General features: G+C 43.0%; 6 protein-coding genes across 7 annotated transcripts in view; 1 reads left to right on the top strand and 5 right to left on the bottom strand.

The window, feature by feature from the left end:
- LOC128710747 (uncharacterized) overlaps window positions 1–4,759 on the bottom strand; it is a 7,414-nt gene extending 2,655 nt beyond the window's left edge. Inside the window, exon 1 of the mRNA XM_053805602.1 lies at window positions 341–4,759. Coding sequence (XP_053661577.1) covers window positions 341–4,759 — 4,419 coding nt within the window. The remainder of the gene's footprint in view (window positions 1–340) is intronic.
- A 928-nt stretch (window positions 4,760–5,687) lies between these two features.
- On the bottom strand, window positions 5,688–8,125 carry LOC128713476 (ubiquitin-conjugating enzyme E2Q-like protein 1). Its single transcript, XM_053808336.1, has 4 exons — window positions 7,758–8,125; window positions 6,683–6,824; window positions 6,224–6,573; window positions 5,688–5,772 (listed from the first exon to the last, which is right to left on the bottom strand). The coding sequence occupies exons 1-4, from the start codon at window positions 8,123–8,125 to the stop codon at window positions 5,688–5,690; spliced, it is 945 nt and encodes a 314-aa protein (XP_053664311.1).
- Window positions 8,126–41,198: 33,073 nt separating this feature from the next.
- LOC128711970 (solute carrier family 66 member 2) lies at window positions 41,199–59,519 on the bottom strand. 2 transcript variants are annotated; one of them, XM_053806862.1, is made up of 6 exons: window positions 59,317–59,519; window positions 49,216–49,352; window positions 47,526–47,771; window positions 41,591–41,755; window positions 41,365–41,519; window positions 41,199–41,282 (listed from the first exon to the last, which is right to left on the bottom strand). In XM_053806862.1, the coding sequence occupies exons 1-6, from the start codon at window positions 59,517–59,519 to the stop codon at window positions 41,199–41,201; spliced, it is 990 nt and encodes a 329-aa protein (XP_053662837.1). The 2 variants fall into 2 exon arrangements, with proteins under 2 accessions (XP_053662837.1, XP_053662838.1); XM_053806863.1 differs by lacking the exon at window positions 47,526–47,771.
- Window positions 59,520–62,288: 2,769 nt separating this feature from the next.
- On the top strand, window positions 62,289–62,972 carry LOC128714246 (mitochondrial import inner membrane translocase subunit Tim21). The gene has a single exon (XM_053809120.1). It carries the CDS (start codon window positions 62,289–62,291, stop codon window positions 62,970–62,972), a length of 684 nt encoding a protein of 227 aa, XP_053665095.1.
- A 54-nt stretch (window positions 62,973–63,026) lies between these two features.
- Window positions 63,027–64,079, bottom strand: LOC128715076 (uncharacterized). Its single transcript, XM_053809959.1, has 2 exons — window positions 63,624–64,079; window positions 63,027–63,557 (listed from the first exon to the last, which is right to left on the bottom strand). Exons 1-2 carry the CDS (start codon window positions 64,077–64,079, stop codon window positions 63,027–63,029), a joined length of 987 nt encoding a protein of 328 aa, XP_053665934.1.
- A 477-nt stretch (window positions 64,080–64,556) lies between these two features.
- Window positions 64,557–70,119, bottom strand: LOC128711230 (inactive hydroxysteroid dehydrogenase-like protein 1). The gene is made up of 5 exons (XM_053806097.1): window positions 69,942–70,119; window positions 69,532–69,765; window positions 68,248–68,468; window positions 68,068–68,163; window positions 64,557–64,811 (listed from the first exon to the last, which is right to left on the bottom strand). The coding sequence occupies exons 1-5, from the start codon at window positions 70,117–70,119 to the stop codon at window positions 64,557–64,559; spliced, it is 984 nt and encodes a 327-aa protein (XP_053662072.1).
- Between the last annotated feature and the right edge of the window lie 1,493 nt (window positions 70,120–71,612).

Here is a 71,612-nt window from a genome sequence, read left to right as displayed (position 1 = left end):
GCGCGAGAAGGGTAAGCATGTTTTCTTGCGTAATCCTACTAACTCCTATCGTTTTAGCTATGTGCCTTTTCGCTGATTTCACTGCTGCCTCCCAAAGTCCTCCAAAATGAGGCGCCCGTGGGGGAATGAACTTCCATCGCATTTCATTTTCCGCACACCAATCAAAGATTAATCTCCTATCACTATCATCAGCTTTCAACATTTTATAAATGCGGTTCAATTCGTGGGCTGCTCCCTTAAACGTGGTCGCATTATCTGAGTGTAACTCAGATACCTTGCCCCTGCGTGCGACAAAACGACGTAATGCTGCCAAAAACGCTGTCGTGGTGAGATCGCTCACCAACTCGATGTGAACTGCCCGCGTTGAGAAGCACACGAAGATCGCGATGTATGCCTTTGTTGGACTCCGGTTCCGGATCGTTGATTTCAGAAGAAATGGTCCGCAATAGTCCACACCGCTTACTGCAAATGGTCTCGTCGGTGTCACTCGTGATTCAGGCAAATCAGCTACTGCCTGCTTCACCAATACCGGCTTGTTCTTAAAACAAGTGTGACATCGATGGTAAACGCTCCTTGCAAGATTTCGACCACCAATCAACCAGAAACGTTGTCGAATCGTTGCCAACATCAACTGCGGACCAGCATGTAGTAACTGCAGATGATATGCTGATACTAACAGTGTAGATAGGTGATGTGATGCCGCAAGGATGATGGGGTGCTTAACATCCTTGGAAATGTTTGCATTTCCCAGCCGGCCACCGATGCGTAGCATACCTCCTTCATCAAGGTACGGTGACAACCACTTTAGCTTCGATGTTTCACCAACACGTTTCCCTCGTTGCAGGTCGTCCAGCTCTTTCGCGAATGAATCCCGTTGTGCTAGCTGGCACAACCTCAGTTCCGCACTGCGCAGTTCCGTCGCTGTAAGCGAAGGAACAGCATTTTCCAACTCCTTGATAGAAGTCGGCTTGTTGGACTTGCTCGTTGATACCTTGCTTGCTCGGCTGCATTCGATGAATCGCAAGCAGTAACCCATTACTCGTCTCAGTTTGCTGTATGACGAGAACCGTTCAAAGAGTTTGTCACGGAATTCACACTTCGCTATGACAATTAGTGACACCTTTGCTCGTTCTTCGATGTCACCGTCATCCTTCATGGGTAGTGGTACCGATTGTGACCATTCATCTTCGCCGAGAACCAACCAATGTGGTCCATGCCACCACCGATCACACTTCAGCAACTCGTCTGGCTTTAGTCCCCGTGAAATGTCATCTGCCGGGTTATGACACCCCGGAACATGACGCCAGCATGATATCCTCGTTTCCTCCTGTATTTGGGCCACCCTGTTGGCCACAAATGGTGTCCATCGACGAGGAGGAGACTTCAGCCAGTACATGACTGTCATCGAGTCGGTCCAACAGATAGTCATCGTAGATGTCGTTAGCACTCGACTCACTTTCTGGAACAATTGCGTCGCTAATCGTGCGGCGCACAGCTCCAACCTGCCAATCGAATGGGTGTTTGCCCGAGAAACGACCTTTGATTTGGCAGCTAATAGCCGCACCGTAGTTGACCCCAAGGATTCTGCTCTCACATAGCAGCAAGCTCCATATGCAATTTGCGATGCATCAGCAAATACATGCAATTGTAGGCTAACCATTTCAGCCTGGGACACAAAACGAGGCACACGTACTTTGCGTAGCAAATATAGCGTTGAGTGGAAACTTCTCCACTCTTCCTGAAGCTCGCCCGGTAATGCACGATCCCAATCCCAAGCATTTCCATCATGCCTCAGACTCCATAATCGCTGCAGGAACATCTTAGCCAGGATGATGGTCGGACCCAATAGCCCAAGAGGGTCGAATATACTTGCCGTATACGACAAGACCAGACTTCTCGTTAATACTTCAGCAGGTGGTGGAAGATTGACTTTGAAGCAGAACATATCATTGGCTGGTTCCCAAACCAACCCTAGCGTTGATACTGCTTGGCCATCCTGCCATTCGTGCATCGTTTTGATCGCAAGATCCTCTAGTGGGACATCTCGTAGTGCAGCAGGAACATTTGACGCCCACTTCTTCAATGCAAAGCCGGCTGAATCCAGCATTTGCGAAATTTGCTTGCGCACTTCGATGGCATCTGCCAGGTCCGCTGCACCGGTCAATAAATCATCCACATAGAAGTCGTGTAGAACTGGATCTATCGCTTTGGGGTACTGGCCCTTGTGGTCGTGTGCAATCTGTTGCAACGTGCGTGTGGCCAAAAATGGCGCTGAGGCAGTACCGTAGGTAACTGTTTGCAACTCGTACGTTGCTATCGGGTCGGTGAATCTTTCTCGGTACCGAATTCGTAGCAGTTTGTGATCACTTTCACAATGACGAACTTGTCGATACATCTTTTCGACATCTGCTACTAGGGCTATGGCGTGCTTTCTGAACCTTAAGATGATCGTAAACAAATCATCTTGTACCGTAGGTCCTATGAGCAGCGTATCGTTTAACGAGTACCCAGATGTTGTCTTGCAGGATGCATCGAAGACAACACGTACTTTCGTGGTCGTACTCGTTTCCTTCACCACCGCATGGTGAGGGATGTAATAGTGCGGAGCACTATCATCAACAGGTTCGGTGAGTTTTCTCATGTGTCCCAATGTTTCGTATTCGGACATAAACCTTTTATATTCTCTGTCCATTTCAGGATTGTTCAACAATCGTCGTTCAACGGCAACGAGCCGTCGATCGGCTATCGCTCTAGATTGTCCCAGTACAATATCAGAATCGGTCTTCTGCGGCAAGCTTACTACGTATCGACCTTGGCTATCACGCGTTGTAGTGGCCGCATAATGCTTCTCGCATTGGTCCTCTTCTATGGACAACGCGGGACCTTCTAGGATGCTTTCTGTTTCCCAGAAGCGTTGCAGCATAGTGTCAAGTGAAGCTTGACTGACGGTGGTGAGGCAGGACCGATGGCTCGAAGCCGATGTGTGGGAAGTATTCCCAGAGACTGTCCAACCGAAGGGCGTCTCTACCAACCATGGTCTGCCTCTACCTAGTGCACGCTTTTTTCCAGTATGCATTTCCCAATATGCATCACTACCGATGACGATATCGATCTTCCCTGGGATGTGGAATGATGGGTCTGCTAACGTGACAGTCGGAATCTTCCATGATGTTGTGTCGATCGGTGTTATTGGAATCTCAGCAGACGGTGATTTCAAAATCAGAAATTCCATAGTGGATGCAAACTGCCCTGACTTCGATTGCACTGCAGCAACGACGGATCGGTTAACCTGTTGTACCGCTTGACCGATACCTATGATCGAAACACTAACCTTTGATCGCGTGGTAAGCAACTTTTGCGCTAAGGATTCCGAAATGAAGTTGCACATGGATCCTGAATCCAAGAGCGCTCGTGCTTCATGCCGAATACCATGGTCATCGACTACCCAAAGCAATGCCGTCTCAAGAAATGACATCTCTTGATCGGCCTTTGCCGCCATCGACACTTTCGGACGTGTGTTGTCATGTAGTAAGCTATGATGTCTGGCGTTGCACGTAATGCAACGATTAAGTGACTTACATGATCTCACTTGGTGGTTTTGGTTCAGGCAGTTGAAGCATAGCTGCTCCTTCGCCACCACTTCTCGACGACGCTGGACATCCCCTTTCAGGAACTCAGGACAGCTGCGAAGATTGTGCGCCTCTTCGCAACCCAACGGGCAAGGTAGCTGCATGCGGTTGGACTGGCCATGCGTCGATTGCTGTGTTGTCGCTGCATTCACGGCAGATTTCGGTCTGGATCCAACCTTTCGCTCGCCGCCGGCCCCCATTGCCGCATTGACCTTTATGTCTTCCGAGAATTCCCGAGTTGACCTGAGAATTATTACACGACTTTGTAAGAACTCGATGAGATCCTTATACTTATCTCGAGGTGCTTGCGACGAATGCTTTTCCCAAGCCAGCATAGTCGAGGGATGCAGCTTGAAGAACATCAAGGTGGTGAGCGGAGCGTCCCAACTGTCGACAGGTTCCTTCAGCTTTTCTAAGCCGTCTACATGACGCTTAAACTCGACGACCAGGTGTGCCAATTCATCCGCAGATTCCGATTTTACCGCTGGGAGATGGTGAATTTTCCGCAGATATTGCCGGATCAACATACGCGGGTTGTCGTAGGTTTTCAACATTGCGGCCCAGGTGCCAGCGTAATTGTCTGCTATCAGCGTGGTGTGCTCGAAGAGCAAAGCGGCTTCCCCCTTCAGTGAAGACAACAGGTACTGAAGTTTCATGATCGGAGGAATCTCTGCTGACGAATCGATCATCGATACAAATCGATCACGGAAGGAGAGCCACTTCGTTGAATCACCATCGAAGGATGGTAATCCGATTTTCGGGAGTCGTAAGCTTGGTCCCGAATGACCCGACGAACCAACACTCGTGTTCGCAAACAACACTGAAGCATTTAGCGGATTTGCTTCACATGGCTGCTTCTGAAGCAAGAATCCCTTTATTTTGCGATACACATTGTCCATTTCGCACCTTTCTTGCAAATACGTTTCTAGAGATTCCGCGGACTCATCCAACTCTTCGAGTTTGGAGATTGCATCCATAAAATTGGCATTATGTTGCTCCAACTGTTCCAAACACACGGGAATTTCATTCACATCACTATCAGAATAGTTCAATTTGAACTGCTCAATGTTCTTGATCAGCGTTTGAGCTTGGCGCCTTTTTAACTGCGCGGCTTTAATTTTCTTTTCCATCTTAACGCACTTCACTAATACTTAGATACGGCTGTAGGGTCGACGATCGTTACAACTTGCTATCTTGCATGCAAGTCCTTCAAATGATGGCGGGAACGACTGTTCGAAAAGATGGTCACTTTTCGCGATGGCGATGGTAAAGTGACGCTACGCTCTTCAGAACGCTAAACCAATTACGCCTTTTCGTTGATGCGGCGCATCAACTCACAACCTTCACGACACGTGAACTAAACGTGCACAATTGCGGAACAGGAACAGAGTGTCTCTCACAAACGCCTACGTAATACACGTTTGAACTAAATTCGTGCCTGTGGTGCTAGGCGACGATCGTTGTGTTTCACCGTGCTCACACAACTATAGCAATGCCAAATCACTTATCCCTCAATTCACGTAGTGAAATTGAAATATCACAATCAGCTGGTTACTTTCACCCGATCCGGCTCGAAGGACCAAAAATGTATGATTTTTCACTAGTGGCGAAAGTAATTCTAATTTGTACTATTTGCGATGTGATAAGTTTGGCTTTCTCTTTGCTACTGTTTATTCAACTGTCTCTTTGAGTTCATTTTACAATTCATGCGTTCATGCAACTTAATTCTACCATAGTTCATATTCCTAACATGTTGCGTCCTGTTTACATATATAGCTCCTAGAGTTGTCAAGTGCGAAGATAGATAAACAAAACAAAACTATAACTTGACATATTTACAAACTAGCTAAACCCTAGAAATCCAACAGCATGAGAAGGATAGAGTTATTTAGGGGACTTTAGCTGTGCGCTTGACATGAGATCCTTCGCGTATCGTTTCTATTGCAGTGATGAAACATATGAGCCGTTAATTAGCTAGACGGTGTACAGTTTGTCACACGAAATGAGACGGTTAATCGAACCGGATCGGTCTCTTTCGGTGCTTAAAATAATGTGGTTCTAACCATCGTTGAGGGCAGGCGTCACCCAACCATACTTATCGTGCGTTTTCACCAGCGACCGGAAGGCTTCCTCCGCGGACCGTCTGTGGGGAAACCGAAAGAAGTTAAATGTTACAACAAATATTAGATTTTTGTAGATAATTAATTTGGGATAAAATCGAAATATGTAAGCAATATGAAAAATAATTGAAATAATTCAATAATAATAACATTGAACAATATGAAAAATAATAATTAAATAATATAAAAATTTAAATAATTTCTCAAGATTAAGGATTCATTTTGGTTAAAATACAGTTTTCTAATCATAGTGAAATATTTAAGATATTATGCACCAAATTTTTAAAATAGATTAAGATTAAACAGTGTTGATCTCATATCACGATTAGTGAAATATCCTAATCGCCGAACATGCAAGTGTCTTCAATCATTAAGAACACTTTTTATTGTAGAATTTTAATTAAATTATTAGGAAATCTAAGAACATTTTTAATTCATTATAGCTGTTTTGTACTTAAATTAATTTGCACTTACCGACTGAAATCCTTGGCTGATTTGGGTTTCCTCGACACACGGCCCTGCCCCTTCACTAAGCTTGCCGCGAACTGCATCAGTATCGCTTCGACCGTGTAGGCACTCGCCCAACCACGGGGCGTCAGCAGCTCCATGCAAATGGCACCACCCTCCATCACGAAACCCTTCTCGATCCGGGGCTCGACGACGCGCATGAAGGGCGGCGCAAAGGGAAAGTTCTCCGGGAACACCAGATGCAACAGGATGAAGGGAATGTTGAGTTCGACCAAATCTTCGGCCAGCGGTGAATCGGGATCGATCCGATACAACCGGGCGTGCCACTCGTACAGATTATCGTTAATCAACTCTACCTGCAGGTTGGAAGAGTGCAAAACCACAACCAAAAAAAAGGAAAATAAGCGTGGGGAACATTTTAGAGCGCATCCTGCCCAACAGGGGATGGATCGCGTTTGCGCTCACCGTAAAGCATGGATCCGTCCGTGAGTGCTGTAACCGTTCGATTTCCTTCAGCTCCTTCATAAGTCGTCTCGAGCGGATGGTGGTGTCGAGCGGTTTCGATACAGGAACGTTCACCATGGGAGTCGTCGTGGGGGCCACAACACTGGAAAGTGAACAATAATGGGCAAAACATAGTTGGATTGGGTTAATAACATAAGAGATGGTAAATAATTTAGGTATTTGTTATTCAAAAACATGAAATGTATTTTAGGACAACTTTCTGAACTTCAGGCCATCATGATCTATTCCGATAAAGAGTGTATGATATTTCTCTAAAAATTATAATTAAGGATAAGCTTTTAACTTTTTATTTTATGTCTCAATATTTAATAAATCGATTAAACCCCTTGTCGATGCTTACGTTTCACAGCAGCCATACGTTCAAACTTTAATCTTTCAAAGTTTATAAAGCTTTTAGCTTGATACTCGACTGCAAACTTTCTTCCACAAGCTGGATGGATGTACGAAAAAAGTAAAACATATAAATCGAACCTAATTTTTATATACAATGGGTACATATAAAAATGTCTGTTGTGGCTTGAATACGAATTCAGGGCGTTAGAGTCCTAAGAGTCCTGAATTGATTTTGTAATTCTCGCGAGAACGGCCAAGTCGTAGATCTACACGGAATTTCTAAGATTTATAGCATCAATAAGCTGGATATTATAAAATGTCATGAAAAAGACACCGGATGACCCAGCCCGTAAAGTCCTTGTTGGGTCGTCCATATGGATAGAGAAGGTGTGGATTGGCTTATTGCTCTTTTTTTTACTATCAAAGGTCAGGTGGTAACGACCATGGTTCATACATTTCTATTAATCAATGTGTTAAAATTCGACAAAAATAAACTACGTTAATGTAAAAGCAAAGCAAACATGCAAGCAAAGACCTCATGCAATAAGAACCCTGTACATGTAGCACTAACTTCCCCTAAATCCCATAAAATTGCTTTCGCAAACCTGAACCATAAAACAAGAGTAGAAAAAAACACACACACACACTAACATAAAACCGAATCCTTAAGCCAACAACTCACCATCGTAATCGCCTCATGGGGCTGTCGGTGGTGGCTTTACTGTTGCTGCTGCTACTATTACTGCCACCGTTGCCATTCGACACTGCGCTGCCACCGTTCGTCCCACTGCCCGCCACACTGCCCGCGCTCGGCCCACCGCTCCCGCTGCCGCCCGGACCGGTGTGAACGGCCGCCACAGACGACGAGTGGTGCGGGTGATGATGGTGACCGTGGGGTAAGTGCAGGTGGTTCGAATCTGTAGCATCTGTCGGGGCGGCCGTGTGGGTGCCGTTACCATCCTTGTCTTTGCTTTCTTTGCTCTTGCTTTCCGAGCTTTTGAAGAACTTCCTAATGGCGGCCGTTACTTTCTCCTTTGATCTGGACGACATTTCGGAGGGGCAATTGTGGGGCAGGGTTCTCCCGTCGGTTTTGTTGTTTTGCCGGTGTCAGTTTTCGGCAGGCGTCGTTGTAACGCTATAGCCCGTCCGTTCGACGTGCGACGGGCAGTTTCACTGACGTGATGTTTGGATTGGGTGAGTTTTGCGAAAAATGAACCAAACTTGCCGTGTGGACGTGACTCGCAAGATGAAATGGCTAGCAGGTATGGGCAAAAGTCACCTCAAGACAAGCTTTACACTTTTCCGTAAATGTTTTGCTTCGCTCTTTATCTCCACCCAGCGAAAGCAGAAGCATACAACAACAAAAAAAAACAACACAACCAGAAAGATCCCGCTTTGAACGTCACTCAAGCGTCGGTGTACGTGTTTGCGTGTTTGGTTCCGATCAAATATTGTTATAAACTTTTCGTTTTCTTTTAAGTGAAACGTTTCTGTTTCTGCACTGCACCATCCAACCACGTAGCCGTGGGTCGTGGACGTATCGGACGAATTGAGCGTCGAGAACTGAGGAAAACTCGCTTTCGCTTTCTCCCTTCAGCGCTGTACAATTCGGTTGGAACTGTTTGATTTGGTTATCTTTATTTCAGCATTTCCCGCAGCAACTCGTTTCGAGGCGAGCTTTCGTCACGGAGCAATACTGCCGACGATCGGTTCCGGCTTTATGCTGGAGCTGTAGAAGAACCATAAAGTCCTGCCTGTCATGGATATTGATTTCGTGTTGGTTATGTCCCACCACGAAAAATGATTCTGTTTGGTTGCTTGCTTACAACCGAGCAAAACATCAATCGAAGGTGGGACGTAAGCCGAATTCTTGGGTTTATGTTATTTTTCTCTCTGTTCTTTTTAACTTCTTTGATGTATTTCCATGTAGTACAAACCATGAGTTAGAGTGGTTAGTGTTTAATAAATATAATCCTTATACGCTTCGTATGTATCGCATCGGTAATAAGAGATAAAAATGCTTGTTGGTTCCTTAACAGATAACTTTTTCCTGTTCCTCAAAACCTTTGAATGGGCAAAAACCTTCTGTAAACTGCCAACAAGATATTACTTAGTAAAATATTATGAAAACTTGCACACAATAGCTTGATGAAAACAAAAAATGGACGGAACAGAACTCAAGCCTGTTTATCGCGTCTTCTTCCACCGAAAGAACTTCTTCTCGATTGCCATGGAAAATCCTGCAAATAAAAGAGAACAGAAAAGAAGAGCGTTACAATATATTTATTAAAATAATTGCCAACTATCATAAATCTTTGATGACAATTCCTTCCACAGTGCTGCAAAATTCCTACTTCCTACCAATTCTAACGCCCCCCCCCCCCCCCCTCCCCTTAACGTCTCGTACTAGTTTGGCCTTCGGTAAATCATTCATAATCACATCGTCCGGCACTGGTACCTTTGCCGAGTTTGGCAAAAGGATTCTTGTGCCTATGCACCGGCAGATGGACATTCCATTTGCGAAACGACAACATATCGCTGCGGTCGTAAATTACGATTCCAATTAAGGCTTAATTCAATACATCTAAAGGTAGTAAATGTTGCAATCATAACCGGGACGGTACGGTTGCAGCCAAGAATACATTATTCAGTGGACGATTGGATCGGCCAGTGACCTAGTTTTGCTAGCGACGGGGGGGTGGCTGGGACGGAGTGCCATTGCACCGCATCAGGACGGCTAGATTAGGCAGCAATTTAATCGGGTTTTGATTTAAATGAATAGTTGTAGAGATATCGCACGGATTAGTAGGAGAATGTGTGTCTGGTCTGATGGAGGAAATGATTAGATTGTGATAGTTTAACATAAGCATTATCGTAATAAACTGCGCTTGATGTTTCTCATTCGTGTTATTAGCCACAGATTGATACGACAAATTAGAACGATTGTTCTTTGAAAATCCATGCACTGTGGATGGAGTCTAGTGAAGTGAAGTTCAAAGACAATCATCAAACTTTTGTTCAGAAATATGATTCATACTAGTATTATACATAATTGAGAATGTATTTTAATAGTTTCATTGATCATTCAGTGGTTATGTTATGGAAAAGTAACAATTTTTAAATTACCTTCCCGTAGCAATGTTGAATGTGAAACTGCAACAGTACTTTTGTTGCAAATGTTCGGATTTTCTTCAAAACACTGTCTGCAACTGAAAAAAGGATCGATCCTCGAAGTGCAACCCTTGTTATCCCCCACTAACGGTGGTGCCCTCTTTCGTCATCTGTTCCAAACTCCGATCCTCCATAACGGACAGGTTGTGTAAAAAACTTTGACAAATTTAGTAAAAGCTAGTATTCATAGTTGTTCCTTCCAATGTTTTTTCTTTAAATTTTTCGATATGTGAACAAGTATATTACGAGCGGAAGGCTAATAGATATAAAACCATATTTGTCCCAGTCGGCGTCCACTGTGCAGTGGAGGCGCCTAGTGGATTATTGCAAGATCAGGTCTTTATACGACGTGACCAATGATGGAACTATCCAGACCAGTAATCGTAAATGGTACATTTCCCTCTGTTCACATTAGTAATTGGACAGATCTTCCAGCAAAGTAGTTAAAAAAAGTCATTAGATGATGGGTATGACATAAAAGGACGTTGAGCCAAAGAAGAAGAAAAGCACTGCTTGAATGCAACAAGTCTTTAAATCAATCGTAAATTTTCAACAAAATGTTAGCTTTAACGTGATAATATGCGAGTGAAAACTAAGTTTCCAAACAATTGGCATACGGTGTGGTGAGATTTATTTATAAAACAACAAACTACTCTTACACCGATGCGCATTACGCTTCACCGTCCCAACGTAGGACAAATTCTGCTTCACATTCGTACCGTGCGACAATGTTGAACTTTTTTGCCGGATCATGATCACATTCATCACTCATCAGATTGACGTAGACAAATACCGGAAAACTTTACCCTAACATCACTCCACAGGACGGTGTCAGTTTGCTTGAACCCAGTTGCAACGTTTTAGCGTTTTTCCTTCAACCGTACGGGAACAACAACAAAAAAAAAACACCGTACCGATCTGGACAGGAGTGCAAAGCCAAGCGGCCCGGTCCTGGGTATCGTTAGAGCGTAGATGAACGTCATGTGACAGCTGCACTTGCTTCCCATGTCTGGATGCGGCAAGAATAAAGCTATTTATGCAAAAACTAATAAACTTGCAGGTAGCTGTGTGCCACAGCAGCAGAAGCGATGGGGGAGATAAAAAACACACACACACACACGGCAAGTGGCAGTGGGAGTGTTGGAGGGACAGGCGGTCAAACATAAACTGAAGCGAACATGAAGGCATGAAACACATCCTTCGCATGGTTGTCGTTCATGTTTCATATCAAATTAGTGGGCTTCGGTGTCTGCCGGTCTAGAGACAAGGTTAACGAATGCGGTCAACCTTCGGTAGCTAAAGTGTAGACATTTTGGGATCGTTATGTTTGCACTGGGATGAAGAGGAAAAAGTATTTAAACTTCTCTCGTTTGCAAATATACCATCACCTTGTTTTGCTCTTCTGTTTGTTCCGTGAACACACAGTCGGTTTTTTTACAGGTAACGTAACACCAGTAAGCTAAAACTGTTTTTTGAATAAGGGCTATTAATTGCTTTTAAATTAAACAGATTGATGAAACTTTTCAACATCAACAAAAGGCGCATATAAAAAACAAAGCATGAAAGGCGAGCTGATATGTCATTAGCTTTTTAGTAGAACATTAAAAAAAATACAATTCACAAACAGATGCTCAAGCTGAGCAGATAAGGTTAAACTATTTCCTAACCATTAAGCACGCAACACCGCAACACGGACGGCTGATGCTTAACGATACTCGCAGTAGACAGCAAATGACCATTAACGTTTCGCTAAGGTTCGCCAGTGAACAAAGGCCAGATCAACAATCGCTGAATCGTTCGTAAGGGTCGAAATTGCCATTTTTATTGCTCAATTTGGTATTCCATCCAGCACGCGTATACTCCAAACGATAAAGTGAAAGCTTCGAAGTGTCTTTAATCAAATAGTTGCAAAGTCTTTGCTATGGACGAAGCTGTTTAATGGTTTAAAATTATTTTTGGAACCATGCTGTGCTGTGCTGTGAAATAAGGGACACTTAAGGGAGGTATGGGTTTGAAGGACTTTGAAATATAAAATAATGGATAGCACGTAAAATTACTTATCGAAAATGTTTCTTAGAGTTTCATCTGCACTTTAACTTTAAATTAGATCAGGCGAGAAGTTCGGATGGTGATTTTCCACATCCATTTCACCGAATATTTTCACGAAGATAGAGCGCCATTTTTAATTTTCATAAAATTGGCATCCGATGGGAAACATTGCAAGCATTACATTCTAAACCACTTCTACCATAAAATTTCAAGAGAAAAACTCTAATGGTTATCAATTTTTTCGGCCTTTTTCTGATTTTAAAATGCAGATGAGCGACAGAACAGAAACAAATAAACCTTGTACAAAGTTACATGAAAAAACAAATGACTAATTGGATTAAAAAAAACCAACACCGTCAATGGGTATCCCATCTTTTCAAACCAACTTTTACCGATTTCCATTAACACATAAAAAGGAAACGATCGTGACATTCACATTCGAGTGATACACAACCGTGATTCAATCCTATGTCATTTGCAGCAGCTTTATGCACACTAGTGCAGCTAGAGGATAGTAGCAAATTGCCATTTTTTTCCATCTAGTGCCCAGTGAAGTTTTGCCCGTACTCCCGCAATTGTGTTTGTTTTATGAGCTTGAGCTTCTGCATCACCTTGTTACAAAAAAAAAATAGAGCAAAGTAAAATAAGGGCCCAGACACTGGAGGAACGAGACACTCGACAGCTAATGGAAACCATCCATCGTGGAAGTCGCACCGTGCCAGATTAACTGATGGTATGCAGCTGAAATAGGGCACACGCAATGCATAACGAGCGCCGAACGGAGCGCTGAACAGCGTGACGAAAGGTCACGGTTGGTAGTCTAATATCACGATGTGTGCCCACGGTGAACAAACAGAATATGATTGCAACAGGAACAAAAAAAGTAGCGATGGGAAAAAAAAGGAAACCGATCCTTACAATCGCAACCGTGCAACATGGTGCATTGCGCGCAGTGATTCTTTTCAGGTTTTTTATCGCTGCTCGAGATCGGGCTCAATTGAATGCAATGTCGTGTTTTTTTGTGTGAAAAGGAGCTAACAAACCATTCGGTAGATCGATGACGAGAAGAATAATGGCAGTCCTTCAACGCTTTTATTGTGTGCCGTTGGTTGAGGAAGATTGTAGTCTTCCTCGAAGGAAATGGGCTTCGGTGGCTTGAAAAGCCTTGTCAACGAGGCCCAATTCATGTCGGCATACTGTCAATGGTGGTGGTGTATTAAATATTTAGATTAATGACTGCAGCTCCGAGCCTCGGTGCGTCAGCGTGTACGCACAGCCGTACTTTATGCTTCATAAAATAAATCATCACGATGGGTAAAAGGGGTCCTAAACCAGCCGCCATATGTGTGCGGAAAGTGTCCATTGTTGTAGCTCACATCGACAATTGATTTTATGATCAGATATGCTAAACAGCCTTGCCACAAAAACGATACAAAAAGTGCTGATGGGGGGGTGAAAAAAAACAGTACCAAATCAGACACGGCAAAGCACTGCACAAAACATTTAATTATACTTTATTCAATTGATGGTGAATCTGTGGTTAGGAAGCGTTCTTGAACGGTGTACGGTGGCAGTGTTTGTGGCTCTGTCACTCGTCTGTCCTATTATGCGTTGCGGTTCCGCTTATACTCGACAAACATGATAACACGCAAAACATAATATAATTCATGATGTTTTATGCAATAGACCCATGTACATCATCCGTTGCGCCTCTCAGTACTTCTTGGCCTTACGATCTCTTAGGATGTGCCGGTCATAACTGGATTACTAGACTTACTTGTGCCGAGTAGCCGAATAAGTAAGTTGTTTCAATGGAGTAGCAGTTTTGTCGTGGGAAAGACAGGCGGAACTTAGATCATACCATCGAGATGGCTCTCTAGCTCTTTTGGCCAAAGAATGTTAGAAGTGTCTCTAAAATTGTAAAAAAATTGTTCATGAAAAAACAACGATCTGATCGAATCTGACTACTTCGGCTTCGCAGATGGATGCTATAGTCTTCGACGACCAGAATAATGCCCATCGTGCTGAAACGAAGAAGCAAAAAAACAATCTATTTCGTCACATCGAAGTAGTTAAAATCTAGCGCTCGTTGCTAAGCACCTAGATGTCAACTATTGCTTGTAAGACGTATAAGACCCTGCCGATGCTCTGCTCTTCAATCTTAGAGTTGTGAGGCCTAATTAAACGAGGATGATAATGATAATAAGTACCGAATAAAGGTAATTTAAAAGATTTTGATCAAGATTTTGTAAAACGATTTAAAGGAAACAATACTAGGGCAGAAATTAGTGAACGACTGAAGTTACCTGCGACTTCTAACAGATGGAGACGCCTGGTTATTTAATATATTTTTAATTTAAAACTTTTCATTCTTATTTTCCTTTATTAATCTAATCTTGTCTTATTGATTGATTCGTTTCCTTTTCAGTATTATATAATAACGGTTCAATCGCACATACTTTGTATAAATCTTAGAAGTTTTTTTCTATCTTTTTTATTTAAAATCATAAATAAACATACCTTACCTTGCTTAAAGTTGGTATATTTAAATTCAGTAAGACCAATTTTTTTATAATGTTTCTGTCTTTGTGAAACAGATACATCACAGAAGCACTACATCTACCATTGCATTTGTATTAATCTTTACGGTGTCTTCACATTTTGTTGAAAATCATTTCCCATCTCGAGAGCGACAAACGCACTAAAGTCATTTTACAATCCGTCTCCTGTCCCGGCTACCCGTCACGTACAAGCACATACGTTTACCGAGCACTTAATCATTGTCATCGTGTCTATCTACGACAGGCGTCTATCAAGAAAATCTATCATTCCACGCGCACACACACACGTTGTAACCCACCCCCTTTTGCACCAGGGTTCCTTCTTATCTTGCCTGGATCGATGGGGTTGAATGATTTTCGAGCGTATTTTACGCACCGTTTCGTGCGTTCTGCGTGTGCGTGCGTGTGTAAAGCAGTGCATACGTATGCTTCGCACGTTCCCATTCCCTTGACCCATTTGGCGTGGAATGGTGGAAAACTGGGTACCTTTTTGCAGCCATCCGGCCCGCATCTACTTATGATCTGTCAAGGCCGTGTAACGTGATTTATTTTGGAAACATTTCATGAATTCATGTATAAGCCAACACACACACACCCATACACGCTAACGTGCAACTCCACCAGTCCAGTTCAGTGTATCGAAACAAACGGTGCCCGGGAGTTCCACACATTCTGCCACATTTAGCGTCCCTCTGACTGTGACGGGAAAGCAGCAAAACAAAACGGAAGAAAAACGTCGAGAAAATGTGCCCCAAAAGCGAGGTAGCGTAATGTTTGTTTTTCTCCCTTTTCCGGCGTACCATTTCGATGGAGCCGCTTCGGAACGCCTGCTCCTTTCGGACGATCCATCAACGATCAATGAATTTAGAACACACCAGTGCATGTTCGGATTCGGAGTATGAGGTAGATATTTTGGGATCAGCTCGATACACAAGGACGATAAGGGATTCGTAACCTCACCTGATTGGAACGGAAGTGCCACGTTCCCATCGGTTGGAAGTGGTCGTAATGATGGAACAAGCGAACCGTACCGAAGGCGGGCTTGTTGGATTACGACAAGCCTATATTGATTGGATTTTCAAATCGAAATGAAATTCTTTTGAAAACACCACTCACTGTGCGCTTCCTTACGGAGTTAGCCCTAGCCCTCAGTGTATTTGTTTGTTTGCACGAGCCGAGTCTAATAAAATGGACGACCACATACAAAATAAAAAAAAACGATGTGTGCACACGAATGGTCGGCCGAACGTTGTGCCGATACCGTTTCCTTCTGTGGCCTCAGTTTTGATTACACCAAACGGATATCGCAGGGAAACGAGAAGAACACGAGCTTTATCGCACAATAAAGCCCTCGACGTAAAGCCGGGGCTGGGAGGTCTCATCCAAATCGAGTGGAAAGCTTAATCCATCGGCTTTGCGTTTTATTTAAATCGCTTTCACAAACCGTAAGCTATAACGGTCATCGAACTGGCCTGTAATTTAAGCGTTGGGCGTATGGTCCAGTGGCAGAAAAGAGGTAAAATCTTTGCCAAATTTATGCCCATTTTAAGCCCCTTGTACAATCGATCGATCTTGATAGTGAATGGTGGGGTTTTAATAAGAAGGAAAAAAGAATTGCAACAAAAAAAAAACGAACCATCAGCGTAGCTGTACAACCACTTAAACTATGCATTTTTCACTGCCCCTGCATTCGGTGCATTCCAACTCCCGGCCGAAGGTGAAGTTGTCGAAAGTTTAATGCCTCGCTTCAATCGGTGCATGATTTATGGTAAAAGTTTTTCTAATTGCAGAAACGAGCTCAGCCCGCCAGCAGTAAGCGCTGTGCTGCATTCAAATTCGACTACTCCGTAAGCTGAGCATGAAGGAGAAATCAGGATCTCCCGAAGAAAAAAAAATGCATTACCAACATGCATCCGGAAACATGGCTGTAACAAGCATGCATAAGAGATTGCGCGCACGTGTGCTGCACCGATGAGCAAGTTCGGGAATAAGTTTGTTGAAGATTTAAGGTGGCAGAGGTGCACGTAAAATGTTTCACCAGACCTCACAAGACTTAGGTTTTTTTTATCTCAAGTGAGGGTGTTTACGTAAGCCAGCATAACAGTGGCTTGTTGGAGAATGTTCTACAACTACAGGAGAACCGAGCTTTGAGAAGCACTCAGCATTTTTAATGTAAAAACAACTTCCCAAAGACACTAGCTAGTTTGCCAAAACACTTACATTTCAATTTTCCCGAAGGACTTTCGAAAGGATAATTTTGTGCAATGGACGAGCTTGATTGTATCAAACGTTTCCGAATGATCTAAAACTACATAAACGAAACGACCGGCATCCATATCTGTTATGAGTGCCAAACGACTGGCTATCGGCACTCAACTCAGCGTTGATTCGGTATCGTTTGGTTCAATCCCCAGGAAACGCCCCTGGGTGATGATGTTAAATGTGAAATTTTATGTCCATTGCGAATCGCTGTAATGGAGTGAAATCCTTCGGGGAGGTTTACTTTCGTGCGTCCACAAAATGGTTGATGTGTTAATGGATGGTACTGTTTTAATTATGAACTGTTTCTATTGAAGCTTCCGGCATCGGTACATAGTTGAGGTGAGGTGTGCGGAATATTTAATTTAACTGTTGTACAGAATTTCACGGTACAGTAAACCAGATTATTAAATTCGTAGTAGCTGCTAGGTTAAGCAACGTTTGGCAATGCGGAAGGAATTACATCAGATGTGGTAAATTCTTGGTAAACTAAATGAAGCGTTCATTTTCGAGTGCATGATTCTGGTGGATTTCATTACGAACAAACATAGCGAAAACAAATTATACTGACGGAGAAATTACATTTAACAATATGCTTGGCATGCTCTGATGAAATAAGATTCTATTTATTCCGTTTCCGAATTTGTCTTCTTCTTCTTTTTCTTTTTGTTTACCGGCAACCTCAAAAAGTCAAGGCCTGCTATTTATGGCTTTGTGTGACTTTATTCTTCAATAGTTGGATAGTAAGTTCTACGTACGGGAGATTGGGTCCTGGATGGGATTTTGGACCGGTCCTATCGTGTTAAGGCCAGCACCAATGCCATCATGCCACCGGGCAGCCCCAAGTAGTAAATATGTCTACTACATACAAATTTCTCACAACAGTTTCTACTACAGATAACTTCCCCCGTAACGTCGAGAAATGCGTTGAATGAAAACAATATACCCCAACATTTCTGTGCTTGCTCTTGATGCATGTTTGATGTAAAACATTCAAATCTAAAATCCCATTTTACTCTTTACACGTTTGGCTGGAATAATTTGGAGCGCAGCGCTCATTTCCACTTCAAACACATCTTTACAAAAAACAACAAAACCAGAGGCACCCAAAGAGCCAACACGATGAAGTTAACACACTCTGCCTCAAACATCATTCTTCTGCAGCGCCAGTTATCTAAGAGCTCGTTCCACTTCGGGACCTTTCCTAGTTGGAACGTCCATTTCAGCCCGTCCATTGCAGCTGTGCGCTGGCAGCGCCAGGGCGTTTGGAGGAAAACTATAAATTTGCAAAAGCAGCAACGCTCGGCACATAAAAGGGTGCGGGTCGAAATTGTTTAAATTCCTGCTCGTTCCTGTTTATCGGCGAGGATGCAATGGATTTGCAAGCGGAATTTTTCATTTTTTCATACATTTTTCCGGCTTTTTTTTTTTGGGGGGTCGTTGTGTAGTATCGCTCAATCGCAAGCATCTTCTTGCTCGCTTCCAAAATAGCGATATAACAAGAGTTCATGTTCGGAGGCAACGGCAAAACGAACAGTTTAGTTTGGAATCGGGCCCACTTAAAGTTTTGCTTGCAGCAGAGGGCTGAAGTTTTTAGTTCGAAAAACAGCAAATAAATTAGTAGCTATCACAACAGGGGTGAAATTAAAACATAAATACGGGGAGCCATCACAAATGCTCCACGATTGAAACCGCTCAATTGTGCCGGAAGGAAACTATTTTTCCCTCTCGTGAATCATGTCGTTTCTTTCCCATTCAAACGTGCACAATTGCACCAACCATGTTGTTTACTACTTTGAAATGATCCTTAAGATACTGTTGTGCTAGTTTTCAAAAATTTTCCACAATCGCTTGACCCCCCATCCCGCTCGGAAAGCGGCGTGAAGATCGTGGAAGACGTTTTTCCATTTCCAAAGCAAAACTTTCCTTATTTCTATTCCATTGCTGTACGTTCCCAAGTCCCTCGGAGGTTTACCGACGGAGTGCACTTATTTTCGGTTTGCGAATGCATCGAATGCAACGAATGCGTTATGACAAGCGGTGAAAGGAACGATAATGTTTCCTTGCTGCTACGTGTGGCAAGTGTATGGTCGTTTAGATAACACACTCCGATGGGATGGTGGAACTGAACGTAAAAAACAACTATTATTATGTGCTACAACTATTGTTATCATGAGCGCGTTTTGGTGTTTCGAAAGTTTCCAGAGGAGAAATGCCCGGAATGATGTTGTGTCAGTAGTAGATAATTCCCGTCCATTATTGGCTCCATATGTTAGGTGCGCAAGTAAGTATACAACATTTTTAGGGATTTATTTAGAAAAAATTGTTTCATTTCGTTTATATTTTTTGTTAATATTTTTCATCTTCCTGACAAATAAAATATTCCAGATTAATAAAAAAAATTATCGGGAAATTTCTGATTAAAAAAAAAAACCTGGAATTATCTAGATTGCTGAGGGTTTACACAAGCAATTGATCCAAGTAGTAGTTGAATGATGCCAAGTTTGGATAATAAAGCGTACAAGGTCCATCCTTGTATTATCCGAATTGCTTTCGGGGGCAGCAACATGTGGTTAAACATTATCGTGGGGGAGAATTACTGACACTTGTCCAGTCTTAAATTCTGCCAGATTTTTTATCAATGCTCGCTTTAAACTAACTAGTTGGGTTCGGTCGTAAGTCGGTCTAGTAGTCTAGTCTAGTCGGTCGGTATTTAGCAAAAGTGAACTTTGACCTCGTCAACTTTCGTAAAAATACGGAAATGATAGAAAATTTATTAATTGTTAGCAAAAAGGAATTTAATGTTGGGCAGTTATCGAACAGCAAACAATGATACAGTTTTTTTTTACTCAGTGTTTAAAAAAAGGCAAACATTAAAGCGTCTTCCCGCCTGTGTCCCACTCGGTAATTAAAGATATTCTAATTTTCATATTTTCATTGCGCTTGTAGATGATGCTATTAATTAGCACGCTTATGATGGCGATGGATAGATGAGCATCATTTGCTGCCATTACCGCTTTTAATGTTAACGATGGGTAATTGAAAGCGGTTTTGTGTTATTTATGGTTGCGCTTCGCAAAATTAGCTGTGTGCATGATTCATCAGCGTTGAAAACTCCGCGTTGGATCCAAAACCATGTTCTTTTTTTTTTTGGCTTGATGTTTTGAGGTGCGTCGAGTTGCAAGTGGTACGATTAAAAAAACCACATTTACAGCACGCAAAACCGCTTTCATGCTTTCCCAATCAGCAGCACACAGACAACATCGGTCCGCTTACGCTATGCACGTGGAATGGTAAGAACGATGCATTCTCACCGCACACCACACCACACGACGTACCTGGGTGTCGTAGATAATCCGGCCCGAATCTCGACCGGGCGGACTCGTGTGGAATGATCGCCATCAAATATGCAAAAGACCGGGAAGCAATTCTACGGATCCCACAATTATCATACTTATTGCGAGCTCCCGGTTCTAAATGGCTCACAATAATCGACTTCGACTCCGGAATGGGCTCCGTAATCCAATTTACGGACCAGCAGTCCGAACTCGTGGAACCATTTGCTTTCTCAACGCCCCGCTTTGCTCCCTTCCCGTTTCCACCGCCCCCGCAGTATGAGCACCATTGTCATTTTCTCTTTCCTATGCTTTGGATGTTTCCTTGGAGAGTTTTGGGTTTGGGGCCACGGTTCGTCTCCCGGTTCAATATTGCACACTTACTTCATAAATTATGCAACACATGAAACATATCCTTCTGCTCGGCTATCGGAATGGTAAGGATCGTACCGAAAATACCCTCACGGTCCCGGCACGGTCCAGTTCATTTTCGGAACACGGTAATGGCATTGTCTGAGGAGCCGGTTTGTTTTTTTTGGTGGAGTGTTTTTGTCTATTGTTTTCTGCGCTTCTTACCAAACCCAAGTGTATGTTTGATACGGTGATAAAGGATCGTTTTGCACTGAGCTTTGCACAATACAACACAAACCTGAACCGTCCATGCGCATATGTGTGCAGCGGGAAAGCACTTTAATTTTCCTCTTCCAGGTGAGTTTGTTTTACGGTAAGGTGTGTGTGTGTGTGTGTGATCACCCTTCGTGCCAATAAAGGACCCGATTCCCACGGGAGTGAAAAACAAAGAAACCCGACCTTGATGATTGCCTCAACGCTAACCTTGAAACGGTATCCAGTAGCTCAGTTACGGTGCTTGCCTTTGGTATAACTGGGCTGAAATTATCTCTCCCGGAATACGGGCTCAAATGTTAGAAAATAAGCGTTAATAACAGTCCTGCAGTGTCCTTATTCCCAGTATGTAAATTAGACACGCGGGGCCCTCGGTTCAATTCATCCAGCAGACCGAACCCGGTTGTTGTTGTTGTTCTTGCCTCGGATGACGTCAGTCGTAAATGAATGTTTTACTTCGTTCTACGTCAGTGCCCGTCGGGCACTTGTCTAACCTTTCTAATGGTCAGCATCGCTCGGTACGGTACAATAAATAAAAACCGCTTTAGGTACACCGTAAAAATGGCATTAATTTGCATTGCTACGGATCGATCGATCAAGTTCACGCGATTGGAAGATTCGGGAAAGAAAGACAAAAAAAAGGGGTTCAGGTGTATTAATAAAAAAGTTCTTTTTTTGATTTTTTTGTTGTTGCGATAATAATGTCAATTTCGCTCAGTACGGTGGCACTTGTGCCATTGAACCGACGTTACGGTTAATGTATCGACCAACCAACTTTTATCGACCCCAAAGTATGTTTCGCACACTGTGCATGGGCGCACGGCAACGGTATTTCACAGGAAGGAATTCATCATCAGCCAAGCACCCATGTTAGTGTGCGTTTGTTGTCGGTGCCGATGTCGGTTGACGGTTGGGTCCTTTCGACGGACCGGTTGAGCAAGTAAAACAAAACAATGCTCACGCCGTACGAAACCGAAAGCAAACGTTGGTGGCAACGAAATTACCTTCTATTTATATCCTGGTTTATTGATCATCATGGCATTCGGTTTGCCATTCCATTTTCATTGCGAAGGGTTCTAAAAACAAACTGAGCGCAAAGGGTCGGGTAGCCGGCGCCGTGGCGTTACCGCTTTCAAATTACTTTCAAATGACCAGTACGGTGCTGGAACGCGATATCGACGATATGGATGGTAGTATATTTAAGCACGGTGAATTAGTAAATTGGTATCGATCGTTATAAACTTTAATGTGATTCGATGCTTCGAAAGATTATTTTTAAATGGTCTTGTGTACATGAAGGATATAAATACAAAATAAAATTGTAAGATTCATTGCAATAGCGCTCAAAAAAGTTTAGTTTTAATAGAAAAAAACAGCATAAAGAAACAAATGAAAAATAAAAACGATAAAAATATCAGTAAAATATAACAAACACTAAAATATAAAATAAAAAAAGGTAAAGAACGCCACCGTTAGTGAATAGAGAACCAAAATAAAATAGAAAAAGAACAGAACAAATGATAAATAAAAACAAAAAAACATTTCGAAAATTTTTCATCGAACTTATTGACTTCAACGATTTTTTTTTGTAGTAAAATGTTTAAAATTTGTTATTAAGCATCTAATAACAATTTCTTGAAACAATTCATTCCTAAAATTTTCTTACCGATAAATCTTGTCCTGATGTTCAAGTTTTCTTTCGAATTAATATTTCGCTTCTTCGATTTCCTATTTATTGTTGTATTATTTTCACATGTAAATTTTAATTCAATCAAGCAACGACCGAAGGTGCGATTGAATAACTTGGAGACGGTTTTGAACGAACCCCCCGTTTTCAAAACCCCCATAATGGCTCCGTACCGTACACAACCGAAACGAACCGGCAACAAATGTTTCCGGCCGACTCCGAAGGTAAAGTAAATCTGGATAAATGTATCAGAGATCTCCCGGCATTCGCCTGTATCTCCAGCGGGAATCATAAATTATACTTTATCCTTCTTCGAGATTTGATTATCTCGGGGTGAAGGCGGCCGAGATTTGTTTCATTGCAATTGGGAATTGGGTGGAGGTAAAAGCACACAGCCGCCCCTCGTCCAATCTCTTGCGTGCGGAACACGACACAATGCTTTGGGCGGGCAGTGAAATTGAATCGGGCTTCGCCTTCGGAGTGATAAGTTTCCGAGAAAATTGTGAAACCCGGATTCGGTAAAAGCGGCCCGGAAAGAGCACCGGTAAAAGGACACAACAGTGGTACGTACGTACCGACGAATGTGATGGGGGATCCAGGTTGTTTTTTTTGTTGTTGTTTTGGCCAGGACGAAACATCATGCCGGTACCGAAGGACACTTTCCGAAAAGGGGTGTCTTCGTGCGACAGATAAGAAAACGGTGACACCAGAAAGAAATGTTTGCTCTTCACTTCTGCTTACTGGCAACATAAAACCGGAACAACAACGACACTCGATGCTTGTGCATCGTATGCAGGGGGGACCGTGGCCCTGTGCAAGGCCATCTCAAGCAGCCGAACCGAGGGTCGCCTTTCAATGCAGGGGAAGCGGACGGCGTGTGCTTCATCGTTCTATTTATGCTCTCGCACCGAGCGCCCCGGTGTAGCATTAATTCTAATGCTCAACCACCGTAATGGAAGCGTTTTCACGTTCTATACACCTTGTGCAAAAAAAAAAAACTCCCCACCCGAAAGTGGTGTGCTTAGACATCGTGTCCGCGTATGTGTGCCCGTGTACGTGAAGCAAAGAACATTAAGTTTGTGGGTGTGTTTGGCGATGGGAGCTTTCTTTAATACTCGAATCATATAATCTTTTCCACTGTTGATGCGAACTTTTGTTTTAATTTTTATGGAACGACTCGTGTTGCTGGTGTTGTATGGGAAACTGCGGTAAAAAGCGGATGTTTAAGCGTTTGCTCGAGGGTGATCATTTTTTTTCCCGTAATAGTTCTTATCTTTATCGTGCACAAAGGAAATGGAAACTCTTGCTTGCAGTTCAATTCTTTAGAATATGTTTTTAAGCCCATCACAACTACTAACCAAGTGCCACAAAAATGCCATACATAAACGTCGAGTTGGTTCGTAAAATCTTTAGAACCAAATGAAACTCCAAACATAATTGGACATGGTGCAAGGTAGCTTAAAGTTCATTCTCTTCCTTGTTTATAGACGTAACGAATATATATTCCCATACATTGCTATGCCCAGAAAGTGCTCATTAATCTTCTTTACACGAGGCAAATTTATGTTGCCCTTCGGAGACGGCGCTCGCTCCTTCACATAGCTCAGCGCATACTGCACAAGACGAGAATCAGCCTGCAGGCGGTGTGTGTGTGTGTGTGTGCATGGCCGAAAACCAAACCCCCCGGCGTCGGTACAACAATGTAACCAGCCCCTTATCACTTCACTTTAAACCGATAACGAGACCACGGACGACGCATTCGGGCCACATTATATTCCTCTCTTTGCGCTGTGCGCTCGAGTTCGAGTTCGCTACCAGTGCAGCATGTTAGTGTCGCTTACGGTGCAAGAACACCGTTCCAACGGAATGCACCATATATTCGCTGACATGCCGGCAATAACCCACCACCATATCTTTAGATGAAATTTCTGTTCTGGCGAAAGTGTCTGTAATTAAATCCATCAACGGATGCTTCACTGCAACGCGATAAACCGTCCGCGATCCATTTCCTGTCGATGGGCGGAAGTAGCCGGAAGTGTCCCAATGTCTTGCAATGTCTGTACCTCGTCCATTCCCCTACGGCACGGCGATGTTCGCAATTTTGTCCAGACACCAGAGAAGGAGTCGGCGATGGTAAAAGGTAGCACGTTAAGTTTCAGCTCGGGTTACAGTAATCGAACCCTGCCACTAACGCACACAATGTGCTGAGCACTAATGAAAAGCTAACTTTAATTAGGATCATATTCATTACCCACTTACAGTCATCATTGGGTGTCAGCTTTTGTCAAACACCAACACCGTCCGGTGACACCGTATCGGGGGTCGGGTGTGTATGTCCGGGTTGGGTATTGCGTCTTTCCCGACGGGAGCAATAAAGTGCTTAATTATTATGGTAGGAAGAGTAAATCACCCCCAAAGCCTGGTGCTGCAAGGCGGGTGTGAAATCTATACCATGAGTGAAGTTAAAGATGCACGCGTACTGTGGATGTTTTGTGGGTGTGCGAGCAGGTGTGCTGATAATTATCACTATTTTCCGGATAACATATTGCATTCCTCATGCATGAGTGTTATTTATGGTCTCATTTGAATCAAGTTTAATAATGCAAATGATGTTGGTAAGATAACAGCAACAAATACTTTATTAATGCTTAATCACTTCAAATCACTTGGAAGTACAATAAGTTTGAACTATTCCGAAATAATTAAACTTTTAATCCTTATTCATGGTAGTTCTTAATTTCATTAAATACACTATTAAATAACACATAGAAGTAGCAAAAATAGTTTGAAAATTTTCTATTTATTTTGTATCAATTTTCTTTATTCAAAACCTTCTATCTCTGTCTTATTTTTACTGGTAAGTTTGAACCTTATTTGAGTTAGAATGATACAGGATGAGGAAGGACAAAATGCAATAATTTATGATAAAGATAAACAATATTTTAAGCGACTTTCTGTCGTAATACTGTCAAAGTAGTCGGGTTCATTTACATACAACCGGCAATTTAAAACAAGGTACTCGAACCGCCTACTCGTTCTTTAGGCTTTCACCGAGGCCTGGGCGAGGAGCAAACTCTGAACCATATTTCAAGCATAAATTCTCACAAATTTGCAAATCTTGAAAAAGTCCTTATAAATAAACATAAACAACGAAAATAAATTACTATTAACTGGCAGATTAGTTACGTCCAGGAATTAGCATACATTAAACAATAATTAAAATGGAAACAAATTGCATTGTGGAATAACGAATATGTTAAATGTATGTAATTGTGCTTGAGCGGGTCTCTAAAGCATGCCTTTGTACAAAAGAGTTCCCTCCACCCTCGATATTTATTCACAGTTATTGATGTTTTCTTAACCTCAATGACATGTCGCGTGTGGCACATGCATTGTTTTATTTCACTTCGTTTTTTTTTCTGCTATAAACGATCCATTTTAATAACCATACGCTGTTCTTGCACAGCGTAACCGACGTATGAAGCGAATAAATATAGCATCGAACAAAGATCGATTTGCACCACGGATACAGCGGCAACGGACAGCCACTGTACCGTGTTGGACTGCGAAAAATGAAAGTCTTAAACGGCTCAGAAACCACAACAAAGCGTACCGTACGCACGAGACTCGCATCGGAGCGATTTATGCACGCGCGTACGCTACGCCTCGCGACCAGTCGAGCGGTCAGCGTGTCGTAAATGGTTTCGCCTGCCACAATTCACCACAGCGCACCGCCGCTTCATCAGCGAATACAATTAAAACTGTGTTGGGTGAGGTGTTTTTTTGTCTCGCTACACGCAGTTTTAACACAAACGCCCCGCGTGGATCTTCCTGTGCTTCCTTGAACATGCGGTCAATCCGTTACGTTCACCTTCAGCCAGGCCGTAACCAATTCCAGACGCATTGCAGACGCCCGTTTCGCGCACAGTAACCAATCCATCCCGGTCGGATTATCCGATTATCCGTTTATCGACTCTTGTCGCCGACTGGTTGTACACACACTCCCGTCGATTGTTAATAGAGTTCTGATTGAACAAAAGAGCAACACAACGGGCCCGAAGTGTGCGACCAAACCAAAACCGGCAAAAGAAGCGGACACGCCGCGTGCAGTTGGACGTTTCGCGTTGGATGGGGGGAAAAAAAAGCTCCATTCCATCACCTGAGCAAGATGAATGCCGGCACGATGGAAGCGTTGAACGCCCTGACGACCGCAAATGGCATTCGACGGGCTCAAGGACGCGCGATGGCAAAGAACTTGAAATGGTTCGCAGTGACGCTGCCGGAACATGCGATTTCTTGCGCATTTAACCCTTCGCTGCACGGTGCTAGCGTTGGCGCACGAGGGAGCAAAATGATCACAGATGATCACGATCGATACAATATTACGCATTCCCGGGGTGGTAAGTGGGAATGGTGAGTGTTTGAAGCGCGCGGTAAAGCTTATTATTTGAGTGTTCTACTGCAATTTGGAGCGATTACTGATCAGCTTATGAATGGTTCCGCATTTGATGGTTAGTCAGCAGATAAAGTGGCTTCCTGGATTCTTTTGCAATTTTAGTCCGCGCTTGTAGAATGAGGAAATGATAGTTTCTATTTCTTACAGATTTTTGTTTCCCATTCTACTAAAGTGGCCAGAAAATGGCTTAACACCAAATGGAGAAAAAGCGATGAATTATTATATTTGAATGATCAGATAGGAGGACTTAGGACTCTGAGCAGGAATTGATATACTTAATTACATTTAATCACACTTGTCATCACGATAGGATCGATCAATGATCATATCTTACAACAGGCTATTAAACAGAGTATTTTGCGACCATGGAGATCCATTATGAACTCATGATCTGGAAGGAGTTATCATTAGGTGCTAGGAGTTAGGATTAGGAATTATCATTAGGGCTTATAGAAGATTTTAATTATAGAAGATAAAAAGAGAACAATGAAATTAAATACATTTTAGTGATTCTTTAGCTAAATCATTTTATCGGTTACGATTTAATCATCAGATTCGCTATGGAACAAAGTGAATCAAGTTCTTCGAAAAGCTCTAATCATCACTCTGGATATTTGTATAACTCCTATTTAAATTATTGGAATAATAACAATTTCTACTGCAGAGTGGCGAATAGCTTTAAGTTGACATTGTTATGTTTAATGTTTTTGTTTTGAATAGTGCATAACATAACTATAAGAGCGATTGTTTTTGAGCAATTCACAAACAAATTAAACAAATAATAACAATAGTATTGGAGTAAGTCCTACAGAATAATCATCTGTTGTGTGAAAATTCTGTTTTCATGTCAAAAAATATTTAAACTTCTTACAAAATAGTTCAAAAATACAGGTACTTTTAAGCGTTTTCCATTATGCAACACAGTTATCAAGATCCAATGTAGATGATGATGATGATCCCACGCTTTTCCTCTTTTCAACTCGTCAGTCTATTTATCAACCGATCTAGTAGGCCACAATCCCAACAATCAAAGTAGGTTTATTTTACACGCGGCTGTTTCAAGCTTCGTATATCCTACGATTTTATGTTTTTAACTATTGGTTTTCATTAAACGATGAATTAAAAAAAAAAATTGTGTCGCTGGCATGATAAGCACTTTGAGAGAATTGGACACCAGATCTTAATCAGCTAAATGCTAATTTAGATTTTATTCCAAAGAATGCCCCTAAAGATTTGTTATGCACTGTAGTACATTTATTGGTATTGGTAATGGTATGTAACAATACAATGTGAAATTGTACTAACAAAATAAAAGATAAAGAATAGTATCCCATTCAAATGTCAGAAGCACTCTCGCGGGGGGTTCTTGAAGTTGCGATCGTAATGAAAAGACTACAGTCTTCACTAAAAGCATCAATTTATTTAAAACAAAACATAACATCGCCAAGGTTTTTTTTGTGCTTTAATGTGAGTCAACTTGGTCCCTGGATTGGGCTTCCGGGACTCATTAACGTGCCCGCTCATTTTATTACTATCCCAGAGCAAACGCGCCATTTCATTTCTTTCGCTTTCGCTGTGCATCCATTCAATCGAGGAAGAAAGGTGACATTAAAACCTTGTCATTGCTTTTGCTTTTGTGCTGCAAGTACAGCTCTCGACGCAGACACTTGCCCGTTTCATTATTCATTTAAAACACTTTCCACTTTGTGTCTTGCACTTCCCGATCCGGTTAACCACTAAAGCTCGTTAAAAATGTGTCCAAGTGCTCGAAGCTCAGTCGGGTGTCGCAGTTCGTGCTGGAAGCTGATGCTTCCCCATCGTCTCGGTGGCGTATCGCATTGTAGTAGTAGTTCATTTACCGGTTTCGCACACGTATTTGTTGCGTATCCGCAGGTTCAAGGTTCTGGGTGCACGCAAAAAAAAAGGGACCCACCCCGCAAAGAAGCGACCCCAACTCGTGGTCCCTACATGGTCCAGTTTTTCTCTCTTTCTCTCCCCTTACTTCGCGAATAACCCGGGGTTGAAATGCGGAACCCAACGCCCCCGAACAGCACCACTTCTTGCAGTTGCACCGTCCACCGTTCGGGGCGAGCGTTGGATGCAGAATTACGATGCAATGTGTGTGCGCGGGGGAGTGCATGTGTCTGTGTCAGATGGTGCATGGAAACCAGTTTTCAACAAACCTACCCGCCCGCAAACATCGGGCAAAACGCCGTGTGTCGTTTAGCGTGTCGCTTCGAGCCGGTCGGGTGCGAATGTGCTGCTCGCTTTCGGTCTTGCGCTGCGGACAAAGAACGCCTGGGTGCAGTTGGCAACCACCCCTAGTTGTTGGGTTGGTGTTGGGTGGTGAGTCGAGGGCACACAGTACTTCGCTCAGTTTGAGTTCTTTGACTTAGGTCGCTCGGTTGGTAAGGTTTCAGCTGTTTTGATGAAGGTGATGGAGCGAACGAAACCCGTTGAAGCACACTGCATTCGTCCGGCATAAGGGTGAAGGAAAGTTCTTCATTGGGGGGGGGGGCTGTAGAGGGAGACATAAAACAAAAACCAGTCACCAACTGCGATGACATACGGCAATGACCAAACCGATAAAGCAGCTTCAGGAAATGCATCGCGAGCAGCCTCGGGCGGTCGGATTGATAAGTTCCAGGAACTGCCGCTCATTATGGGCGTTAAAGGAAGTGATAAATGTCTGCCTCAGATTTATGGCGTTCCTTGTTATGGTTGATAACGTGTGAAACATTATTTTTCCTGTCGCTTTTTTGTCTCGCATCATAATTATTAACAAAAAAAAGATAAAACCCATGGGCAAAATATCGAATTGATTCAGCCATAAAATAAAGAAACAAACCAATATTATGTTAAATCCATAAAACTGAATAAATCAATCGTACTCCCCCATAATAACGGTATCCTTCTTAAAGGCAAAAAAAAGGTTCTAAATAAAACCTAATAAAAACGATAATGAGTTCCGCACCATCTGTGAGCTCCGGGCGCCACTGTAATCTAAGTGTCATCATCGTCAGTCCCATCGTGATCGTCATTATCATAATCAATACCATCTTTTGCTAAACCGATGATGCTGACGCTTTATCCATGATGGAGATGCAGGGCCAGCAAAAGGATCGATCCAAGCGGACCGACACACTATCACGAGTGGGATGTAAATCCGGCTCCATCCATTTCGGGATCTTGCCAAGCGCACATTCCTCCTTCCCGCGGCCCCAGGAACAGATTGTTCGTCGTTGACCGCAAAACCCAACCTTCTTCTTGCGCTAGCATTTTTGCCACCGCTCCAACCAGAACGGGGCCGTTCGTTGAGGGTTTCGGGCGGAAGCAACAAAAAGAAAAAATCTCCCAATTCGCACCGTGCTGCTTAAGTAATCTAATCTTTTTGCATTGGCCGCCCTTTTTTGTCATTTTTTTTCCCGAAACGTCGTAGCATCCGGAAGCAAACGAACAAGCTGGCAAGCGATGGGTGCTGGAAGCTGTTGGAAATTTTCAGTGCGTTACACGGATTTCTTTGCGTTGTGTAACACGGAGCAGTGGGAAATCCTTTTCCGCCTAGTAAAGTTGGCTGTTGGAAGCTCCTCCTGCCAAAGCACGATTCGTGTGCCCGAAGACTAAATCTCACTCACCACCAGGAAGAAACGTAGAAAGCGCTTAACACGCCTCTGTAACACAGTGGCAAGAAATCAGAAACTTCAATGGAGGAAAAACGAAAATAAAAAATAAGGGAAACGACAAAAAGATGCAAAGACTAATGAAAAGAAAGGACAAGAAAACGGAACAAGAGTAGAAAAGTGCAGAACACTGTTAAACGTTTCTGTCCACCCCGGTTCGAAGGAAGGACAAAACACACAAGTAAAGTTAGCAAACACCAGCAGAAATGGAGCCGTGAATGTGTGTTGTTGTTGGCATCTCGTTGACGTAGTTCTGCTTTTTCCTTTTATCCAACTTCCCTTCCCCAAATGGTACGGTTTGATAGGGCGTACCACGTAATCCAGTGATAATGACCGGATGGTGGTGATAATGTTGGTTTGGTTTCACAGCACACCGCCATCAACCGACAAGGAAAGGGAATCGCTTCGTCAAGGATGGCAAGTTTTTTTGTGCCAGCGTAGGACATTGCATGACGAAGTCATTCTCTGCTTTGCAGTTGGCAAAGAAGCAAGGGAAGAGTAAAAACCAAAATTCCCAATGACAATTGAGCTGTATGGTTTAATTTCGTATTCGGTCAATAGTTTATCAATATTGGTAAAATAATGTGAACATCCAAAATTGCCTCATTCTCGTGCAAAATTAGAGTCGCTCTTAGGTGAAATATGGTCGCAATATGCCTCATTTACACAATGACACAGTGTCGTCGATATTCCACAAGATAAACTTAGAGCAACTCGGATCCTTTTAGCTAGAACTTGATTAAAAGTTCAATAGTAATTAATATTGAAGTCAATAAAATCCTTTGAAATTCCTTAAGGATCTTAAAGATCGCTTGAAGTTTTTGTTATACTAATTAACTCCTTCCGAGCTCGTGTTTGTTATCCCCTTCTGATCTCTTGAAGTAACCTTTTTTAGTTCATTTTATTATCAGCTTCTATTCTCGCTTTGAGCTTTCGACAGTTTTTTAATTCTTAACATATTTAATTAAATTTAAATACCTGTTAAGCTAGTATATTAATATTTATTGTTTAACCAAATGGTAGATTCATGAAGTCACTAAAAACAAGTAAATGAATCAGAAACTAACTTGAAGAAGTATCATGCCCTTTAGGTTAAACCAAAAGTCAAAACTTTTAATTCTCCCACTAACATTCAACCGTGACAACTGAAGTACAAAACAAAAGCTCCCTCAGCCTTGTTTTTTACCCAATAATAAGTTTCACCGAGGGAGTGCGATGGGCCGTAGTGATGTAACTTTAGCAACACTCGTGAAACCTTGCATAATACGCACGCAGTAAAGAAGAGGCCCAATATAAAGTGTTCGCTACGATCCGGTTAAACATTATTGCTATGATGTAAACAAGAGTTTCGCACTTATGATCGGACTTCACTCCGACAGATAAGCGGCTCACTAATTTATTGCTTTTGAAATTAAGAGTAAACTTAATAATTTCTTTATCTCATTCCCTATCAAACGCAACTCCAACCTCTTCAAAAACGACGTTTGTGTCAAACTCGTAACTCAAACAACAAGCCACCAACTTAACGTTGGCACGCGTTGCGTTGTAATTGGATGATTTTTGGCATCTTAAATCGATCGAATTAAAAGCAACACTTGCGACGAGTGCGGCTGTTCCGATTTATTGTCCAACTTCCAACGCCCGTCGAAGCTTGCCGTGTTAAATAACTGTGCGGTGCGACCACTGGGGTCTACGCGCCTAGCGCCCCCCCCCCCACGGTGGGTGATGGTCATTAACGCTTCGAGGGTCAGTGCGATCGTTCGTGTGCGTCACGTTATCCGACCGCCACTTGGTGTTCGGTGAACTCGAAAACGCACAAACCATACCATCCGCGAGCACGGCTCGGCCCCACCATACGAACGGTGGCAAAAGCTTAATCTCTTCGCGACCTTGTGCCCTGAAGCGTTCACACTTTGGAGCCGGACTAAAAACAATAAAATCCCAACAAAGCACGCACACCTGAAACCGTGTTTCGTGGCATTTGCTCAAAGAACGGTTCATTTTCATAAAGGCTAAACACAACCGATCAACAGACCAAAATATTAACCATTCCGCCTATGATGCGCGAAGACTCGCCGTTCGGCGCTGTTTGAAATGCCGGAAATTAATGCCGGTGCCGGTGTTTGTTGGTCGCCCGGTTTTTAAGGAAGTTCACCAAACAGCAGATGAACCGGTAGTGTGAAATATCACTCTGTTTACATTCCTCCACATCGATGTTGTCTAGAGGAAGTTAACGCATCATTGTAGAATTTTCAAGCTCACCCATCCCAGGGCTCGTCCACCCCGGTTTTATCTGCCAAAATTGCAACCAGATGAAGAACGGGCTAAGACCAAGCGAAAGACAAAGCTGATGTTTAATTTATTAGACGCAATAGACGAGACGCGAGCATTAGGTGGTTTTTTATTTTTTGGTAGCAAAACGAGGCGGAAATATAAATCACCCGCCAGTGCTAAGGTTAATGGGTTGAGTGATTTTTTTTAACCGGTGCGTTTTATTAATTTTTAATTTATGTTTGGTAAAGAAACAACAGTGAGATATATAATTGCGCGGATATCTACCACGTTACGCCGTTGGTTTTTGCTTCCCTTTCGACTTCAATCTAGTAACCGGATTTTGATAACTTAAGCTACATCTTACCGGGGAGGGGATTTTTGTTACGTTGTTTGTTTCAACTCATCCATAATGCAAAAACAGAAAAACTCCAAAGGGAAAATGATTCAATGTAATGATATAATTTAGCTCCATATCGGTCCGCATTGGAATCTTATCCCGTGTGCGACCGATGACCTATTTGATGATCCGCTAGCAGGCGTTCATCAATCAATTGCCTTCCCCCCTCCCCCCACAATTGACCACCAGAGCACCAGCAATCAATAGACATTACATTGCACCGAGGTCGTAGCCTCGGGTCATAAAACGAGCGCACCCGTCGAGTGCGCTCGCTGCTGATTGTGTCTTATTGATCAGTTTTATTAATCACTTGACTGCACTTGCTCGGGAAGGAAACTTTCATCACCGTCGCGACATCACAACGGGCGAGGAAAAGCTGTACCACCCCTTGCACCTATAGAGGTCACCTCATAACCGGCAGCAAAACCCATTCCAGCGGTAGATTTCTTCTTCAAACCACAGATAAACGTCTATGCAAATCTTACCTTTTGCTTCAAGGTGCTCCCATCGGTGGAAGAATTGCGATGGCATAAAACAACAAACCTTCCCCCGGTGGAGGGGGATGGGATTCCCACCCCCCCTTCATAAGCTCTAAAGCACTATCGGCACGAAGATGGAGCACCCGGGTGCTCAAACCGGGCAGAAAGATGAGAATTATTGCAGCTGCTTATTATCCGTTCCAGTCGCCACCGGCACTAAACCGGCGGACCCGGTCGTCGACTTCCGGGCACCATTTGGCGCCGTGATAAGAGCGGTACGAGCGAACCGGTGCACCGTCCTATCACACACACGTAGGGATGGGGATTTTGTGTGTTTTATTTTATTTGCATTCGGCCGTGCACACACAATTTGCACCTGTGGCAAGTAGGTGCAACCGGCCGGGATTTCATACTGTTTACACTGCAACCCCGGTGCATCGGGATGTATTTTTTCTGCACCAATATTAGGTCACCGAACGATACACTTTGTTGTTGTTGGGGATTGGGTAAGGGATAGCTCGTACAAAACAAAAGTGGGACCAGTGGAAGGATCGATCCCATCGGTAGGTGTCCTTGCGCCACGTTGCCAACTATTCACACAGCCAGTATATAAAAATGCACCGAAAGTGATAATCCCGTAACCTTGGTACGTGTCAGCCACCCGAATCAGCTGTCTAACTTTCGCAACATCGATACACAACCTGATAAAATGAGCTTTTTGGCTGACCTTCGTTCTACTTGGTCGGGCTCGCTGATGCGTCACTCGTGTTTACACCTTAACTTCGATCAATTGCGGTTTGGAGAATATCATTTTTAAACTGTTTTTTATGTAAAAGATTTCTTAACCCGGCAGTGTAAATTCATTTCAGTGAGAAACCGTTGTTGCCCATCCTTTCTTTAAATTGACACGCGCTCTTTTCATTAACAATCACTTTCACATTGCACTCTAATAATTCCCAATAAATGGCACACAATATTTAATGTTAACACTTTTCACACACTACAACAAAAACACCGTCACTACGAGCCTTCAATCGAACTGCACTCATAAATTACAGTAGTGCAGTGGTGCTGCTAAAAACCGGTGCAAAACGGACGCCACCTTTACACACGTCGTCAATTCGATATTGTAATTTCCTTCCACACCCTCACCGATTCACTCACTCACGTTTTGTTTTGCTACGCGTTCTTCCTTTTGAAACCAGCTCTGTACACTGCGTGTGATCTGATCCGCGGCAGCGCGACGATCCAAACACAACCACAGTTCGACACAAACTTGTCCGTTCGGTGTGCATTCGCGCTGGCCGTACCCTACGCGGACGGTCGACGCGTGGAGCACCCAAGGAACAATTGTTACCCCGCAACTACCAGTTGCCACACCGACTAACTCCACACACCGTGCGGCTCTTGGTTATGATATTATAAGGTCAATTTTCTGTGACAAATTGTCTTGATTAGTTGTCAAAAAGCAGAAGATTCGTACTACGAATCTTGTTTGAGTCGTCTGTTTGATAAATGAGCATTAAAGAAAGGCAGGCTATGAAACACACTGTCCTGAATTTCTATTCCCCAACACAAACGGAGCCACGTGTTTGTCAAACTGTTTTCCGTCAGCTAATTGTAACGGAAAATCTCCATACTCGCTTGTTGTTAAGTGATTTAATTTCCAACCAAAAACCAAAATGTGTTTAAAATTAAATATTTGCAACGAATCTGAAAAAATAATAAAGAGTTTTTGACCGCGAGACCGCTTCCATCACCGCTGTGGCGAGAGAATGAAAGCCATTCACCCGCACGGCCCCTTTCCTCGTTCCTTCCTCCTTCTTTTCACACCCGCTCGATGGGCCGAACAATCCTGCTGTTCGGCCCAAATACGGTCAATCTTTCGCTTTGTACCTACTTCGCAATTGCTCCTTGGGCATCCGAATGGCGAATCGTTTCGAATCGGAACCCGAGCGACAGCATGGCAGAAGCACGATCCGCCATTTTCACCATGGGTACGACGAACCATGGCCGGGCGTCAAAATATGTTTGTCAATTTGATAAAAAATTAAATTACTTCAGGATGTTACTTAATTTAATAGAAAATATGTAAGATAGAAGGAACTCTTCGTAATGAATAAACCCTTTTTAAGATTCATAACGATAAGTTGTTGTTAGATTTAAAATATTTTCTTGTACCTACTTATTCATAAAAGGACAACCAACACAAGGGTTTAAAGTAAAATCTGCATCAGCGCTGCAACGTTGACAATAATAAGATAAAACACATTTGATCAGACGTATGACATATATGAGATTCCTTATATCACACAGATGGAGGTTGGAACGTTTGTAAGCTTTTTATAAAGCTTTTCTCAGGCAGCTTATCTAAAGCTTAAAAAGCGTTTCAAAGCGGTAAGAAGTTTCAACACCAGGCGACTCCATCAGGATGTGTCCCCAAAAGGCTTTTTAAAATAAAACGCTTTACTGTTTAAACTTCTTTTGAAATATGCAAAATTCTAACGGGTTTTACAATTACTTTTACGTTTACTTTCAAACAATATGATTAGAATTTTAGATAATATGATTTTTTTTAAATTCTAGTTTGAATGACTGTGACTCGACCCGGCCTAAGATTTCCCAAATTTTGTATTTTTGAACCGGGTTCATAAGTTTTCCAGCGTGCTGGATTAACTCTTCTGATATGAATCGAATATAATTGTACGTAAGTTGAGAAAAGTCAGCAATCAAGAGAGTGTTTCAGAAGACAACAATGTGGTTTATGTTTTGTGGATTATCGTTTCATATCAATAATAATTATCAAGGTCAGTCGTGTGAATAATTCTTTCTAAAACAAATAGTTTCGTTGGTTTTTTTTTCGTTTATATTCATCCGCTTTCCGTTTATTACGCATTTTACTTTCATTCACATTCTGCTTCTTTTTTCCAGTTCCTCTCTCATCTTATCATGTATCGCCGTCAACTATCACTATACATGTCTGGTACGTGTTTTGCTTATACACATGCATTTGAAACAGGATCTCGAGGAAGAAAAATATGATTTGGTCAGGCTGCCATCAACTTACTATTGTGATGTTAAACTTTGGCTTACAATTTTTACAGCCAACGGAACAATGGTGACAACGAGAAAAAAAAGCAATGTCGTATCAATTACGCTACTCAAAAATAGGATGCTTTTTAACAAACACAACAGTGTTTACGCATTTACAAAACTGATCGATACATGCTCCACACGATAGCTTAATTCGATTTGAACCGAAATGCATATGCAACGTTGTCGGTGGTCCAACACCATGTACGCTAAAACATGTTCCCAACGGCAATGGGTTGATTTGCCCCTAATTACAGTTTGTAGATAGTTGGTTTGCTTCCTTCACTTCATCACACTCAAGTCTCTTCTAGTATCGTTTCGTTTAAAAGGCAATAGAATGTAATCAGTTACATTGCAGTGGTTTTAAGTGTATTAGTTTCATCCCATTCCCCGGCTCTTGTCAATTATCTATATCTTTATGCATACTTTAGCATACTTCCATTTGGACCATGGTTTGAAAATATGTTAATAAGTATATATAGGAAACTGAAACAATAGTACAATTAAAACAGATGGCACTTGGCTGATTTCTTGCATTGCTTCATCTTTCCATTACTATAGTATACTGTCGATTATGTGGATAGTACACATTTCATTTGTCCAACTTTTTACACTGCAAACAAACCTTCTTTCCTATGCTGATTGCTTATTTTGAGTTCGAAAGTCCGATGGTTTTAGTTGATTGAATGATATATCGTTCATTTTAAATACGACACAGTGTGCAAATTATAGGACCCTTTGCATGCCCAATAGCCAATGCTGGTTCGCTGTTATGAATGTAAGGTGCACATTCCGCGACATCGGAAACTGGGTAAAAAACAAAGAATACGTCTAGTTTAGAAACTGTTTTGCGTTGGTATCCGTTGCGTTTCGTACAGCGAGGGAAGATTTAGATTACACATACCACTGATCTTTACTAGACAACTTCAACGTTTCGATGCAACGTACCCGTGTGTATTATGCTTTTCTAGTTCGAGTTTTAAATTATTATTTCCTATGTCTTCTTTTATTGCCCATCGTATGGAAGTAGCGTTAAGTGTACCGCGAAGTATTGATTATAGTGCAGTATGATTCCATTGTGTGATTGGTTACATTAATTGCTGTCCTACCGGCTAGCGGTTTTTTAGGCTTTTCTTTTCTTCACTCTACAAACAACAATAAACAAACCACAAACAAACAAAAAACATACCACCGAGAAACTGATTTTTCTACTGCAAAATCAACACCTCAAACCAAAATCGACAATCAAAGACAATGAGAAATGAAACAAACGACACATAACACCCATTTCATTAGGAGTCTGGATTTTAAGCTATTTAACCATTCCGATCTTATTTCATTCTCAACTAAGCTAGATTTTTTTATAGAAAAACCATAAGCGCACATCATCGTGCGGTGCAGTACAGTTTTCCCTTTCAAAACAGTCCGATGTTTTACACCGTACGCTTGAGAGAAGGATTAATTCAGCTATAGAGATAATGATTCACGCCTTTTCTCTGAATAATTTGCATGTTGCCACCATGGAAAGAACACTTTTTTGTCACACGCGGAAGCAAAAATGATTCTGCTGATTGTTGGAGCTAATATTTGGTGGTGGTACGGAAACGTAAAACTAACTCATTCTCTCGCTCGGTCTATCATTTACTCGCGAGAAGATTAAACCTAATGACTAATGATACAATTTGCCGTTGAAAAACTATTACTACAAAAATAAAGTCTCTGTCTTTGCTAATATTTTATACAATCTCTTACACGGTAGTTTATGTATACACGTTTCGATAAATAATGCTGCCGCACAGCCGATTTCAACTTTCCTTCCGCAGAGAAAGAGAGGAAAACAACTTGCCACAGACGTTGTATTGAACGTGTTTGTTTGTTAGCTTAAAAACCCCCCAAAAATATGATTCTATTCAAGTGCAGTTTACGGTGTTTTGGTTATGAACTGTTTTACCATTCGCTTACTTCGTGTGTTTCCGTTGTTAGTTCGCTACTAGTAAGATAGCATACACATTTTCCATTAGCTTCTCTACAATTTGTTCTTTGGTCGATTCTTCTCTTCATAAGGCCATCGAAGTTAAGCGAAGGAAGGTTAACGCTGGCCTCTGCTATAAAATTACTTCCGGGCTTTCCTGAATGAAAATAGCATCGAGAGAATCAAGCCGTGGGCCAAAACCTTTAATACCGGTCACGGCAGATGTCGGTGTCGGACCCGTGTCCACGTCACGCTGCTTGAGCTGCTCATTAGCACTGGCAGCTGCCGCGAAAGCGTCGTCTACGGCAACGGTTGCTTCATTTTCGCACAAATTACGATTGCTATCGCTCATACTGGTGCCACCCCCGGAAGATGATCGAAGCAGTGTGGGCACGGTGATGTTGGCACGTTGGCTACCGCCTTCACTACTGCCGCTGGCGGAGCAGGATCGTTCGTTCAGAATTTCAAGCTTGTTGAAATTGAACATGTTGTTTGCTGCGACCAAACGTACTCGGCGTGATCGCTCCACAGCTTCATCGTCCTCCTGCTCGATTTCATCCTCATCGTCCTCATCCGGTTCACTGTCTAGCTTAACAGCAATTGACTTCAGCTCCGGTTCGCTGCGGATCTGTATTGAATCCTCCGAACGACCATTCATCGCCCCCTGCCCATCTCTCTGGAACATTTCTTCTTCATGTTGCGAGCAATTATCCGTTTCGATAGAACGCCCTTTACTAGGTACGAATGGCTTCTCTTCCTCTTCGTCGTCGTGACCCAGATCAGGCACCATTCCAGACACACTGGCCGCATCCTCGCCGCAACAACAAGCGCTTATACCATCGAGCTGGTCGGTTTGCGTTTCAACTGACCTCATCGTGCGAGATTCATTGTTTATAGTGGATATGGTCGATACAGTGGGCTGTTGCCACCGATTGTGATGCTGCTCCAGACGTCGGATTTGATCTACGTTCATCACTGGCCAGAAGGCCAGTGATGCGTGTCGTCATAAGATGTCCTCGAGCGATTTTGCATTGGTCGGATAATGGTGTGTCTTCGGTTGTACGGTCGCAATCCTCTCATTGGCCGCTTTATCTCTATCGGCACATTCCGATTCTGATTTGTTGGTCGACGAGTTGAGGTGTCCTTTCCGTTCACTAAATTCTACCATAGCCAAGCCGTCGACATCGTCGTCCTTGCGCAACTCCGTCACACAACCACCACCGGCCAAAAGTGCATCATAATGCTTCAGATTGCTACGGTAATGACCACAGCCTAGAATGTACTGTTCTTTGTAGCTATTGCTGTTAAGTGTGCAACTTGAGTCACGCGCTTGCTGAGGGCCACATAAACCGGAGGTTGCAGTGTCGAATGAACAATTATCACCCGCAAACGAGCTGCCGTTGTACGTTTCTTCCATTGGCAGCTGCATGTGTGAGGGAGGTTGATGCTCGTCGCTGATGTTGTGATCGTTGCATTCCTCTCCGCCTAAATTGGTTGTTTCTTGGGCACTTAGACTAAGTTGCCGTCGCTTGGGCAATGGTAGGGAAGCAGTTTTTTGACGATCGCTAAACTTTTCTGATCCACCCCGCACACTGATTACAGCCGAATTGCGTACCGGAGTTGTTTCGCGAGGTGACGACGCAATCGAGTGCGATTTGGAGTGCTGAAACCGTGTGGCGAGCCGATTACCTTTACCAACCGTCGTCTGACTGTTCCGGCCCGGTGTTAAGGAGCTGCGATCGCGCGAACGCAACGAAATGGAACATTCTGCCCCAAGCATACTGTTATAGAAGGAAGACGCGGCTGATGAGGTGCATGCCGTTGCCAAAGGTGCCAGCCCCAGGAGTCGATTGCAACCGACTCCCACATCACGACGACCCGGAAGAATGGGGGCGGTATCGTGCGAATCGGGTGAAGAGAGTAGCGTACAGCCATTGCCCGGACTGCCTAGCGAGTGTTGCTGTTCGACCGTCCTGCCACAACTGCTACGAATTGACGAATGATTTCGATGCGAATGGATACTGTTCTTGTTACTGTTGTTGTTATTTACGTTGCCTTGAATAGTTATATTTTGGGGGGCAAACTGCTAATCGCCGCGATGCGCATTACGTGGCGCGGGATTCTTACGATAAATGTAGACCTGCAGCAATATAGCAAGATCTAAGCTGACCTGAAATGGAGTTTAAAAAAAACCTTGTCAATCTAATGTCCCATAACTAGCATTACTTGGTCATTTATTTGCGACCGCTTACCTGCAGCGTACCGCAAATCCAGAATTGTGTGGGTGCATGTCTTAAAATAAAGTAACCAGTCTTAAACATATCACCAGCAGTCCACATGATCACCATGCAGATGCTCATCCCATGCGTAGATTTATTTTTATAGTTCCTTACAAACTGTGGAAGGCCTGCAAGTATATGTTGAAGGTGAATAAAATCGTTTGAATCATGTACAATTCACACTCATTTCAGCACTCACCTAACATTGCCTCGGTAAAGACGGCTAGGAAGCCGATTGTCTCCATGAACCAGGTAACGGAAAGCATCAGATACGTGATGACAGCACCGACTGCCCATACGACGAGCATAAAATCGAGGTACGACTGGAAATCCGTCCACTGCCAGAAGTAACGCGAATCGAAGTCTGTTGCATCCCCATGGGTGAAAGGTAGCAAAATCAAAGAAATCGTAAAGCATAGGATTGAATGGTTTAGTTTTGATTATTTTTTTAAGTGATACATGATTTTCTGCAAAATAAAATGAGGTCTGTTAGACTTAATCCTTTAAATGACAGCTTGCGGATGAGAAACAGAGGACAGTGGATATATGCATTTGGTCGTTGTGACAATGGGGATGGAGCGCATATAATATGATCGTTGCAAAGAATAAGATATTGAACCATACGTAACATTAAGTAATACACTTAACATGATGAAAGACATACACACACAAACACACTCACACAGACAGTCACTGGCCGACAGTTACTAATGTCGGGGTCTTCGAGAATGAAAAAGGGGATGGCGCACAAAACATGCAAACTAGCATCGTAAAATTCCTTTCGCGCGAAACACGCGCAATCTTTTGCTGCGCGCCAACAAATGAAGCTAATTTTTAATCACAGCCAGGGCACGTCAACGAAGGGACTGATTATTTTCCCTTTTTCTCCTATGTTCATTTGCAGATGTACAAAAATAAAGAACTCCCGCACGCAATACACAGGCGTTTTGCTGTAAATGGGATTATTTTCCTATGGCTAGTGCTTCCCTATTTGTTGGTGAATATATTCAACAACCATAACGTGGCTGCCATCGTGATGGATAGTAAGTTGAACCATAGAGACCCACAATGCAGGCGTGGCAGTAACGAACATTATTACTATTTACTTTATGAATGTCAAAACGAATGAATGATAGTTTGGAATTCACCATGTCGGGCACGTGCTTTGATGCCTAATCGTGCGGTTAGTATTGATGAAGGTGGTTCAGTAGTTCCAGTGGTACTCGCGGCTGACTTTACAAGAGCTTACCGGTACAAAATCCCTTCAGAACTTCGTACCAAAGACTCTCGGCAAGTCTTCTGTTTCCGAGGCACTACAAACTATTTATCCTTGGCGGGATAGTCAGACTAAGATAGGATAGTTTCCCAACCCATCTCCTTCAATTGCAATAAGAAACCTCGATGAAATACTAGATATTTGTTGTTCCAATAATAAAAAAAGGATTGTCAGATCTGCGTGCGCGGAAATGGTCCCAATGGACGAGGTAGTATACAATAACAAGCAATAAATTGAAATGGATGTAGTATCAGTAAGTCATGGTGATAATCCCGAAGATAGCAAAATTAATGTTCTAAAGCGTAAAGGCAATGAAGCACTATTTTGGAATTGCTTCCAATATTGCACAGCTCAGATTTTATGGAAAGATGATGGAATTGAAACCAATAAGGATAATACAACAGACATGTAATTGCCCTTCCCAGCAAATAATATTAATTCGTTTGATCGGTTAAAGATTTTTAACAGCTAGTAATGATACTGACGAAGAAATGCAAAAAAAAAAATTCCTATGAATTCCAATCTAATCGAAACCGATGGCAAGATCACATAAAATTACATTCCAAGTGAAAGGATCACACACTACTCATGATCCCCGGTTTGGGAACTCCCAGTCCAGTCTGATAAAGGGATGGATGCGTACAGCGTTCACAAATATAGCACGAAATGGAATTGACCTTTTATAGCCTTCCCCAGCAGTAGGACGGTCGAGCCAAACCCAAATCCAACGCTATTAATTTTATCAATCTGTCAATATGTGTGAGACCGGTAAGAAAGTGAAAAGCATTAGGGAGATACCGACCGTTCTATCTGTCTGTTGGTTTATCCACCTATTTTCAGCCCATCATTAGCCCCGCGAATTTGTGATTTTGACCGTCCACCTTCGATTCAACTTCACAGCCACGGTGACATCATTAAACGAATGCTTGATTGATGACGGCGAGAGCCCAACATGCGTTTGCCTTTATCTGGTTCTATCGATGGCATTTGGGGATGTTGTAAAAAAAAAATATTCACTCCACCAACGGGCCCCGATAATTTGCCATCGCCACACAAACTTCCAACCAATTCAATAAAACTAATGAGGTTTACAGTTAAAGCGCACCACCAGTGCTGTGAGCGTGAGAAAAGCTCTGCTTCCTGTTTTATGTCAGCGACCGGAACTGATTGACGTGATTGGTGGAAAATGCGCTATAAAAAAATGGGAGAGGAAAATAACAAAATACCACCGAAACATTGTTACCACGCGTTAAGCAACATGTCCAACCGTGATGGGAGACTTTGATTGAAGCTTTGAATAATGCTGAAAGTTCTACACTTGCCCTGCAGCTGTCAGCCAGGGGGGAAAAGCGCTTAACGTGGACGCTTCTAAGCAGCCTTACGGGCAAGGATTAGTGTACCAAAACCGCAGCATAATGATTTACTTTGCCGCGCCCATAAACAAAGGCACACACATTCACGATGATTTCTTGTACCAACAAAGTGACTTCCTTGTTTAGGATTTATGCTTTTCTTCACGCGAGAAGCGATTTAAGCTAACATTTGTTGTCTTATAACGATTGGATCGAAATTTCCGGTCGGAACCAACGAACGGCGGAAAGGCCAAGGAAAAAGGTTCCTGGTAAGGAAACTTTCACGACCTTTACCGAACCCGCATTGTGCTTGGTAAAGTTGATAGCTTTTTTAAGGTTACCACATCCGTTTCATTATTCGGGTGGAACATATTGTTCCGGGCCTGCCCGGGCCCGGTGACTCCTGCCCCCAAAAAAAAAAGGATGTATGGTTTTCGATTACGTTCGCTTGCTCCAATGATCGATGGTTGCTTATCGTCATGTGGGCGCGTGTGCTGTTGTATATTGATCTTGATTTTATTGAGAAAAGTGACCTTTACTGCCAATTCAAAGGACATGTAAGGGTGCAACATCGTAAGGGATTAAGATGAGGTTTATGTTTATGTTTTATGTTAACACATATAAATAAACAAATACTTAAGAAAAATATGATCAAATAGTTCAATAACACTGAAATTCTATAAAATATCTCACCAGCCAATAGTTAAAGTGACCTTGTTACATGATTCTAGTAGGAAAAAAAAATGACATATCAATTGCACTTCTCCCAACTATTCTATTAATAACTCTGTTATGGAAAACTCTTTTCCTATTCTATAGCGAATGTATAGCGGTGTCAGCCTTTTGTGTACCGTCCTTTAACGAGTTACGCAACGTTCAAAATAAAGTCACTGTTTGCATGGAACATGTATGCTCTCGGATTGCTTTACGTTGACCGACTCAACAGCGAATCTGCTAGCCTTTTTCCCTACCACGGTCTAAACGCCATTGAGCCCTTTTGGCTGTAGTAGTTGGTAGTACAAAAGAAACTGTTGATATTCGCTTAGTGTAGTCAAGAAGGAGTCTTCTTTTCAGCTGACTGTGGAATAGGTGAAGTCGCCTCAAACAGCACACAGCAAACTTAACTGCAAAGCTTTTACACTATTCTGTGGAAAACGTTATAACTTTTTTTTTTGCAGTGGAAAAAGAGTTGGTTTCCCGAGATCGTAAATTTATTCAATCATTCCACCCAGGTTGGCCAACGTTTGCTGAAACATTTCAATGTTCGTAGCGCTGCGTAGTCTTGTGGCACACGAGCTAGCTATTATCATTGAGCCACACACCATACGCCAACAATAACAGCTGGTGATTATTCCGTAGCTGGCAGGGATATTTAGCACATGAATCGTTCGCCGCGCTATGTATCCACAGTAAGCGGAACAAAAGTACAAAAGCTAAACATTACCAGCGACAACGCAAAGCAAGCATTCGGTACATAACTCTTTAAAATTTATGCGAACCCACCTGGATGTCGATCCAAGGATGGGGACAGGCTCGCGCTAGAGCATTCGATACAACAAATAGACGATGGCTTGTCCTTCCCCTAAATGTCACGAAAAGCTCAGTTCGGCTCACTGTGGTGCGATTTCATGCATGCATGGTAAATGTAAGTCGGCTTGCAAAACACTGGCTCATAGGTGAGAGCATGATGAGCCGGGGAACTTTTCCGGGGTTTTTGGTCACATTTACAAAGTCTCCGTATTCGTATTTGTTATATATTTCAATATGCAACCTACAATGTTGTGGGGCAAAGTATACATTCACCTTGGATGTCGGCCAACATTCGTTGAAACAGGACATGATGTACATAGCGCTTCAAACTATTGGAATATTCCATGCCGTAATGGTCTTTAAAGGGTACATGCATTCATGTGCAGCAATAAATATCATCCAGGGAGACGAAACCCGGGTACCCGTGAAAAGTTCATCGTGACCTTCAACTTTATCAAGCTCTGCCCAGCTCCAGACGGGATAACCTCAGTCAGGTTAAACTTTTACCAACACTTTACTGAACGGTGGATAGGGCGTAATTAGCTAATCAAAGCTTGGGTATTGCACACAACTAATTAAGGAAAATTATTGTCAGGAAACAATTCGCTATCTGACCGTTATTCCTCACTTAAGGAACAGTTAAGAAACATGAAACGGACATTAATCAACAGCTCGTGGAGCTATTGCATTTAATTGGCTCCAGAAACTCGTGCGTTTTTGCCGTCTACGCATTAAGTTACCAGACTAAAACTTTTTCGTATATTTTTAGCGAGAAAAGCACATACGCGTCGGTGACGTCAGTATATTTAGTGTTTTTTTGTTGTCGTTGGGAAAGCTCGACGGAATTTACCCGTTTGCCTAACGGATGCTAGAACTAGGAGTTACATTCTCCTACCAAAACAGCCCCCGGCAGTACGACCACGGTTCGGAATAAATATTCTCACTGTACACGCAACGCGAAAATGCGTCAAACACAGGCTAGAGAATCCCGAGGGAGAAGGGAAAGGGTCCATTCGTTACAATCCACCTACTGCTCCTCCCATTCGAAGGTCTTTCGCTAAGAATAGAGACCTACCGAAACGACCTTTAACAATGTTGGTAAGCCCTTGGGAATAGCCGAAACACTTAAATTAGTGAAAAGGACTCGATAAGAAAAACACTTTTTCGAGTCCTTCCCCAGTCACCACTATTGACGATTGACGGAAATGTGAAGTCGCTCACTGGAAGCACTCCTATAGAAAGGTGGCTTAGGGAAAGAAAGTAAGCGCAGCTGATTGGAAATCTTTGTAAAAACCATGGCCTGTTGGTGGCAGGCTAATCGAAAAGTGCTTCAGTCTATGTTAAAAGCGGCCGATGGGTCTTATGATAGTGAAGGACGCTTAGATATGTATGCTCTGAAGTAAAAGTTTCGTGTACGTTCGTTTCCCTTGGGGAATCAAAGTTACGTCAGCTGTTTTTCGGCGAAATCACGCAACATAAGTACGTTAAAAATATCGACCTTAAATTCACCAACATAGGTGAGTGCCTGTTTAAGGACCTTCCTTTAAAGACAGGCATACAATTAATAACGTTTGTATGATGATACTGTTACATTTCTCTTGGATATTGCAACTTATTTCAGGCATTGAATTCAATTAAATGATTTACAGCATAAACGAGGGAATATGGAATATCGACCTTCAACAAACAACGCATTGGACAAACATTTAACGTCAACATAAAATCCACAAGTGTAAATAATGATGATAAGGTGGTGTTCTCCCACTCGTCGCTCGGCAGATGAGGTTAATATGTAACGTGAATCAAATGTTATTCCTTATCTACTTTGGTACGTTAGTAGTGAGGAGGTAGGTTCCGTGTGCACCCTAGCACTACATACAATCGGGGCATGAATGATGTGTGTGCGGAATTTACACATCGAATGAGTGGAGTACGTGTACAACAACATCAAGCCTATGGTTCTTCCCCGGACGTACCCAGGATATAGTGACGAGATCGCGATTTCTTCAGCGTTCTTGACTGCCCACCAACGTCCGGCGGTTGCGTTACCAGGGCCGATCCGATACCGATGCTGGTGGTGTTGCTGAGATTGGCCGTGACCGTTGTCGCTGCATTGGCACCGGCGGCCGCCGCAGTGAGATTGGTGCTCGATGATCTGCGTATGTTAATTACACCACCTTCACCACTCTTGCCGAGCACCTCGCTAACGACCCCGTCCGTTCCTGTTGACAGTGGTTGAGATACCGTGGTGATTTTTTTTTGTTGTTTTTGCAAAGGAAAAAGTATATCATCGTTTTTGAGCACTCGTAAAGCACTCTCAGGAATTATCGAAGCATTGCCGTTACGAAAAGGGACATTCTACGGCCCTAGGAAAGCACGGAGCGAGGGTAGAGTGAGCAATTGAGTGCCGCACGCTTACGGGATGTGTTTGGGGAGCTTCAAGTGCGTTTGGGGTTATGCTACGAACGGCTGCAATGTGAACTAATGATACACTGGCTGAAACGGATTTTGCTAACAAGGCACGGGACAGATCGTCGAGCTAACAGAAGAGGAAAGCTAAACAAAATGCTGATTGATGAGATTTTGCTCAAGTAAGTAAGCATGGGCTAGATAAATATGTGGTGCGGGTTCACGGGCATTATGCACAATGTCTGCTTTCATATCTTCAAGTACCCTATTGTTCAAGGTTCCTCCACTTGAGGGTATCTGATAGCGCTATAAGCCATGCATATTAGTTTATAAGCTTTTGCAGCACAATTTTTCCAACCGAACATGAATAATTTTTACCATAAATTGTGCGAACTACTCGAAAATACTCGAATATCCATCACATTTTCTGGCTACAACGCCGTTTTGTAGCATCTTTCGCACAGTTCCTCAAAGGAGAACAACATCTGCACCAGTTGCAACTTTGCAAATGAAAACACTACTAACCTCATTCCATCCACTAACATGAAAGACATACCATTCTAAGCGCAAGACGCTAGAACTGCAACGAAAAAAATGAATTCGTTTCCCACAAGGACAATCGCGTCCAAATCAACAACAAACACATTGAACCCCGCTAGAATACGTTTAACCTTGTAGGAAAGCGTCGTGCAGCTAAAGCAGTGCAAAATTATGCTGGTTGATGCAAAAGCGAAATGCTACTTTCTACTGTGCCCTGTAACAGGAGTTAGTCTCACGGGGTAGAGTGTTTGCAAGCTTCGATTGAAAACCGTTTCTGTCAAGCTGTTCGGGGGGGGGGGGGGGGAGAAAAAAACTAGACCAAAGAAATGGAGAACGTTTCCAGCGCACAACCGCCGCGTGTGTAGGTTTTGTGCCGGGTTGTGTGCTTTGTTGCCTGCTCTAACAAGGTATTCCGCCGGAACCAGACGACCGCGACTAAGCTCCTGCTCATCAGGGATCTGGTAGTCTTTTGTACCCGTACCGCTTTCGAGCACTGCGCTGCGTGTAATGCGGTACCGATAGCGCCGCTGAAGCGAAAAACCACCTTGGGATAAAGCTGGGGCCACTGCTGCTGCTGCGGCCCCATCCGTGGTAGGATGCGGTACCGAACGGTATAGCGGAAGGAGTCGGTAATATAGGAAAGGGAAGCATTCGCCTGCGTTCGACTGCCCTTGCAGCGATGCAGAAGGTGCATTGTGTTAGCGCTGCACTACTGACCTGAAAAGACACGCTCCCGCATACGCATGATCGCATTGTTCCGGCGCACCTTCACGCACAGGTGTATCATCAGGAACATGGTTATGTTCATCACCACACTCTGCACCAGCAATGGAAGCTCGTAGCGGCTGGAAAACCTGCAAAGGGAAAAAGACGGAAAATGCATAATTAATTATCAATCGAGGTTCTTAGCTACCAAGCCGGAATGGAGTTACATGTTTCAAATCCGCTTTTGAGTCTTTATAATATGCCATTCGGGATTAATAATCTTTTTGTGTGCGGGACACTTTATCTTGAGAAGATACTGCAGAGAAAGGGATTAATTAATCATAAGATTTTTACATTCAGTCTCTTTGGTTGTAATCTCAGCGCAGACTCATCGGAACAAATTACCCGACTTTGCTAGGACCATCTACCCATAGGTCAATTAACTTTGACGGTTATTTGATAGTTCTTAATTTATTGACTAAAATTTAGGTTAAATTAACTCTAACTTTAAAAAAACTCATTTCTAATCCTATGTATTTTTATAAAAAAGAAAAAGTAATTAATTCTCACTGATTCCAACAACAACAATATGTATGATTTATCAGAAAATTATATAAATTTCATTGATTGTAAACTTAAAAGAAACTTAACATAAACTCAGAGAAATAGATGCTTGAAGATAAATCTACTATTTTGCATGCCTAGAATCGTAATGGATGATGCTCAACTTCATTTTCCAAAATGACACATGGAATGTGTGCTACTCAACTTACTTGGCATGAACATACAAAATGCATTACGTTACATTGACAGGTGGAAAATGCATTGCACCGCAGCCGCACACTCACTGCTATCACAACTAATTTAACAGAATGCATCGAGCCAGTTTCCCACCACAGCATTCGGCAACGAAACACGGTCGTACACACGAGATCTGTCTCTAAAAAGTATTCTGACGAGCATTTCAAGAACGCTTGCAAACCGAAACATAGTACAAATTTAATGACTTTCGTGTTGCAGCTTTAGCAGAAGATTGGCACAAACCTAGATAGAGTTCGTACGTTTATGATTTGCAGATGGTTTATTTTTAGGTCATCAGCCGGTCTCGTGCCCTGGTGTACGGTAGAGAAAATTCACTGTAAAGTGGAAGTCAAACACCGAAAACACTTCACACATTTTGCACATACGTTTGCTTCCGATTCCGTGTTCCGGCCTCGCTGTGGCGGTTTTCTTAGTGACACTCTTTACTTCTCGCACGGCACGGTTGCAGGGGACAGGTAAGTTAGACAGGCAACCATATGATGGTGACACCCGCTCCGTGAGATATTTTCGCCAACGGTGAACTGTGAATTTTAACCTTGCTTTGGTTGGATGGTCCCTTCATTCCATACAGTGGATTTTTAGCGCAGTTATTTATATCGATTTTCCACCGTCCACACAACACGGCATACAACACGGTTGTTGGGATTTATATGTGTCTCAAGAAATAATTGGGCCAGCACTGTTTTATTTACAAAAAAAAGTGTGTTTGTTGATTCTAACATCAGTGATGGAGTGAATATTTTGACCTAGTGCTAATTAAGTATCAAATTCACAATTAAAATTTTAATAATTTAATTCGGGATATAATTTAACTTTTATACCACATGCTTTACTCGCACTAATCGTCAACTCCCTCTTTAGTTCCTGAAGAATGGTTTCCATTTTTGTTATCGAAAAGGAATGCGTAGGTAAACAATCTAAAGGCTTCGTTTTATTTCACCTTTGTTGGATCGATGATGCCAAACTCGCTGCCCGTACACATATCTTACATCAGAAAACGAGAATTTTAATGACGATAAGTTCGTGAAAGTTAGATGCCAATATTTTTACTGTTAAATACACATACGATTTATATTAACAAATAGAATATATTTTAGTTTTAGTTTGGGTAAACTACATCAAACCGTTAGAGTAAGTTGTTAGAGTAAAACACATTTTTTTAGTTTTTGTCTGAGTTGGGATCCGTTTGAAGCTATTCGTAAGAGTGACATTACCACACATATATTAGCAAAAATACATAGTACTTATATCAAATTATTCACCTAGATAAGCAGCTGGCCAAACAAGCATACTGTGGGTAGTACACTATGGCGAAGTAAAGCGCTTGCAATCAGCTGTACGACTGGCGTCGTGGACGCGTCTTCACAAATCCCCGCAAAAAGGTCTGTTTGTAATGCTTATCAGTGACAACGGTTCGTATCCGTGCATTTGCGTCCAGGCGACCATTCGAGGGTGAGCAAACAATCAATAATAAATCTTGATGACTTGAGCAAATCAACGCGGAGAGAACTGCCGCTAGACGATAAGCCGTAGGCATCTCTTGAAGACGTTGGTCAACTTATCGTTCGCTACTGGGTGTATTTCATTTTTGCTCAGTTTTAGATTCCTTTGCGCTTCCTACACATGGAAGACTATGTAGGAATGAGGAGACCTCATTGCAGAAGGGTCTATATCGCACAGATGACAGTCGCTGATGGAAATAGAATCAATTTCTGCGCTTATTCCATCCTTCAAATTTAATGTAGGTCAAGTCCACCGTCAGATGGGTAATACTGTCTGCCCAATCTTTATCAGCTCGGGGCGCAACAAGTCAACAGGGTCATACGCAAAAGATAACTTCATCCGTACCTCTCGTTTAAAGCATTTTTTGGTGTGCTATCGAGCACCGAAAACTTCTACCAACTGCCTTACTTACCTTACTGCCGTCTGACAAAAGCTCTGAAGAAATAAGCCAATTAGAAGTTCGCCCTATAATTCACAGAGAAAGTCAACGGGAAGATGCTGCAAACTCAATAATGACAACCAGAGAGAACTTCTGTCGACCAAACTCCATTCGAAAACTTCTACCTTGACGAGAGTTTCCAGTTCTAAACTCGGATAAACGAACAAAAAAAAAAGAGTCAAGCAACTGCTTCTGCATTCTACAACGAGGTGCTCCTGTTATCCAATTGAGCTGAATTACAGCTAGGCCATGTTATGTTTTTTTATGATTTAATTCCGTGACCTCCGGAATTCCGTCGTTGCTTTTCTCCCCGTTGGGAGGATTAGCGCATATGTAGCTTCACTTAAACCAACCGTCAACTACTGCAATCGAGAAACCCCGTCGAAAGGGAAAGAAAGATGGACGCTTCGGTTGCGAGCAAGTCGATAGACACTTTGCCAAGCAATAATGATATGGAAGGATTTCTAGCCCTGGGATTTGTGGAACGATGAACTAAACGGTGCCACAGCAAATACGAATGCACGCACGAATAGACTGTTGATTCGCGGTCAATGTCGCATCGAGTGCAATGGGGACTCTGTTGGCTGTGTGCCGTACCGCCAATAAAAACTGTACCCACGAAAGGAAGGATAAAGCTGAACGAGCTTGTTTGTCCCTGGGAGAGAAAGTATAGTTCAATGTAGGAATACTTGCGCCAGCTTAAATTGGAGGCTTAAGAAAGTCCAAAAGAGTTTAAAGACTAAATTATGACAAGTTTATTGTTTGGTGCTAAAAAAATAGCTAAGTAAAACGTTGTGTTGTCTTCAGCTAACTGAAATTTAGTAACACTGACACAGAGAGCAAGTTTATAAATTTATAACGATTTTACATTTATGCTGATCGTAGTCACAAGTACGGACGGACTTCGCAAACGGCAAATATCGTTGTCAGAATAAATTGAATCAACCGAATGAATGAATCAATAGCCCACGGTGGTTCTGAAGCAACATGCAACCCCTCAATTCATAGATAAAAATTCGATTGAATTTGGGAATTAAATTAGAAATTCGCAGAACTTCAAAGCGTCTTGCATACGTGCCTTGGGTATAAAATAACGACATTATACGCTGTTATCATATCAACGAGCAATAAAATTTAACCCAGCAGCACTAAGCAAACTAAGTTAATCATTCTTAAACGGTTCGGGGGATGGGGGTTGTTGCGCTAGGAAGTAGACCCCCGGAGGTTCCAGCCGCTCGGCGGACTTGACTGCGAATATATTAAGCAGTGTGAGGCGAGACAGAGCGAGGGCAATGAATAATAAAATAGCTAAGAAGACGGCTCCATTTATGTGGACTTACGTAGCTGGAAGGTGTATTACCATTCAGACAGCTGCATCTACATCGCGCTGCTGGTATATACCCAGTGTGACTTACGAAATCTTTGATAAGTAAGATCGTTTTGAACGATTTATTAGCATGCCGCAACACTTGGAAGATGGTACCTTATCCGACACCATCTGAACCATCATAAATATTTGGCTTTGGGAGCAAATTATGTGTAGGTAGACGAATGTACGAAACATGTGTTTTGTAATTTTGTTGGAATTAACTCATCAAGCGGTCCTGCAGAGTTCTTTTTCTGTAGCTCAGTTACTTGTTCTAGCAACGGATGTTACAGCCTTTTTGGCAACTCATGTCACCTGTAATTAGTACCTGGTCTGTATCAACTCCTACCATTGCGTGATGTGCACCACGTGCCGATGCCACTCTTATCACCTCGTCAACCCCCAACTCAGGACGGAGCAACATTTCTAATTGGTTCATCTGTTCAGCAGCAATCAGCTGGCCACTTTATCCATCATCTCGCTCGTGCATCGTGTTACACGTCTGTCCGACCACTGACCGACCATCCGATACACACCCACAGCGCACTGCCAGCAACTGTTACGTTTAAACTGCAGGCACGCTCCAATAAACTGTTAGTGGGCGTCTGTGCCCGAACAATTTTTTCCCCCTTTTTTCCGTAGTACAAATCATCTAAACGACAAATTGCGTTGGCATCGACCAAGCGGCGGTAATCGATGTATTGCAAGCAAACAGGCGTACTGTCGGCCGATGTGGAGCGTAGTGCCATTTTTTCCCCCAATTTGCAGCCTCTCTCCCTAGACATGTCACGTGGTAGCCGGGTGAAACTGAAATTGAATTTACTTTCGACCAGGACTCTGTGGTAAAATTCAATTCTGGGCGAAACTTAGTAAATCACTAATGAACTTTGTGTCACCGGGCTGTGTGAGCATGTTGGACAGGAAAGAATACTGTATTTGCTACTTTGGTTCTACCGTGAGCATATTATTAACTTTTAATGGTAAAAGTTTTTCGCTAATTGAAACGAGTTGCTGTTAGAGTTGATGAAAATTTTGAGCTCCAAATAATAATTGCTAAAACAATAGTTTTGTTTATGAGAATAATTGATCTGTTTTAACAGAATTTATCATTGGAATTTGTTTTAATATGTTTTCTTCTGTCTTATAGTGTAACATGAACAATATCTGACGGCAATTTTAGACAACCGCACTCAATTATACAGCAATTTGAAAATAAAACTTCGCAGATGGTTATACTTTCCACATACGGAATGCAAACTAATGCATTGTATCGTACGCTCCTTCAACAAACTTTTTCGTTCGCGTGTAGTCATCGTTTGATTATGACAACTGCATCGATGGCGATGATGGCAACAGTTAGTTTGTAAATAAAGCAACAACAACAACACAACCACACCGCTCATGCCTTTAAAAGGAAACTGATGGAAGCGTGTTCTCTCCGAACATTACGTACGGATACGGTGTCGTTCGAAGAGTTCATCATAATCTTGGCTTTGACCATGAATTCAGCCCCATGCATGATCACAGAAGCGACGGTTGATGAGATCACGAAAACTGGTTTGACAGGAGCGCGCTCGAGGTTGTGCTAGCCATGATTCAGTCCCACTCAACTAGCAGACGCCGAGAACAAACTTTTCCCTGGTTTTGGGACCGATATTTCACGTCACCGGTCTTACGATACAAGCTGAAAATACAGTGTCTTATCGAGTTTGGCAGCCGAGAGTCACGGCAAATACACATATATTACACAAGTTTAACCAACGAGCACAACCAACTTTTTATCTACCTAGAAGCATTGCAGCCGATACATTTCGAACAAAAAATATGATTCCTGATGAATACAACCAATCGTCGGGATGTTAACATAACATTTAAGAAAACAATTTGTTCACTAGTGACAACATATCGAACAAACAAGCGTAAAATAGTCCTTTCCCAACGATGAACACAATTACAGACGATAAAGCATCCGGCAAACATGATTTATTCATGCGTGCCATACTTCTTGTCACCTATCAGAGGCTCTCGCACAAGTGTAAAAAATGGAATGAACATATAGATTTTCTCAATTAACGCCCAGACAATCCGGGAACATTCGTTGAGTTATGGAAAAGGCCAACATAACGCCCATCACTTCTAGCACAATTGACAGCTGTGAAGCTTCATTAGCAGTCTCTTTCAAACCCTACATTAGTCGTCAATTGGTCAATGGATTGTATCATAAGAAAGAATACCAATACAAAATCATATAACATTTTTTTTTGTACCTAACAATTATTATTATTGGCCATGAAGGCTAAATAATCCTTTCGTTTATCTACTTTACTATCAAGATTGGACACGTGCAAATTCCTTCGCTTTGAAGCCAACCCCGTAATGTCATTAGTGAAGTAAGTGTTTTTAAGGTACTCCTTCTCTAGCAACCGCATTCGTGCGATGAAAAGGTTCTTCCTCACAAAATACCACGTTCCCGACCTGCCCGACCGGAAAAACAAGACAGTTTACCGCGCTCTTGCCCATGGCATAGGCATGTCCTGGTCAGCGTCTACGCTTCCCTAGAACTTTGCAAACTTTCAGGTAAGTTGAAGCGGTAGAAGGTCGTAAGGTGGGCAGAGTAAGAGTAAGGAAAAAATAAATCAATACATATTAAAGAAAGACGAATACGGTGACTTGTAGCAAATAGAAGCTACAGTAAACAGTAGAAAAGGTAAGATTTTTGCACTGAACACCACATTCTGACCATTCACAGGCACTCAAAAGGAAAGGTCCACGGTAAAAGGTGCAAAGAAACGGAAGCAAGCAATGGTGGCCAGTGATAGCATTGGCCCCCTACAAGTATTGGCAATTCACGCATTAGCACGTGCTATGCACCTTTCCGTCTTCAATTTCTGAACATTTGTGCCTTGTAGCTTTTCCACCAGCGATGAATAATACTCTACCAAACGCGCACACATGCAGAATGCAAAACAAAAAAACAGTCATACCTAATACTCTTTGGCTTTGCTTTTGCGTGAAGCGAAACGGTTTGCGTAAGGCAGGTTGTACATTTTATCACGTTTCCACGACGTCCAAAATCAGCTATTCACCATCGAGCTGCGCTGCCCAACGTTATTCCTCACCTCACCTTCATTGCGAATTCGAGGCCAGACTGGGTGAGAAACGATCCGAAATCAAACCTCCGTCCGGTACGCTACGGATGGGTGTTGTGTGTTATCGATTTGGCTACCGCCCGGCCGCACTCGGAATTTTCGATCAGCTGTTGCCGGGCTGGGAAACTATCGGCGAAATGGGGTAGCCGACGAATAGGTGGGCGTACATTTCATGCAACTCATTACGGGGTTATCATCAACGTCAATGGTTTGTTAGTGCAATTAAGCGTTAAGTTGTGCGAAATAAACGTCAGCGAATATTATAAATTCAATCGAGGTTCGTTCTGAAATAATGCTACAAGAGGAAGTGAAAATATATTGATAAAGAAGATAATACCTATACAACTATTTTTGAAATCCAATTGCTATTTTTTTTTGTATTCTATTTGAATTTCAGGACTTAAAGTCAAATAAATTAAAGATTAACTTGTTCTTGCACTTCGCAATTAAAATAACCAGGCCTACGTTTAATTATATTGGGTCGAGAGGGAACGGGTTGTTCACGGAGGTTGGCTAGCTCAAGAGCGCTCAGAATTAGTGTTGTGTCTAATAATTATTTCGAGAAGAGTCATTCATTTGAATCTTTAGTGAGGAGTCATTCAAATCAGAAATAAACTCTCAAAAGATCCATGAATCCTCAGAGCAGTGGCGGATCAGTGCCCCTTAGAGGCATGAGCGAAGCGGGGATGCAAGACGGAAAAGCTGGAGGTTACAAATATTGAATAATTCACGTGTCTTATAGCGTTCATGAATCTTTTAAATAGAGGTTCAGTTCAAACCTCCCATTAGCAGTAGCTCCCATTAGAATACCATCTGATCTAGAATACTGTTAAATTAAATAGGGGATTTACAACTGTTTAAACTCATATTAGAAGATAGCTAATAACAAAACATTGTAGTTTGTTTATCGATTAATTATCGTTTACACTAAAACTTCCAAATTCAAACTGTTTCAAAACAAGTAGAATCATTCTAAACCAATTCGTCTTATTACTGGTGCATCATGCATTATTCTACACGCCCCAAAATCTCCCATTGATCGTCCGGTTATCGGCCCGGCCTACCAACAATCGGATCTATCCCTTTTCCGGGCCCCGAATGAACTTCAACACGTTCGCAGCCGTAGACAGGCAGCGTATGCAAATTTGCTCGCACGTTTTGCACGTTGGCCGGCACTATTATTTGCACCTTCTGCCTATCCGGGCGAAGGTATTCGCATCCGCACTTACATCGCCACACATACAAACACGACGGGGCGCAGTAATTTGCGTCCATGTTGGATGTTGATGTGCGCGCAATTGTGCTTATTGCGTTTGTTTCCATTTGTTTTAACACCTCGTAATCCAACCTTCCGCGGCGGTGCTACCGTGCGTATTGCCGCACCGTTCGATCGTACTAACTCTCCACTCCCATCTCATCGCAAGGGCAGCGTTTAGCTGAGGAGTATTTTCTTTTGCTTGCGTCCCACACACCTCCCGCGAGCGGGATTGCGGAAGGAATTTTTGTTTGTTGCATTTCCCATCCAACATGCCCGCTATCGGTGGTTAGTTGGACTAGTTTCTGTGGTCCCTTGGTCTTATCGCGCTCATTTTCAACTTATCGTCAGCTATTATCGAGGTGTGGTGGCAGCTTTCGCAATCGAGTGCCTATCGTGTGACCCTGCTCCTCCGAGAGTGTGAGTGTGGTCCTCCGAGTAGACATGGCGATAAAGTGTGAGTAAGCATATTTGATGATCAACCAGTTGATTCATTGTGTTTGCTGTGCTTTTTATGGGCGGAATAACAAAAACGTTCTATCTGTAAATAATAAAGTATAGTTATATTCTAGCAAAAAGTCCCAAAGATAATATCCGTTGTTGGAAGTACCAACACCAAACACAATGGTCATTGTTGTGTCAATACAACAAAAGATTATTGTAATTGTGATTCAACCTTCTTATTTACGAGTTCTTCAACAGCTGTTAAGCTTCTGTTTACGTTATAAATAATAATTAATAATGATAAATAAACTAAGTAATTTAATTACCCCTTGGGTTGGTAGTCAGAGTAAATCGGGACCATATTAAGCAGCCATTGCGGCACGGTTAGCATTATGTTCGATTTTACTCTACTTATTCACGCATTAAGTCAAACGATAAACAATCGAATCGGCTTATAGGATGACCGTACAAACACCTATCTATACATTCCATTTCATCATCCTGGAAGGGCTTGGAGTAGACCAACCCAAACGAAATGCCTGCGATAAGACGAAAGATGGCTCAGGTCAGACTCGAATGCATGGGCCGAAAGATAGCCGTAACGACATGCGAAACGGTTGTTGGGACTATTGGGGTTGGGCTGTTGGGTGTTATCTGATGCGATATTTCGTTCGCTTTTTATTAAACCTCACCAAAGCCACAACCACATCGCTTCTTCGGCGGACATCCGGACGTTTTCCCGAGCCAACGGAATGTTACCTTTCTAATTTTAATACAACAAATGGGCCGGGCACCATTTTTCGTGGGTGCCCGAAAGGTCAGACATTCCGATAGCGTGGCCGTTTGGTTGGTGCTTCAAATTTGTGTCCTTGCAAGGTTAAAGGAATATTATGTATTCTCTCCGGAAGCCACAAACCGACGACAGGATCGATCGATTTGTGGTACACAAAAAGTCAAAGCGGGATTATAAAGAAGGTTGTCACCAAATACTTTCACCACCCATTTGTTAATCCTCACGGTACGCTAAAAGCGTTTCGTTCTGCCGGTTGGAGAGTTTGAGCCAGTGACATAATGCTGCCGCCTACAACTTATATTGGGAAACAGATTAACGAAACTACCTAAAACGGCTACTTACCAGAAGAGAATTCGCAGTGTGTTGGCCACTAGAAGTGCAAGGCAAACGTGGAGGGAGAACCCTTCCGGGTCTTGCGTCTGTTTGATTTGCCGGTATTGCGGAATGTACGGCAACACTCCTCCGACGACCATGAACGATGCAGACGTCCACCCAACCAGATGGCCCACCGTGAGCCCAAGCTCATCGTTAATAATCCAATCCATCGCGCAAGCCTGTTTTTAATGTCGTCCTCCAACCATGTACCCGGGGTGACCCGTGGTTTGTGTCCGATCTCTCCTAAACACAATCGTTCCGCCCTTCGATTTGCCGCCCGACGATGTTTGAGAAGACGTTGTTTTACAAAGCAAAAGAATGGTGGCTATTTATTATAGCATCGCACAGGCTCCGGTGTCCATCCGCTCTGGACGTTTCATTGAAGAGCCGGCGAAGGTGGTAAGCTGCTGGTAAAGGAGTTGCACCCTGGTAAACGCTTTGCAGCCTCCGGGCGTTTGCATCGTCTGCTCCGTATCCGGTGTCTTGAGGTGCTAAATCCTTTTCCTGCTTCTTGTGGGAACGACGATAAGGACGTAGATCTTGAAACGAAGAATTGCTGTCCCACTGGAAGGACAGGCTTGATTTTGTGTCACTGTCTTTATTTTGTTTACGTTCGATGTCTTGATCTTGGACGCACGGAGCTGTTTTCCCGTGCGTTTCACTATAAACCACAAAATCGTAGACTACTTTGTTCGTTCGTTCGCTGAAGATGGTGGTCAAGCTCACCCCATGGAGACAGTGGAATGATGTACGACAGCATTACACGAGCCGCCTTGACACGGTTGCTTGACGACACTCTATCGCTTCCCTTTGTGTGATAGAAGCTGTGTCTCAGTGAAACAGGGCCCTCTTTCGTTCACCAACGACACAAACTCTTTCAGGGTGGATTGATTTGAAACTTACTACAGTGATTACGATGTGAAAACTGTTTTTTTCTTCATTCGGTCTATTTTAGCCTTCACTCCCGGAACACTGATAACACACGTGAGTTAGGACGGGAACTTTATACAAAGGCTGGGGAGGAAAAGTAAACACGCAAGATTAATTCCACGTCGCCTTTAACCCGACACTTGGTCCAACACCACCCAACCCTTTACCCGTGAAACCAAACACTTTTCCATCAACCATCGATGCCGGTACGTTCAAATGAACACCAAGTCGCACCCACAAGTGTTGCCGATTTGGTTCGCAGACCTTTTCCGCGAGAGCGTAACGTACCAGCGTCCCTCGTTGGCTCTCTTCATTTTCCCTTGCTTTGGTGCAGATGACTTTCTTTGGCCTCGTTTCCTCGTTGGCCGATTTGCCGATTAGTAAGCGTTGTATGGTTGTGGGTCAGTGTTTGTTTCATGCGTCGGGAAGGAAAAGCGAGTCCATCATCACCGGAGTGACGCGGTCGGCGACTTTCACGGAGCGAAAATCACGTTCACCACGGTGGAACGATGAAGCAACACACCAAAAAAAGACACACAGGAAAGGAAAGATCACTCACAGGTTTTTCGGAGTATGGGAACGTATTTTTAGCACACCGACACAACGCGACATGGATGACGGGGGTATGGCTTTTCCGAGCCGTGTTTTCACCTTAAACTTTATTGCTTGTTTTGTGTTACTTGAACAGCAAGTTCCTTCGCTGGGAAATGAAAACTCTGGGAAAGTCCTAAACATTTGCGTACTACACCAAACGTTCAAGTAGTTTTTCGTTCACTTGGTTCCCAGGCTGATCGCAGTGCGAAACATTCTGGCGAAAGACTAGTGACACTCTGCCAACCGCACTACGCGAGCTTCTGATGCGAAGCGGGACAAAGAGCTTACTGATAACGAATGTGATCCGTGGGCCAATACGCGCGACTGGACGATTACTTTTTTTTTGCTGCCCACAAGCGACGGCACTGTTCACGGCCGTGGTGGTACGTTTAGCTTGATGTATTTTACTTCCACTTCTTCTTCGCACTGCCGCACTATGACAACAAACAACGGGCCAAAGCAGCGAATTTTATTGACAGCAGCAAATCGACGCTGTCATGTGTTCACTGGTAAATTTGGACCAAATTGAAACCGTGCTGCCCATAGTTCACAAAACAGTTTCAAATTTGAATTAAAATACACGATTAGGTGAGCTAAAAGGGAACTGATAACAAAAGATTCCCAGATTCTTCCAAATATGTTTGAATGATAGTGTAATTTCGAATGAATTTTTGAAGTTGAATGAAAAGTTAATCATTATTGCAGTTGTAGATTACGCATGACTAACAACCCATAGTGGCATACAGCTTTGTTCACAGCACGCGTATACACTAAATATCTGTTTGATTGCCGTAAATTTTAGTCCGATTCTTATCATTATCCTAGAATCGTTCCAAAAGCTTAACAAGGCTAAGCAGAACAAATGCCTTTTTATTTTGGAGTAATGCCAAAATTTGAATTTTGAACATTTATTAAAAGCCTTTCAATTGCACTTTTGCAATCCAACTTTTTTTTAAATGAAGACTTTCATCGTTAAATTCCTTAGTTGTAATTATAAGTAATCTTTTCAACAATTTTTAGCAGTTTCTACAATAATGCACATTTCTGCAATAATAAGGCGATGTTTTTCTCTCATCAGGCCTGTTGACGTTCGTTATTGGTTTTTTGTCGATTGGGAACTGATATTTTGACGGCTCGGTATTGTAAACAAGGCTGGAGTAAAATCTATTGCCGGTTAATAGTTTTATTTATTACAAGTTATTTGCAATTTTCATCAACTTTACAGGCATTTATAGTTGCTTTAAGTGATTTTATCGGAAAAGTTTGTCCATATTACACATTGCAAGGTATGAAAGAGAGTTCACCTATTCATTGTGGTTATCACAAACGCATGAAACGCTGTAGTGTTTACATAATTATCCTTCCTGAGGGCGAATCTTTTAAAATCGTACTGTATAATTGAATATAATTTCAGAATGTCGCTGCTGGCACTCGGTTCGTTCCTAGTCAAACAACGCCACGTTTCCAGTGCTCTATTGCGCTGTTCGGCATCGATCCCAAGCATCATCCTGCATCGTTCGATAAGCAATGCATCCAAGCAAACATCATCCTCCCAATCCCTGTCAGCGGGAAGTGATCGCACAGACGTATCAACCGACGTACGGCCAATCGGTGAACGGGTGAAGGAAAATACAAAAACGGCCAGCTATATGGGCGTAATTCTGCTCGGCGTTGGAGTAACCGGTCTGCTGTTCTACGTCATATTCTGGGAACTGTTCTCATCGGACAGTCCCAACAATATCTACTCCGAGGCACTGGAACGGGTAAAGGAAGAACCGAGGGTGAAAGATGCGCTCGGCGCACCGATCAAGGGCTACGGAGAGGAAAGCCGGCGTGGTCGGCGAACGCGTGTTGCACACACCCAATACGTCAAAGATGGTGTCGAATACATTCGAATGCAGTTCTTCGTGCAAGGATTCCGGAACAGAGGAACGGTCCATCTGGAGAAACGCAAAACGGAATCCGGCAGCTATGAATATCGTTATCTATTTGTGCAACTGGACTATAACCCTCACAGTCCCATAATACTTGAGGACAACAGACTGCAGCAGGATTCGATGCGATCGCCAGCCGGTACTGTGCCGCAACCTTTTCTGTAAAAACTATTAAAACGAACTCTGCAACCAGCTTGTGGGAGAGGAACTTCCTTCTGTTTAATTATATTTATCCTTCCACGGTTTTACTTCTACTGCGCGCAGATAAAAGTTTTCGAACAGATATTGCTTAGTTTTTTCAATCAACCACAGTGAGACGAGTAGCAGGGGAAAATAACTTCCCCAGAACTGACACAGCTTCCACCATAGAGAATTTTTGTAGAGAAAGATCATTGCCCGGCTATCGGCACCTCCGATAGCGACCTCGATTTGTATGCGTATCGATCCAGAATCATCCATCGTCCAGTCCGTACGCTGCGTGTGATATTCATAGTATGCCGGGTTAGTGCTTTGTATCATCGTGAGTATTCGTCCCGGCTGAAATCCATCGAGAGTAGTGTTTTCATTCGGATAGTACCGATCGCTGAAGTGAGATTTTTGATGTCGCATAAAAAACGGGCACTGCAGTGTAGCGGTTTGTTGCGCTTGCATGAATCCATGATGCGTGACTGTGCCGGACTCAAACTTGCGTCTCGGTGCTTGTACCTTTTCCAACGAAACAAACGTCGGTACGACGAAAAAACATTGTGACTAGAGTGATTGAAATAAAAAGGACGTTAAATACAGCATGGCTAAGAAAGCATTCAACTATCTTACCGATACGGTCGCTTCTAGGAAGAAGTAGAACGTGTAGAACGATAATCGGGTTGCAGTGTTAGGAGGGTTGAAACTGATCCCGACCGAAAGATGATCCAGCACCTGATCGTGATCTGCATCGATGGGAACCACCTGTACGTCATTGCACGAATGCTGCTGTTCAGTGAGCGAGTTGTACGATTCGAAAGAGCTGCATGTTACGACGGTTGACGAACGTTCGTCGGCATCTTCCATTTCTGCCGTAAACAAATAATCGTACAGAAATTTCATTCTGGGCTGCTCGTACACTGCGCGGTGCTGGTCCCAAAGTTCGCCTTGTTTGATGGACGACAGCAAATAGTACGGTGCGACGAATGCAGTCACCGTTAGGGCACAGATCACGATTGTCGTCGTGGAGCATAGTTGATTACGATATTGAATGTAAATCGATTTGCTGTAGAAACTGAACAGTTTCATGATCCGTTTTTACCTTCCCGTATGTTTGTATAATGTTAGTGTGAAGTTCTCTTTTCACATTTACCATGTTTGTTATTGATTGGTTGCTATGGAAACGACGCGATTCAACAACGATACTAGCGCCATCTATGTTATTTCGAAGGAAGTGCTTTTGTACATCGCAACGAATAAATTGATTTGTTACAAAATGAATGCTATTTTGGTTTTTTTATTTTTTATTTTCATTCTGGAAAACAATATCAACAATACAACAGTATCTCCAGATACATCAGTCTGTTTTGCGGCGAATGAAACGATAATACTCACTTAAGCACTTACTCGGTATCTAACAAAAAATCCTAGCTAGAAGCTAGTTGCAGCTTAGCATAATCCTCATAACGACACAACAATCTAAAAAATGCATCAACACACCCACTGCGCCAACAGGGGGCACCACCGAATCGAGGAACGCGGCTCTCCGCAGTAAGCATCCGGCGCCTAGCTAGCCTGGGCGGGTATGGTGGGCTTCTGCTGGTCGTAGTACTCCTTTCGAAACTGCTTGTTCATTATGCCACCGATCACGGTGCGGACCCACTCCGGGACTAGCTTCATGACGCCGTACTGTATACCGTGCGACCAGTAGCCGGTAGTTTGTTTCGTTTTACCGAGGGTAAATGTGGCAAACTTGGCGTACATTTCTGCGTTTGGGATGAACAGTCCACCCTCCATTATTGTCGTAGAGAAGTTGTTCATCTGTGGGAAGTGGGAAGAATAAAAAAACAAGAGTTAGAGAGTTCGTAGTAGGAAATGTTATTTGAGATACTTTAAAGATACACGATTTCTCAACCTTGGAGATAGGAAAGCCATTAGAACATTAAAATTAACTGCAGTGAAGGACAACAAGTGCATGATGCGAACTTAATATTTTTTCTTCATTCTGTAGAGTTTCGCAACATGAAGAACGCTAATGCATAATGATCACAGGGTTAGAATTTACCGACAGCTGTAAAGGTTAACCTCTTCTCTTCGTGACGGGCCTGCTACCGTGCCTGAAGATGTGATGTTGTACGGTGGCGCTGAGCGTTGCCTACGGGCTTGCAGGTACTGTTGGAATTGAAAGCTAAAGGCAATCCGTAGACGAACGTCATGTTCCCAGGGACATGAAAACCAGTTTTGCGATTGCTTGCAGCTGGTAAAGTTTTCCACTCTTCAAGTTGCCCAGATGTCCAGATTCCGCAGTCGAAGTGATCATAATGCGATCCACGGGATAGAAAAATAGAAAAACAATATCGACAAATTTGAGCGGTCGACAAAATTCACCATAAAAAGGTTAAATATTTCAATTTAAAAAAGAGTTAAGTAGTCTTTCAGCACTATCTGCTTTTCGTCATCAGAGATCTAATTGAAATCATAGTAAGAAATTATTACTATAAGCTGACTGAGGGGCAATATCTTTCCATTTCTTCCATATCGCACCTTTTACAAATTCTAAAACATCATTTACGAATTCGCCGAAGGTTCAACAGCTTCAAACGATCCCTTCTCCTACTCGCAAAGCGTGATCACATTGGTCCACGCCGCGCTACAAACAGTTATGCAGCCACTTATCGCCCAGTGGATATTGATGTATGCAACAGCATAAGTCGAATCATTCTCAACGATCAACATCTTTCGCGCTGTATACGACAAGATCAAGAAGCGAAAGAGGAAAAAAAAACACATTCGATGATGTAATCCTCATTTCATGGTCATACCAGAGTTCACTTCTTTCGGCGTTGGAATGGGTGCGGGTGTACAGTGGGTTCGTTTGCATTAAAAATTACCACCGCCGTGGCAAATATTTGTAAAATATTGTGCAAGCGGTCGCTGTGAAATAAACACGAACCCCGAATTCAATCCGACGTCCTTCGTGCGGGTTTGCAGTCGAAAACAAAACACGTCTAGCTGAAATATTATCGGGCGTTATAACAGCCTTCGCCATCTACTTGAACCGGTTGGTGGCGTTTCTTCAGACTGGTTTACTGTTCAATAAAAAAAAACAAACATTCGATTCGACTCGAAATGGATAGATATTTGAGGTTTCACATAAAAAGGGTTCTTGAAACATGTTTTTGAATATCTCACAACAAGAGCAATTAATTATAAAATTATGAAACGCCAGCAATAGGTAACGACCTTTAAAAGAACCAGGTTTGCGATCGCTTTCGATCGTAAAATGAGAAAAACAATTTTTTACGAGGCATATTATTTCGACTGCATATTATTCATGCATGTTAGCGATCCTCTCTGATCGACCTCCAACAAGCTTGGAGCGAGTATAACGTGAAGCTCTTCAACCAGAAGGCGGAACAGATTGCGCGTGATCATATCAACAAACACGCGACAAACATAAACACGCTGTTGCCGGCGGTATCCGTATCGAAAAGAGATGATTTCTAATAATTACTATTTTATTGCTAATCAAAGTTTTTTTCCTTCAGAAATCGCTTAACGCATCAGTAGGTTTAATGGGACTTATTACAGAAACCATAAACTATATTGTGACCTTTATAACACACACTTTGTGCACGCATTTGCGATCTCTTTTTTTGTGTGCAATTGATACAACAAGGTGTTGCACAAACAATGCCTAATTAATGATGGATTGGAAGAGGTACGCACAAAGAAGCGTACCGTTTAATGAGCAAAACCATGTATCGTTCGTCTACATTCGTTAAATTTGGATAGTTTACGAGCGACATTGCATACATCCTGCGCGGTGGATTTGTTTGCCCGATGTATGGAACTCGAATAGTTACTACATCGGTTGGAATCAGGTTGGAATACCTGTCACGAACCAGTCTCGCTTCAGTGGCCTTGGTTAGATTCGCTACGTACAAACGGGACCATGTTGGAATGGGGAAAAAAAAGATACACAGCAAAGCGATCCGGTTATGTCCCAGACCTACCACAAACGTGTTAGCGTTCTTGCCAGTGGTCGATGGAGTTCTTGAAAGATACTTTAGATAAAGCAAGTTTGGTGATGCCGTCGAAGGTGACATACGTGAGACCATTCAAGATTATGCAAATTAACAGCTGTTCGAGCGGTTCACGATGAAAAACAGCGATCAGACACGTTTTTGGAGAATGATGTGGCGTCCTCCAGAAGTCTAATTCCACATATTGAAAAAGGACTTTAAAAGTGTTTATCACCTCAAAGACTTCATACACGGAAGGAAGTATTTAACAAATGTAAACCAACAACATTGTACACCGACGAAGAAGTGAAGCGTAATGGTTTTTTGCAAATTATCGTATATCTAGTAACGTCTTCCATTATTTATCTTCGGTAGCCCACACACAACACCCTTGGACGAGCACGACAACGCCAACCACTCGTATCTGCCGCTCACAACCTGGCTTTCGTTAGCTTCCCGTTAATGGGCAATGTTTGTTCTCGTTTCAGGCTGCCAATATTTAACACTGTTTAAGGGCTGCAATAGTTGCGCGGTGCACACTTTACACGTCCCTGTAGGAATTTCATAACATCCTCAATTTTCTCCAACGACAACACCCATCACACGATCGGTTCTCACTCTGAACGATCATCGATGCGCGTGGACCGGTGGTTTGCAAAACATTTAATCATATGCTGCTGGCCCGCTGGGCTGTGCAGCTTAGTCACCACTCATCAGAAATTGGTTCACAGCACAGCACACGACGTATACCGTTGACGACGAACGGTTGGCAGTCACACACTTGGCGAAAAGGCTAATCAATGCAAACACCACAGCACAGCAGAAATGTTGCAGCATCGGTTTTTTTTGCCGGCAAAGTTCACGACTTTTACAAGTGGTTCCACTTGACACTTTAAAGCTCGCCCTAGACTAAGCGGCACGCGAAAAAAACGCCATACCACATCAGGCTAGAACTTGACACTCGATCTCGCACCACGTTCACCCGGGTGAAGGTACGAACGCTGGGGACATTCACACCGGACGCACAGCGTACAACTGCAGCGATTGCTTACCTTGGTCGTTACAAACATTGGGCTCACCAGCTGGCAGGTGATACCGAACGGTTCCAGCTCTTGCTGCATGGCGAGGGTGAAGTTGTGGATGTAAGCCTGCGTTAAGACGAAAGAAAGACGAGAGCTAGCGTTAGAATGCGCCGGAAATAGCAGAAGGCGACAGTACGACAGTTGCAGTACCTTCGTTGCCGCATATACCGTCATGTAGGGCAGTGGTTGCAGTTCGCTACCGGACGAGATGTTAACGATCGCACCCTGGCCACGTTTCTTCATACCCGGCAACACCGTGCGCGTGAGCATCGTCACCGCACCGATGTTGATGTTGATCAGCTGCCACAGCTTGTCCTCGGGAATGTGGTCAAGATCGTCCGGATAGTCCACGTTAGCGCCGACGTTGTTGACTGAAAGCGAATTGGGTTGAACATAATTTCGGTTAGCCGTAGATTGTTTGGGTACCTTCCGAGACCTAAACGTAACCTGGTATACTCTAATATCTCAGGAGTTCTATACTAGATCAATCGGAGTACAACTCTGTAGATCAGGGGCTTCCAAACTACGACCCGCGACGCTATTGCTAATATTTCCATTGTAATGAAAATGTCTAATTTGGGAAAGTTGTAATATTTCTTAACTGTTCAATTTAATTACGGTAACAATTGCCAATATTTAATAGTAGAAATTGTCAAACAAAAATCATCTCGAGCGCATCATCTCTCTAAATTACCCGGAAGATACAGGGGTTTTGCAATAGAATCGCGTAAGCTTATCAGACAAACTGGGAGATTGATAGTGAAACACAACACAATTTACTGAATCGCAAATGCTGGATATGGAGTCGCGGGCACAGTTTAGTGAATGTCAAATCCGGCCGGGCTGTTTACGTACCTGCCGGATTCAAGAGTTGAGATAGAATATTCAAAACCAATGTACGAAATTTAAAACAAAGCTTGTGCAAAATATCGATTAAAACTCAGGTTTAATGATGATCAATACTTGTGATTAATTTCCAACTTCATTTTGCAGTTCAACACTTGAATCCGCCTGTACGTAAACAGGTTGACCGATTTGGCATTCACTAAATTGCGCATGCGATTCTATATCCATTTTTAGCGATTCATTAAAGTTTTTAGTGTTTGTGTCTGATCTTGTCTGTTCGTGCGATTCAGTATCAGTTGGATTGGCCATATCCTATCTAATGTAAAGCCCTGTCATGTGTAGGTGGCCCTCACGCTATCATAGTTTCAACCAATGCGGCCCGCGGACTGAAAAGTTTGGAGACCCCTGGTGTAGATAATGCTCACCGAAGTGATCTGGCGCCGATTGGAGGCAGATTTACATTCGACACGGCCACTCACGCTATTAGCAACGATTCAGAATATGTGCACAGGGGGAACAAACTAACATGCACTGCACAGGTAGCCGCTTTGCATTCAGAATTAGTAACGCAGCCGTAGAACGTCTTACCTAGAATGCCAACGGGGACGGAATCGAGTTCCTTCCGCAGGTGATCGTAAATCTCACGTCCGCTGCTAAAGTCGACCGCTATCCATTTGGTCTTCACCGAGTACTTGGACTCGATTTCGTGCGCCACGGTGGCCAACTTGTCGGTGGAGCGTGAGACTAGCACCACGTTGAGGCCACGGCTAGCCAGCTGGAAAGCGTACTGCTTACCGATGCCATCGGTCGATCCGGTAATTACTGCGCCGGTAAACCGCGTGGATTCGGAAAGTGAACCAAAGGGCGAATAGAAGAGTGATGGAAATAGTTGGCATTAATAGGAAGCGGCACAAACACACCTAAGGACGAAGGTCAAGACCGTAACGGATCTCGGTCCAACGTTAGTTGCTTCCGGTGTGTGATTAGCCCATACGTACCGGCCCATTTTCCAAACCGTTCCACCAGTGTTTTGTGCTCGGCCGGTGCAAAGTACGGTGCCAGCAGCGCGACACAGATTTGTGCCAACGATTTGAGGTTATCGTACATCCACCAAACCAGCGCCCACACGCCTATCAACGCCAGCGCCCAAAGGGCAAGTTGGGCCGGTATCAGCATTATTAGCCGCTCTCACTACGATAAGAGTCGCACTGACCAACACCAACAGTTCCTGCGCACCGAAGGACTAGGCAATTGAGTTCACTTAATCCGTGACACTGTTAACACACAAACGCGACCAAGTTAATCCGCAACAACCGCTCACCGGACCGTTCGATGCAAACTGTCCGAAACGTCATGGACGCACGGAATTGCAACGAAGCAACCGCACACAACCACACACACGCACACCTTGATTTGCTCTACAAAGAAACGACGCACTTTAAAATATTACCCCCTCGCAAGCAAACGAATTCCCGCACTGACGCACTTGCGGCTTTGGGACATTTAGGTTCACCGCGTGGGTATTTCGGCGAAGTTCATGCAGCGCACCAACGCAGCACAGGCGACCGCGTTTCCGTACCGTACGAAGCTCAGCGTAGAACTGAAGCTCGATCGATTGCGGTGGGCCCGCGATCGTGGCGCACAGTTCTGCTCGTCGGTACTCGGTTTTGTCGGAGTGCGCACCGTTCGCAGAGACAGTGCGGTTAGTATTCCACGACTGTTGGTTTTTTTTTTGTGTATGCATGTATTGTGGACGAGATGGGTGGGTGGGTGGCGATGGCCCTATGGCGGTGTGGAGTGGCAATGTTCGGGCTTTTCGGCTGCAGTGCCTCACATCGCGTGACCTTTATAACGGCTGTTTCGGATGGGGTGGTAATCAAAGAAGGGTTTCAGCTGTCGCGTACCGTGCGATGAGATCACTCATAAATCAAAACTTGGACAAGAAAAAATATTTAATAAAATAATAGTTGGATTAGAATGATAAATATATAATAATCGATAAAATAGAAATAATAGTTTGATAAATGGATAGATTAATAAGGCTTAAATATTAAATAGAATTTATTAAACAAAGCAACATTTTAACTTAAAAATGAGATCATAGATTATGTCAGCTTGTCATTAAACATATTCGTAAAAGATATTTATTATCCAATTCAATAAGTAAAACTTCTGCTGGAGAATTTGATAACTAAAACGTGTTTTAACTTTGTTTCATGTCGTATTTATTCCTCCTTAAACGTTGCCCAACCATCCTTTCACCTTATCCGAGTGGCCTTGTATTGTCGCTGCCGAGACAAACTTCGGCACACACAGCCTTAAGAAGCGTGTTTTCACGAGATGCTTCCCTCCGCGTTGTGTTTTGCCACTCCACGCTGGGAGCTTTTGACAAACCGTGTCAACACCGGCAAGTTGTCCCTCAACGCAAGAGGAAAGCCAAAGTGAAGAAAAGATAACTTAAACCAGCTGCTGGAAGACACTGGTAAATGTTGCAACCGTTTCGGGGGTAGCTTGAAAATGGTTTCGCATTCATCCGCTGTCGGCGATGCATTTCTTGTGGGTTGCCGGTTGGCAACTCCCCTCCCCTCTTCGTGAGGCTGACGAGCGTTCGATCGAGGTTGGCAAAAATCCGACCTTCTCGGGTCGGGCCGGGCTCCTTTGATTCATAA

Source organism: Anopheles marshallii, chromosome 3 (assembly GCF_943734725.1).
Source record: "Anopheles marshallii chromosome 3, idAnoMarsDA_429_01, whole genome shotgun sequence".
In the NCBI taxonomy this organism is placed as follows: Eukaryota; Metazoa; Arthropoda; class Insecta; order Diptera; family Culicidae; genus Anopheles; species Anopheles marshallii.
Note: the sequence above shows the minus strand (reverse complement) of the source record. Positions and strands in the feature narration are given on the sequence as shown.

What these genes read in the sequence shown, in the direction of transcription:
- LOC128715076 (XM_053809959.1), bottom strand. Translation starts at nt 64,079, where the DNA reads ATGAAACTGTTCAGTTTCTACAGCAAATCGATTTACATTCAATATCGT. An exon ending in TCCTAGAAGCGACCGTATCG is followed by an intron (nt 63,558 to 63,623) that starts GTAAGATAGTTG and finishes CAATCACTCTAG; the next exon opens with TCACAATGTTTTTTCGTCGT.
- LOC128713476 (XM_053808336.1), bottom strand. Translation starts at nt 8,125, where the DNA reads ATGTCGTCCAGATCAAAGGAGAAAGTAACGGCCGCCATTAGGAAGTTC. An exon ending in CCCATGAGGCGATTACGATG is followed by an intron (nt 6,825 to 7,757) that starts GTGAGTTGTTGG and finishes TTCACTTTCCAG; the next exon opens with TGTTGTGGCCCCCACGACGA. An exon ending in GGACGGATCCATGCTTTACG is followed by an intron (nt 6,574 to 6,682) that starts GTGAGCGCAAAC and finishes TCCAACCTGCAG; the next exon opens with GTAGAGTTGATTAACGATAA.
- LOC128714246 (XM_053809120.1), top strand. Translation starts at nt 62,289, where the DNA reads ATGTCGCTGCTGGCACTCGGTTCGTTCCTAGTCAAACAACGCCACGTT.
- LOC128711970 (XM_053806862.1), bottom strand. Translation starts at nt 59,519, where the DNA reads ATGGATTGGATTATTAACGATGAGCTTGGGCTCACGGTGGGCCATCTG. An exon ending in ACACTGCGAATTCTCTTCTG is followed by an intron (nt 49,353 to 59,316) that starts GTAAGTAGCCGT and finishes TTCCCTTTGCAG; the next exon opens with GTTTTCCAGCCGCTACGAGC. An exon ending in ATCTCGTCACTATATCCTGG is followed by an intron (nt 41,756 to 47,525) that starts GTACGTCCGGGG and finishes GGGATGCAACAG; the next exon opens with ACTTCGATTCGCGTTACTTC.
- LOC128711230 (XM_053806097.1), bottom strand. Translation starts at nt 70,119, where the DNA reads ATGCTGATACCGGCCCAACTTGCCCTTTGGGCGCTGGCGTTGATAGGC. An exon ending in CGTCCCCGTTGGCATTCTAG is followed by an intron (nt 68,469 to 69,531) that starts GTAAGACGTTCT and finishes ATTCGCTTTCAG; the next exon opens with TCAACAACGTCGGCGCTAAC. An exon ending in CGGTATATGCGGCAACGAAG is followed by an intron (nt 68,164 to 68,247) that starts GTACTGCAACTG and finishes GTCTTAACGCAG; the next exon opens with GCTTACATCCACAACTTCAC.